The 68,668-nt window shown below is 43.0% G+C and overlaps 2 protein-coding genes across 2 annotated transcripts in view; both read right to left on the reverse strand.

Annotated features, from left to right (window-relative positions):
• LOC311126019 (mothers against decapentaplegic homolog 4-like) overlaps nucleotides 1-17,579 on the reverse strand; it is a gene marked incomplete at its 5' end in the record, with an annotated part of 17,899 nt that extends 320 nt beyond the window's left edge. The window contains 11 exons of the mRNA XM_084158468.1: nucleotides 3,146-3,284; nucleotides 3,421-3,589; nucleotides 3,915-4,098; nucleotides 5,785-5,838; nucleotides 5,974-6,078; nucleotides 6,378-6,605; nucleotides 6,964-7,197; nucleotides 7,882-7,905; nucleotides 8,784-8,958; nucleotides 14,345-14,369; nucleotides 17,344-17,579. Coding sequence (XP_084014594.1) covers nucleotides 3,146-3,284; nucleotides 3,421-3,589; nucleotides 3,915-4,098; nucleotides 5,785-5,838; nucleotides 5,974-6,078; nucleotides 6,378-6,605; nucleotides 6,964-7,197; nucleotides 7,882-7,905; nucleotides 8,784-8,958; nucleotides 14,345-14,369; nucleotides 17,344-17,579 — 1,573 coding nt within the window. The remainder of the gene's footprint in view (nucleotides 1-3,145; nucleotides 3,285-3,420; nucleotides 3,590-3,914; nucleotides 4,099-5,784; nucleotides 5,839-5,973; nucleotides 6,079-6,377; nucleotides 6,606-6,963; nucleotides 7,198-7,881; nucleotides 7,906-8,783; nucleotides 8,959-14,344; nucleotides 14,370-17,343) is intronic.
• Nucleotides 17,580-31,519: 13,940 nt separating this feature from the next.
• Nucleotides 31,520-60,199, reverse strand: LOC311126309 (alpha-2,8-sialyltransferase 8F-like; the record flags this gene model as incomplete). Its single annotated transcript, XM_084158504.1, has 9 exons — nucleotides 31,520-31,702; nucleotides 32,627-32,791; nucleotides 33,045-33,162; nucleotides 46,306-46,392; nucleotides 47,328-47,440; nucleotides 47,787-47,931; nucleotides 48,192-48,278; nucleotides 49,448-49,531; nucleotides 60,117-60,199. The coding sequence occupies 9 exons, from the start codon at nucleotides 60,197-60,199 to the stop codon at nucleotides 31,520-31,522; spliced, it is 1,065 nt and encodes a 354-aa protein (XP_084014630.1).
• Between the last annotated feature and the right edge of the window lie 8,469 nt (nucleotides 60,200-68,668).

A 68,668-nucleotide genomic window follows, 5' to 3' on the forward strand; every position in this document is an offset into this window, starting at 1 on the left:
GATATTTTTTCGGATATCCAGATAGTCAAAATACATGTTTAACTTGTTGGGGAATTGCTCGTGCGACTCGGGAGAGAGCCGGTGCGCTGCGCACTGCTTGTTTGGGGAAGGATGGGGAAGCGGCGGAAGAGGAGCAGGGGCCGGTGTGTGTGACAGTCTATGTGTGTGGCATGGAGGGAGAGAAAAAAGTAGCCAAACCGACTCGCGCTAGTTAAGACAAACTTGTCGCTTTATAGGTGAGCTATCATACCATCTGGTAGTGCCTATCTTGACTGCATCAAATCAATGTAAAAATGCTAACTAGCTACAGTAGCAAGGCTAATTTAGTTTTTTTTTGCTGCTCTCCCTGTCATTGTCTACAACAACTCCATTCATATTAAACAACAGCCTACCTGTTGGTTGATCATTGTAGCCTTCTACTTCTCATTTAGACAACTTAATTCCGTAATTGTAATTCCATTTTGCATTGATTACAAATCTCCCACTTCACTTGCTACACATGAAGTCCCTGACAACAAGAACAAGCTACACGTGTATAACCTGTGTAGGCTATGAGGTATTACTTCTTATGGGGTGCACGTCATAAAAACTACATTCAAAAGTTTGTTGTTTTATTAAATTTAGAATATAAAATGTAATGGTATATCTTTGTGTTTAGCTGTCATGCCCTGGCCTATAGAACTCTAGCTAGTTTGGTCAGGGTGTGAATATATTCTAGGTTTGTATTTCTATGTTTGGCCGGGTGTGGTTCCCAATCAGAGGCAGCTGTCGCTCGTTGTCTCTGATTGGGGATCATACTTAGGCAGCCAGTGTTCCTGCCTGCGTTGTGGGATTTTGTTATGTTCATGTTTAGGCTTGTGTGTTAGCCTTTGGACCGTCACGGTTAAGTTTGTTGTTTTGGTTTTCACACACTGTTGCTGGTATTTTGGCCCATTCCTCCATGCAGATCTCCTCTAGAGCAGTGATGTTTTGGGGCTGTCGCTGGGCAACACAGACTTTCAACTCCCTCCAAAGATTTTCTTTGGGGTTGAGATCTGGAGACTGGCTAGGCCACTCCAGGACCTTGAAATGCTTCTTACGAAGCCACTCCTTCGTTGCCCGGGCGGTGTGTTTGGGATCATTGTCATGCTGAAAGACCCAGCCACGTTTCATCTTCAATGCCCTTGCTGATGGAAGGAGGTTTTCACTCAAAATCTCACGATACATGGCCCCATTCATTCTTTCCTTTACACGGATCAGTCGTCCTGGTCCCCTTTGCAGAAAAACAGCCCCAAAGCATGATGTTTCCACCCCCATGCTTCACAGTAGGTATGGTGTTCTTTGGATGCAACTCAGCATTCTTTGTCCTCCAAACACGACGAGTTGAGTTTTTACCAAAAAGTTATATTTTGGTTTCATCTGACCATATGACATTCTCCCAATCCTCTTCTGGATCATCCAAATGCACTCTAGCAAACTTCAGACGGGCCTGGACATGTACTGGCTTAAGCAGGGGGACACGTCTGGCACTGCAGGATTTGAGTCCCTGGCGGCGTAGTTTGTTACTGATGGTAGGCTTTGTTACTTTGGTCCCAGCTCTCTGCAAGTCATTCACTAGGTCCCCCCGTGTGGTTCTGGGATTTTTGCTCACCGTTCTTGTGATCATTTTGACCCCATGGGGGGAGATCTTGCGTGGAGCCCCAGATCGAGGGAGATTATCAGTGGTCTTGTATGTCTTCCATTTCCTAATAATTGCTCCCACAGTTGATTTCTTCAAACCAAGCTGCTTACCTATTGCAGATTCAGTCTTCTCAGCCTGGTGCAGGTCTACAATTTTGTTTCTGGTGTCCTTTGACAGCTCTTTGGTCTTGGCCATAGTGGAGTTTGGAGTGTGACTGTTTGAGGTTGTGGACAGGTGTCTTTTATACTGATAACAAGTTCAAACAGGTGCCATTAATACAGGAAACGAGTGGAGGACAGAGGAGCCTCTTAAAGAAGAAGTTACATGTCTGTGAGAGCCAGAAATCTTGCTTGTTTGTAGGTGACCAAATACTTATTTTCCACCATAATTTCCAAATAAATTCATTAAAAATCCTACAATGTGATTTTCTGGATGTGCCTCTCTCATCTTTTTAAGTTGGAGAACTTGCACAATTGGTGGCTGACTAAATACTTTTTTTCCCCACTGTATGGACAGCTTTTCCATATAATTTTATTTGACATTCTGGGACAAAGTAGTGCCCCTATTTAGTCAAATGACAACACATGTCACTCAATTCTGTGCCTCCGAGTTCCATGTATCAAACAGTTATTTCAGTTATCTTAAAACCAGGAAAATCTGGAGAGCCTTCTGCAGATTACAGACCCATACATTTAATAAATTGTGACAATAAAATAATAACAAAACTCGTAAGCAACAGAATGGCAAAAGTCTTATCAGACTTGATACACATCTTTTTAAGTGGGAGAACTTGCACAATTGGTGGCTGACTAAATACTTTTTTCCCCCACTTTATATCCCTTTATTACTTTCCAACCCCACCATCCCCTCCGTAATTGGATTAAACTAGTGAACAACAATGCTTAGGCATCTACTTCATGCTTATACATACTATATACATTTTATGGACACAGTCACTAATTATATTTTGTTTGTTTTTACTCCTGAACTTCCTCCGATCATTTTCATGATGTCCATCTGGTATGCTTCTATATGCCATTTCTTTCTAACTGTGCTCTTTCACAAAAGCTCACAATATATAACCTATATACTTCTATGGACACAGCATGTCTTACACTAGTTATCTTGTTGTTATTAGTTGTTGTTATTAGATCATTTTATTTAATTGAGAAAAAGCCTTCATTGTTAAAATAGGGCTATATATTTTTATTTTATTTTAAATGAATCCTCTTTCAAGTAATCGAATACTAAGGTCCATTCAGATATTCAAATATTTGAATAACCGTGCCCATTCCTATGAGGTATAGATTAAAAGAGAAATATGGTGTCCCACAGGGGTCAATACTTGGACCCATTCTCATTCAAAAGAATACCACTTCAACAGAGGCTATAAATTCACAAATTCACAATAGCCAAATTGAACAAAATATGAAAATAAAACACACTAAGGCTGTGCATATCTCATATACTGTACATTGTACTTACTGACTGCAGGGGCAATGCCTCCAACGCTGCCTGGCCCAGGGATGTTGCCTGCCACGGCGGCAGCCTGAGCTGCTGCTGCTGCCTGCGCTGTAGCTGCCTGCTGCTGCATTTGCCTGTGACACTGTCTCAGGTCAAACACCTACAGGGGAGAGAACAGTCTGATGTCAGAACACCTACAGAGAGACATCAGTGTCCAGTCAAACTCCTATAAGGAGAGGTCATCAAGAGGACAAACAACTGCAAAGAGAACAGACAGCGGTAATTGTGTTTCTCACCTTGATGTAGGCGCCGGGGTAGATCTTGTGTACTGCGTCGCCTGGCGCTCTGCCTGCCTCTCTGTCCAGGTAGTAGCTCTGCACGAACACGGCGTGGTCGCTCATACAGCGCATCCACACGTCTCCCTCGCCACGACACTCCAGCTGCACTCCTTTACCTATGTGCAACCTGTGAGAGAGAGGGAGAGATGAAGATGCTGAGTACAAGTGAACATAAGTTGTATTAAAGTGTTATATTTCAGTCAACAAAATAAGTTGCATTTTGCTACAGTGCGTCTTCTGCCACAGGTACAAACAGATAGAGACCAGGCATGGCATGATTATGAATGAGAGATATACACATAAACATAGTTTGCACAAAGGCATAGATATACCAATCAACATTTCTGAGCCAAAACAACAGACACATATAAAGGCATACAAAATAGACATTTGCGGCAAGGTAAGAACTAGCATGCTTATTGATATAGAGATAGCACTAGAGGAGCACAGACCTGGCTCTCTCGCTGGTGTCAGTGCGGTGGACGTTGCTGAGCTGGCCCAAACAGAAGCGGTCACCCCCTGAGGGGTCCACGTAGCCGTCCACCGTCACCACCGGGCAGCTAGCTGGCACCTTGAACATCTCCCCCACCTGGACATCCATCTCAAAGTAGGAGATGGAGCACCAGAACTCTGGCCCTGCACACAGACAATAATGTGGTCAGCAGAGTGTGTGTGTGTGTGCATGCATGCGTTTGCATCTATACATCTATATACAGTGGGGGAAAAAAGTATTTAGTCAGCCACCAATTGTGCAAGTTCTCCAACTTAAAAAGATGAGAGAGGCCTGTAATTTTCATCATAGGTACACGTCAACTATGACAGACAAATTGAGAAAAATAAATCCAGAAAATCACATTGTAGGATTTGTAATGAATTTATTTGCAAATTATGGTGGAAAATAAGTATTTGGTCACCTACAAACAAGCAAGATTTCTGGCTCTCACAGACCTGTAACTTCTTCTTTAAGAGGCTCCTCTGTCCTCCACTCGTTACCTGTATTAATGGCACCTGTTTGAACTTGTTATCAGTATAAAAGACACCTGTCCACAACCTCAAACAGTCACACTCCAAACTCCACTATGGCCAAGACCAAAGAGCTGTCAAAGGACACCAGAAACAAAATTGTAGACCTGCACCAGGCTGGGAAGACTGAATCTGCAATAGGTAAGCAGCTTGGTTTGAAGAAATCAACTGTGGGAGCAATTATTAGGAAATGGAAGACATACAAGACCACTGATAATCTCCCTCGATCTGGGGTTCCACGCAAGATCTCACCCCGTGGGGTCAAAATGATCACAAGAACGGTGAGCAAAAATCCCAGAACCACACGGGGGACCTAGTGAATGACCTGCAGAGAGCTGGGACCAAAGTAACAAAGCCTACCATCAGTAACACACCACACCGCCAGGGACTCAAATCCTGCAGTGCCAGACGTGTCCCCCTGCTTAAGCCAGTACATGTCCAGGCCCGTCTGAAGTTTGCTAGAGTGCATTTGGATGATCCAGAAGAGGATTGGGAGAATGTCATATGGTCAGATGAAACCAAAATAGAACTTTTTGGTAAAAACTCAACTCGTCGTGTTTGGAGGACAAAGAATGCTGAGTTGCATCCAAAGAACACCATACCTACTGTGAAGCATGGGGGTGGAAACATCATGCTTTGGGGCTGTTTTTCTGCAAAGGGAACAGGACGACTGATCCGTGTAAAGGAAAGAATGAATGGGGCCATGTATCGTGAGATTTTGAGTGAAAACCTCATTCCGTCAGCAAGGGCATTGAAGATTAAACGTGGCTGGGTCTTTCAGCATGACAATGATCCCAAACACACCGCCCGGGCAACGAAGGAGTGGCTTCGTAAGAAGGCCTAGCCAGTCTCCAGATCTCAACCCCATAGAAAATCTTTGGAGGGAGTTGAAAGTCCGTGTTGCCCAGCGACAGCCCCAAAACATCACTGCTCTAGAGGAGATCTGCATAGAGGGATGGGTCAAAATACCAGCAACAGTGTGTGAAAACCTTGTGAAGACTTACAGAAAACGTTTGACCTGTATGATTGCCAACAAAGGGTATATAACAAAGAATTGAGAAACTTTTGTTATTGACCAAATCCTTATTTTCCACCATAATTTGCAAATAAATTCATTAAAAATCCTACAATGTGATTTTCTGGAGAAAAAAAATCTCATTTTGTCTGTCATAGTTGACGTGTACCTATGATGAAAATTACAGGCCTCTCTCATCTTTTTAAGTGAGAGAACTTGCACAATTGGTGGCTGACTAAATAATTTTTTTCCCCACTGTATACTGTGTATATGTGTTGTCTTACCTGGATGATTGGACACAGGGGGAGGAAAGGAGGCCGAGCCATGATGCTGAGACCCTAAAAGGTGAACAAGGAAACGACACAGGTTACCAAACATACACTATTCCTAACAATATCGGGGAAAAAAGCACCTCAGAAGACATACAGACACACTTTGGGCATACTGTGACTTACTGTAACTGCCTAACTTACAGAAGTGTGTTGGATGGTGGAGAGGAGGCTGTTGGTGGCCACACCCATTCTGTTGTTGGGGTCCTACAGGAGTGTAGGATGCTGTGCTACTGCCTGTCCAAGTTGCTGAATTCCAAAACAATAAATACAAATTAACAACAGGCACAAGCTTAAGCCATCAATCTGGCAAACTACCATTTTGCATTTGTACAAATATTTAGATTTTCTTTTCCACTTTTCAAATACAGTATGAGGATTCATCATGCCGTTGAAATGAATTGTGTATGGCTCCCTGAGTGTGTGTGTGTGTGTGTGTGTGTGTGTGTGTGTGTGTGTGTGTGTATGTGTGTGTGTGTGTGTGTGTGTGTGTGTGTGTGTGTGCGTGTATGCGTGTGTGCGTGTGTGAACCGTATGGCAGTACTAACTGTGGAACGCAGCCTGTGTCTGTGTGTGTTTGGAGCTGTTGTATCCATTCTGACCAGGCGGGGGCTGGGGCGGCTGGGGGTTCTGTGGTGGCCCGTGTGGCAGCCCGTGTGTTGGGGTGGAGGGGGGCGGCGTGGGGGTCATAGGGGTCATGACCTGACCCTGAGGAGAGGCGATCTGTAGGAGCCCCTCACTGTGACCTCCCTGGAGAGGCAGCATAGAGCCGGACACTAGAGAGGAGAGAGAGAGACACACACACACACACACACACACACACACACTACACACACACACACACACACATGAAGAGCTACCAGGTTGTTGTCAATATCAATAGGTAGGCAGCAATCGATAAACAAACGTCACATAACAGGATGACGCAGTGACCCCATAGAAACTGAAATAGAACACTTGTGGACATCTTTGGTAACACCTATCTGCCAAACAATCACCTAAGCTTTATTAAAAGATCACCTTAGGGAGCAGCAAAACAGGAGCGGACATTCCATTTTTCTCTATGTATTGGAACTTATTTTTGTCCAGCTCCCATTACTAAGTTGGATGTGCGTAAAACTCCCTCGGTCTTACCTGTGGGCGAGAGGGGCATGTTGGGGTAGAGGGTGATGGGCGGAGGGGCGCGCTGCGGTTCCGGCGGGAGCTGCAGAGGCGGGAGGGGCTGGCCGTAGTGGTCTGGAGGCTGTAGCTTGAGCGCCCCTGGGTGGGGGTGAGGGTGGGGGTGGTCCGACGGGGACATGCATGGTGGCATATCCATCTGGATACAGTCATGAATGTACTCCTCCTTGATCAGCCTCCCAGGGGGGCCTAGAGGAGAGAGGGCTACCAACAACATGGTATAACATTGTCATTAGTTTCAAGTTTTATTAGTCGTACGGGATACACATGGTATACACCGTCCAACGAAACGCTTACTTGCAGGTTCCTTCTCGACAATGCAACAACAATAAGAAATAATACAATATTAGAATACAAACATAAAATAAATGGCTCAGTAGAAAATAATAAAGATTTTAGCATAAGTATAATATTAACCACCTGTGTGTAATGCATTGTAAATGCATTTATGCAATTATAAACATTAAATGCTTTGTAATGAATACAAGTACATTTTTGCAAGGCAACTATAAAGAATTGATTAATGCAGAAACAGTCTGGCATCCAGGCCAGTGAGACATGGGCATACCACAATAGTACTTTTTTCACACTATTGTGCCAAGCCGAACCGTAAGTTGCTGGCTTGGATATTTTCTTTTCACATTGTCCTTTCCAGCACAGTTCCAGCAACTATGGTGGATGCTTAACCAGACCAGCACAGTGCAGCTTGGCTTGATGTGGCTAGGCTCTGTAGTATGATAAGGGTATAGGACTGAAGGGAAAGAGGAATGTTTGGAAATCTGACACCATCAACAAAGTAGATGAAGACAAAATAATACTGTTATAATTAACAAGCCTGCAGTAAGTTGGTTAGTACTGTGATAGTGCACTCACCTGTATTTTGGAGACTGAGACCAACTTTGAAAGAGAACAAAAGAAAGGAGGGGCAAAGAAAGAAAGAAAGAAAGAAAGAAAGAAAGAAAGAAAGAAAGAAAGAAAGAAAGAAAGAAAGAAAGAAAGAAAGAAAGAAAGAAAGAAAGAAAGAAAGAAAGAAAGAAAGAAAAAGAGAATACGAGAGAGAGAAAATGGGGGGGGGGGGGGGTAAATGTCTGCAATTTCACTGCAATGATTGTAATTAATTCAAATTGTGGTGAAGTCAAAATATCATTCACATAAACCAACCTTTTTATGCGAGTAAAGTACAAAAATTCACGACAGGCCTGATGAAAACAGCAAATGTCGGTAAACTTTCCATATGTCGACATAAAAAAAATACGCTATACAAGGTGGGATCTTTTTGTGTCGGTAAAATGAATTATGTGAGAAATGGAGGTGGAAACGCTTTTATGCAAAATATTGATACACTATATGGCCAAAAGTATGTGGACACTCCTTCAAATTAGTGGATTCGGCAATTTCAGCCACACCTGTTGCTCTTAACCATAATAACCTCATCATGTATCTGCAAGTTGTTGGCTTGACCAGAGTGGGCACATCTGTTATTTTTTTACTAAACCATCAGTAGAATTGAAAATGCGATGGAAACCCATTTAACTTCATCATGCACAGCTTTTTATCCGCAAAAAGTCAATTTGATGGAAACACATCTCTGGTGGGGAACATGCGCATATTGTTTAAGCAGATTTTCGAATATTTGCATGAAAATCTGTTACTGTAATATTTGTAATGTTATGGCAGAAAACACAGCATTTCCAGTACATATCAGAAACACCTGCACCATTAGGCATTAAGCAATATAGGGTGAACTATCCCTTTAAGCTGTTGAACAGACCTACCAATGCCGGGCGAAACCACTCTCTCGTAGTGGTAGGGGTTGACACACACATTGTCATATTTGAGGTCGAAGGCGTATTGGCAGAACTTGACGTGCTTTAGCTCATTCTTGTGTAGGTCTGGCCAGCGCCATAGTCGAGCGTAGATCACATGGGGGAAGCCTTTCCTCCCTGCAACCTGGAGTGAGGGGGAGGGCGGAGAGAGAGAGAGAGAGTTAGAGATACATGGCCCTATTCAATCAAAACTAGTATATGGGTATAAGTTATGCAATTATAAACATTAAATGCTTTGTAATGAATACAAGTACATTTTTGCAAGGCAACTATAAAGAATTGATTAATGCAGAAACAGTCTGATGTGAGTAAGACTTTTAAGCAGGTCAACATTCACAAGGCCGCAGGGCCAGACGGATTACCAGGACGTGTACTCCGAGCATGTGCTGACCAACTGGCAAGTGTCTTCACTGACATTTTCAACATGTCCCTGACTGAGTCTGTAATACCAACATGTTTCAAGCAGACCACCATAGTCCCCGTGCCCAAGAACTCTAAGATAACCTGCCTAAATGACTACCGACCCGTAGCACTGACGTCTGTAGCCATGAAGTGCTTTGAAAGACTGGTCATGGCTCACATCAACAGCATAATCCCAGAAACCCTAGACCCACTCCAATTTGCATACCGCCCCAACAGATCCACAGATGATGCAATCTCTATCGCACTCCACACTGCCCTTTCCCACCTGGACAAGAGGAACACCTACGTGAGAATGCTATTCATTGACTACAGCTCAGCATTCAACACCATAGTGCCCTCTAAGCTCATCACTAAGCTAAGGATCCTGGGACTAAACACCTCCCTCTGCAACTGGATCCTGGACTTCCTGACGGGCCGCCCCCAGGTGGTAAGGGTAGGTAACAACACATCTGCCACACTGATCCTCAACACGGGGGCCCCTCAGGGGTGCGTGCTCAGTCCCCTCCTGTACTCTCTGTTCACCCATGACTGCATGGCCAGGCACAACTCCAACACCATCATTAAGTTTGCCGACGACACAACAGTGGTAGGCCTGATCACCGACAACGATGAGACAGCCTATAGGGAGGAGGTCAGAGATCTGGCCGTGTGGTGCCAGGACAACAACCTCTCCCTCAACGTGACCAAGACAAAGGAGATGATTGTGGACTACAGGAAAAAAAAGAGGACTGAGCACGCCCCCATTCTCATCGACGGGGCTGTAGTGGAACAGGTTGAGAGCTTCAAGTTCCTTGGTGTCCACATCACCAACGAACTATCATGGTCCAAACACACCAAGACAGTCGTGAAGAGGGCACGACAAAGCCTATTCCCCCTCAGGAGACTAAAAAGATTTGGCATGGGTCCTCAGATCCTCAAAAAATTCTACAGCTGCACCATCGAGAGCATCCTGACTGGTTGCATCACCGCCTGGTATGGCAACTGCTTGGCCTCTGACCGCAAGGCACTACAGAGGGTAGTGCGTACGGCCCAGTACATCACTGGGGCAAAGCTCCCTGCCATCCAGGACCTCTATACCAGGCGGTGTCAGAGGAAGGCCCTCAAAATTGTCAAAGACTCCAGCCACCCTAGTCATAGACTGTTCTCTCTGCTACCGCACGGCAAGCGGTACCGGAGTGCCAAGTCTAGGTCCAAAAGACTTCTCAACAGCTTCTACCCCCAAGCCATAAGACTCCTGAACAGCTAATCATGGCTACCCGGACTATTTGCACTGCCCCCCCACCCCATCCTTTTTACGCTGCTGCTACTCTGTTAAGTATTTATGCATAGTCACTTTAACTCTACCCACATGTACATATTACCTCAACTACCTCAACTAGCCGGTGCCCCCGCACATTGACTATGCAACGGTACCCCCCTGTATATATAGCCTCCCTACTGTCACTTTATTTTACTGTATATATAGCCTCCCTACTGTCACTTTATTTTACTTCTGCTCTTTTTTTCTCAACACTTTTTTGTTGTTGTTTTATTCTTACTTTTTTGTTTAAAATAAATGCACTGTTGGTTAAGGGCTGTAAGTAAGCATTTCACTGTAATGTCTGCACCTGTTGTATTCGGCGCATGTGACCAATAAAATTTGATTTGATTTGATTTGATTTGATTTGAAGTTAAATCTCTTAACTGGGCTAGAAATGTTTTAAAGAGGCTGTGCAGTCAAAAACGTGATTTTCCTCTTTTTTTTAATGATATTTCCACACCATGAGTTTGAAATAACACTCCAAATGTTATTTAGGCCTGGAATTTCAGCCTGTTCAGGTGGAATGGAGTTTTTGGCCCACATCATGAAACAGCAATCTGATCTGATTATTCTGACCAATGACCAATCATCTTTTATTTGCATATGTATCCTCCTACTTTGAAGGGGTAAATGGGGTAGACTTTAGAGTCTAGAGAATCCTATCCGCCAATCATGGTTGTGTACATAAATATATAAAAATGTGCATCAACATGCCCACACGATCAGACTGAGCATTTCAATTGCAAAAGGAGGCTCAGGGAAATAAATGTTTAATATATTTTGAGTTATTTTCATAAACACACACAGTGATTTATTAGACATACAGTGATGATTTAAAAATGAAAATAAATAGACTGTATGGGGGCTTTAAAAAATTCAATTTCTTTGTGAAGCTTGCGTTCAATTGCCCCTCCCTGTTAAACATAACAAGCTGATCTGACTGACTTAAGATGAAAACTTCAACCCTGTTACGGTCAACCCTGTTACTTTATTTGGCACTTAATAAGCACTTACTATAGTCATTTATTTATTTAACCTTTTGAAAAGTGTAGGAATCCTGATAAATAAGAACACACCCTTTTCCATTATACCTCAGCACACGGATCAAGAAGGCCGCTTTCTAATTTTGAATTGTATATCCCCTCCGGGGCAAATCTGGTGTTGTAGATAGAATTCAAGCTATATTAGATCAAATCCAGACAGGAACTATAATTTTAGCAGGTGATCTAAATCACACATTCGGCAAGTTAGACAGACATAGCAATAAAAAAGAAAATACACTTAGTGACAGAATATAGAGACTGAACAGAGCACATCTTCAAGACCCGAAATGTATTAAATACGTAAACGAAAAAATAAAGACCTTTATCAACATAAATGGAGACATAGAGGCCAGAGAAAAGCTGACCCGACATAATTTTGAATGCTTTTAAGGCGTACATTAGGGGAATGATAATCTCATACTCGGCAACAGTTAAATCTTTGTTAGTAATGTATTTTTATTAAATGTTGATTTCTATCTTAAAAAAATACCATAAAAAATCTTTACACGGTAAAGAAAAAAATACAATTTCTGAACTTAAGCAGGAATATGATCTTTTACTTTTGAAGAGAGCCAACAACTACAGGTTAAACTCAAATAAAAGATACTATTTAATGGCAAATAAACCTGGTAAACACCTCGCAGCCCCCACAAAACGAATACACGCCAAATCAGTTATCATTTTAAAAGATAAGGATAAAAATGCTTTCATTAGAAACAATAACGGTATTAATATATATATATTTTAAAGCTTCTATTAAACTCTATATGAATCAGAATTAAACAACAGTTGGACTAAATCTACAGCCATCTTTGACTCAATAACCCTGAAGCAACTATCAGCAGACAAAAAATAATCACCCAAAAATAAATATTAGACACTGTTAAAACATTTGCGCAGAGAAAAGCAGCAGGTACAGTGGGGGAAAAAAGTATTTAGTCAGCCACCAATTGAGCAAGTTCTCCCACTTAAAAAGATGAGAGAGGCCTGTAATTTTCATCATATGTACACGTCAACTATGACAGACAAAATGAGGAAAAAAAATCCAGAAAATCACATTGTAGGATTTTTAATGAATTTATTTGCAAATTATGGTGGAGAATAAGTATTTGGTCAATAACAAAAGTTTCTCAATACTTTGTTATATACCCTTTGTTGGCAATGACACAGGTCAAACGTTTTCTGTAAGTCTTCACAAGGTTTTCACACACTGTTGCTGGTATTTTGGCCCATTCCTCCATGCAGATCTCCTCTAGAGCAGTGATGTTTTGGGGCTGTCGCTGGGCAACACGGACTTGAGATCTGGAGACTGGCTAGACCACTCCAGGACCTTGAAATGCTTCTTACGAAGCCACTCCTTCGTTGCCCGGGCGGTGTGTTTGGGATCATTGTCATGCTGAAAGACCCAGCCACGTTTCATCTTCAATGCCCTTGCTGATGGAAGGAGGTTTTCACTCAAAATCTCACGATACATGGCCCCATTCATTCTTTCCTTTACACAGATCAGTCGTCCTGGTCCCTTTGCAGAAAAACAGCCCCAAAGCATGATGTTTCCACCCCCATGCTTCACAGTAGGTATGGTGTTCTTTGGATGCAACTCAGCATTCTTTGTCCTCCAAACACGACGAGTTGAGTTTTTACCAAAAAGTTCTATTTTGGTTTCATCTGACCATATGACAATCTCCCAATCCTCTTCTGGATTATCCAAATGCACTCTAGCAAACTTCAGATGGGCCTGGACATGTACTGGCTTAAGCAGGGGGACACGTCTGGCACTGCAGGATTTGAGTCCCTGGCGGCGTAGTGTGTTACTGATGTTAGACTTTGTTACTTTGGTCCCAGCTCTCTGCAGGTCATTCACTACGTCCCCCCGTGTGGTTCTGGGATTTTTGCTCACCGTTCTTGTGATCATTTTGACCCCACGGGGTGAGATCTTGCGTGGAGCCCCAGATCGAGGGAGATTATCAGTGGTCTTGTATGTCTTCCATTTCCTAATAATTGCTCCCACAGTTGATTTCTTCAAACCAAGCTGCTTACCTATTGCAGATTCAGTCTTCCCAGCCTGGTGCAGGTCTACAATTTTGTTTCTGGTGTCCTTTGACAGCTCTTTGGTCTTGGCCATAGTGGAGTTTGGAGTGTGACTGTTTGAGGTTGTGGACAGGTGTCTTTTATACTGATAACAAGTTCAAACAGGTGCCATTAATACAGGTAACGAGTGGAGGACAGAGGAGCCTCTTAAAGAAGAAGTTACAGGTCTGTGAGAGCCAGAAATCTTGCTTGTTTGTAGGTGACCAAATACTTATTTTCCACCATAATTTGCAAATAAATTCATAAAAAATCCTACAATGTGATTTTCTGGATTTTCTTTTTTCAATTTGTCTGTCATAGTTGACGTGTACATATGATGAAAATTACAGGCCTCTCTCATCTTTTTAAGTGGGAGAACTTACACAATTGGTGGCTGACTAAATACTTTTTTTTCCCCCACTGTATATATATATATATATATATATATATATATATTTTTTTTTTTTTCAAAAGTACACTACCTAAAAGGCACTCTATTGGTGGAATGACCCAACTGTTAAAAATAAATATATTCCTGTACAATATGACAGCATGTTTTAATCAATAGGCAATGTGGTTATATTTCATATTGTTTAACACTGAAAATAAATATGATTAAATATTAAACGGATGTGAAAATATACTGTCTGTCATGCAGATTGAAGCAAAGATGGAACCTCATGATAATCTTTCATGAGGTTTCTATGGAAGAGGAACAGAGACATTAGAGACACAAGAGACTTTAGCCTCAGTTTATACAGGCTTGGGCTAAAGTCAGGGATCAAATGATAGGGGTTACCGGGGATGCTGGTGTAGCGGACATGAGGCCGACTTATGGTCTTGTGATGAGGTAACCCTGCCTGGGACTTCAAAATAAGTGTCACCCTCACCCTTGGTCTAACGGTCAAGTCATTGGTTTCTCCTGTAGGATACCTTTTTTCCTTTAGTTTATTTAGCAAATATTTTATTTTGGGTTCAATGGCACCCAATTGTGGGATAGTCTCTTGTGGAGGAGGTGGTCTAAGGGAGGTGAATGTAGTGGACATGAGTCGGACACATGGTCTCATAATGAGGCAGCCCTGCCGTGACTTCAAAATCAGTGTCACACTTGGTCTAACGGTCAAGACATTGGTTTCTCCCTTGGGATACCTGGGTTCAGATCCCGCCCGTGACACTGGCTTCTCCCATTACAAATCAGGGCACCCTCATAAACCTTGAAAATATGAACATATAAATTGTTTATGTAGAGAACTTTTCAGGGCACCTCCAAGAGTCAATGTATAATTTGCACCCTGTACCAAGTCTCATGTAGTGTGTGATGATGTCACTTTTGCTCTGCTACTACAGCTGCTGGGGTCAATACTGTTCTGACTGTACCTGGAGCATTCTGGAAACAGCAGGGGAAAGGGTGTGTGTGTGGCAGGGAGGTTAATTATGTGTAAATGGAGGGGGTTGAGTTTGTACAGTATTTAATGTGTGTGTGTGTGTGTGTTTGTGTGTGCCTGCGTGCGTGTGTTCATGCATGTGTGTGTGTGTGTGTGTGTGACAGAGAAAGAGAGAGACAAAGAGAGAGACAGAGAACGGGAGAGAGGGTGACAGAAAGACAGGATATGGATCTACATGTGACTTTGAGAAAAGTCCTTAGACATTTGAAGCCTGATCTAGTCTACAGCTATGTCTCTACAGCTCCCCCTCTCTCTCCCTATTTCGCTCTCTCTCGCTCTCTCCCTCCCCCTCTTGTTGGGGAGAAGGTCACAGAAGGTGAGACATGATGTCTTCACTCAGCAGTTAGGATTTATTCTGCCAGGGCGTATTGAATTAACTACCTCTCTCTAGTTCTACCGTGGGCGCGCACACACACACACACATACACACAGTATCAACAAACACACACTCTCAAAACAGACGGCCTCAGATTAGCCCCGGCCCCTTTCCTCTGTCTCAGACAAAACAACTTGCACAGCCCCTCCAGCCCTCCTCTCCCTCCCTATCTTTCTCCCTCTCTTCAGGGTGAGGGTGGGGGTTCTATGGGGAACTCCCTACAGCGTTCTCTCTCTTGACATGCAAATCTTGACTGTGTGCTTCTCTGTTGACAGTACATGTGGTACTGGCCACCATAACTCAGGCTTCAATGTACCCACAAGTTTCAGATTTTTTTTTTAGCTAAGGCTGTTAGCAACTTTGTAGCATTAGCATCACCAATAACCAAACAGCCTCAACCACCATTGGTGATAGGATTCTCTTTAGCAATACTGAGGTGTTAGCTGCTATTAGCAAGTATCCCTTTGTCTCACTACTATAGCACCAGCCACATTAGCTAAACCTGGCTGTTAGCTAGCACTTTTAGTGTTTACTGTAAGTAGTGAGACTTCCAGCTGTCAGTAACTCTATAGCGTTAGCCTCATTGAGTACAGTCAGCTGCCTAGTAACTTTGCAGCATTAGCCACCATTAGCAAGGCTTAAGTAACTGAAATCTCATAGCATCCGCATAAATTAGCAACTCCTCATTTGACTATTGCTATGTAACATTAGCCAACACTGTTTACAGGCATAGTCTATGAAAGAGTTTAGCATTTATCTGTATCTAGGAAAATATATATAAGTTTCCATGTAGCCTATCGTCATAAAAATCATTCAGAAATGTCAATGTCTTTCAACACAATATCTCCGACATGTTTGACAGCAAGTGCTTGACAGAAACCTGGGCCTAACTCGGCAGTAGGTAGAAGAAACCTTGAGAGATTTCACAGTAGGCTACATATGACCATGTGGCATGACATACATAAATTGTCTATTTATGTATTGCTCAGTTTACTAAACTCAAGTTAAATAATCGCCTCGTCATATCGCACATTGTTGACGACAAGTTTCAAATAAAATCAGAATGCAAGATTATAATGAGGTTTATGGTATTTTTTGCATTTTGCACAATGCTTTTGCACTATGAAAAATTGCACTTTCTCTGTGATATTACATTTACATTTTAGTCATTTAGCAGATGTTCTTATCCAGAGCGACTTACAGCATCAATAGGCCTGTACTGTGTACTACTTACATGTCTCTATGTGTTCTATAGGTGACCCATCTGCAGGTGTCAATATAGTGCCTTTAGAAAGTATTCATACCCCTTGACTTATTCCATGATTTGTTGTGTTACAGCCTGATTTCAAAACAGATTATATTGATTTTGTTTCTCACCCATCTACATACAATACCCCATAATGACAAAGTGAAAACATGTTTTTAGAAATGTTTGCACATTAATAATTAAATTAGGTCTGGGCGATATGGACAAAATATCATATCACAATATTTTTCACATTTTTGACGGTAAAAGTTCTAAATATGCTTTCTGAGTAGTTCATGACCCCTAGGGTAGCAACACATAAATTATAAGTGATTTCCTGCCACAAACTCCTGTCACGAACCTTTGGGGAAAACGCAAATTGGAACTTTCTCGTTCTCAACACCTGTGGCTGGATGCCACTCGGACTTGATGGATGTATCCCCGCCTTGTCATCTGTCCCTATCCGAATGGCCTGTGCTACCTGGAATCTGCCTGCCAAGGAAGTCGTCTCCATCTGCTTTTCCTCCTCCATCTTGTAGTAGAGTAGACGGAGAACAGCAAGAGGATTGTTCCAATCAGCGCTGGTCCCATGTCACAAGTCGTGGAGACCGAAGGCAGCGGCATTCTGCTAAGTGGACTGGAGTGTCTGCGAGAGGTCCGGAGCAGATTGTTATGAGGAATAGCTTTGCAGCCCTGGTGCCTGATCTACATGCACCTTCATCGCTGGGACTGCCTGTGTCTGCGACGGCTGAGCTGACTCCAACTACGCGGACTCCAGCAGCGGCTTCGTCATCGAGTTCTGCTCCTTTCCGTCTCTCTGGATCTGACAGGGCATTGCCTGCCATGGGAGGTCTGGACCTATCGCCGGGAGCTGCGGGCGTATGCTATCCTGCTTCTCGTGGGCCCGTGAAAGGTTCCATGAATTGTGTGAGGTGTAGGAATGGGCGGATTTCTCCATCCCCTTCTCCAGCCGTTGTATTGGGCAGTTCAATGGTGAGAAATGTCTCAGTACCTGGAGCAAAAACTGAGTGCAGGACATCAATAAGCTGCTCCCAAACATTTTAAACCTGCAGCAAGAAATTGAGTCTATCATAGTTCATGTGGGATTCAATGACATTATGAATGGGTCTCTGCTTGACACCAACAAACTCCCCATAATATCTGGCCCTGTGCCCTCCTAAATCGTGGCATTGAACGTTTCAGAATACTTTTAGCCCTCCATAACTGGCTACATGACTACTGCAACTCTGTGGGTGTAACATTTATTCACAATTTCGATACCTTCTGGAAACAAAGCTAGTTTTATAAGGAGGAAGGGATCCACCCAAATAATTTGAGTTCCTGGATCATTTCACAGCATTATAAGGCTGAGTTGAGACAATGACTTATCAATGACCCAAGCCCAGCTCAGTTAATCCCTACCATTGTGTTGCTGAGTTGTCATAATGCTTCAGCAAATGTACATTATACCAGGGGCGTTGGAAGACATAATGTAAGTAACCTAATTTATGTCCCTCTAACTGCCCTGAATGCCTCTGCTGATCCTACAGCTATTGTATGCATTAATCATGTGCCTATGAACCAGAGTTATACTGTTAGCACTGAGGCGGTGTGCCCTAGTAGGAAGTCCACTGGGTGCAGCGCACCCTGCACTAACATAAATAACATGAGCATGTCTACTTCTGCTAAGCTTCCCAGTAAACAATGAAAACAACCAAGCATCCCAGAAACAGGCTCAGAACAGGGAAGCACGGCTGGCCCTTAAATGTACACGGAGAGCTAACATTAATAATATGCATGTAAATCTCTCATGGCTCAAAGTCGAGGAGAGATTGACTTCATCACTACTTGTTTTTGTAAGTGTTTTTGTAAGTGTTGACATGCTGAATGCACTGAGGTGTCTGTTTAAACTACTAGCACACAGCTCGGACACCCATGCATACCCCACAAGACATGCCACCAAAGGTCTCTTCACAATCCCCTAGTCAAGAACAGACTATGGGAGGCGCACAGTACTACATAGAGCCATGGCTACATGGAACTCTATTCCACATCAGGTAACTGATGCAAGCAGTAGAATCAGATTTTTTTATAAACAGATAAAAACCTTATGGAGCAGCGGGGAACGTGAAGAGACACAGGCACAGACACACATACACATGATAAGACACGCACTCTACAGACACGTACACATGGATTTTGTATTATAGATATGTGATAGTAGAGTAGTGGCCTGAGGGAACACACTTAATGCGTTGTGAAAAGTGTTATGAAATGTAATGCCATGTAATATTTTTAATTGTATATAACTGCCTTAATATTACTGGACCCCAGGAAGAGTAGCTGCTGCCTTAATAAATACAAATACAAAATGGGGCTTTCTCCATTTATACTGTTGAATTTTCAGCATTTTCATCAATTTCTGCATTTCCTGCAATTTTATTATATTTTCCATACTGTGCCACACAGCATGATGTGGGCAAGAAAATCTAGGCCTAGTTAATTGGTGAACTGTTGGAATCATAGAAATATAATGATTAATCTAATTCTATAGTTGGAATATAGTGGGCAGAACCTTGAATACATTGTTGTTAGACATGTTAATGAATTAATAAGTCAGTGAGGAATTATTGACAGGGTAGGGACCAAAGTGTTGGTCAGTGTTTCCAGTTGACCCTAATTAGATGTTTTCCTACTTCATGTAGCTAGCTAGCAAGCCAACATATTCATGCTTCGCCTATTCCTCTCTGATAAGATACCGTTGTACAAACATGCTTATCTAGGCCTACACCAGCACTCGTACCAGGCAGTGTTAGCTAACTAGCTACGTTTGCTCTGACTCTTAGTACATTTAGCAAGCTAGCTGGCGATTAGCATTAGTGGCTAACACAAATTATTTTAGCAACACCTTGCTAAGAAAAGACAAACTAGCAAACAGTAGTTTGCAGACGGTAAGATACACAAACTAATAGTGTACAGTAATTATAGAACACTTGTGGAAAGCAGCATGTCACCAACATTGTTGCATCCATCTGACCATGAAGAGTAAACGGCAAGAAAGTGCTCGTGACTAGGTGGTCAAGCAACTGATCTCTCCTTGAGTGACAGGGAGCAGGGCTTGGTGTGGTTAGCGGCACGCAGCAGCGGGAGGTGAAGGAGAGCGATGACTCAGGTAGAAAATTGAGTAAACTATCAAATTGGACATTACACATGTCGGAGTTGCGCATCACATTTAACAAACCAAACACTGAAATACCGTTATAAAACAAAGTGAAAACTCAAACCGGTCCGTGCATCAATACCGGTATATAGTAAAATACGGTATACCACCCAGCCCTAAATGAAATACAGAAATATCTCATTTACATACAGTGGGGGAAAAAAGTATTTAGTCAGCCACCAATTGTGCAAGTTCTCCCATTTAAAAAGATGAGAGAGGCCTGTAATTTTCATCATAGGTACACGTCAACTATGACAGACAAATTGAGAAAGCAAAATCCAGAAAATCACATTGTAGGATTTTTTATGAATTTATTTGCAAATTATGGTGGAAAATAAGTATTTGGTCACCTACAAACAAGCAAGATTTCTGGCTCTCACAGACCTGTAACTTCTTCTTTAAGAGGCTCCTCTGTCCTCCACTCGTTACCTGTATTAATGGCACCTGTTTGAACTTGTTATCAGTATAAAAGACACCTGTCCACAACCTCAAACAGTCACACTCAAAACTCCACTATGGCCAAGACCAAAGAGCTGTCAAAGGACACCAGAAACAAAATTGTAGACCTGCACCAGGCTGGGAAGACTGAATCTGCAATAGGTAAGCAGCTTGGTTTGAAGAAATCAACTGTGGGAGCAATTATTAGGAAATGGAAGACATACAAGACCACTGATAATCTCCCTCGATCTGGGGCTCCACGCAAGATCTCACCCTGTGGGGTCAAAATGATCACAAGAACGGTGAGCAAAAATCCCAGAACAACACGGGGGGACCTAGTGAATGACCTGCAGAGAGCTGGGACCAAAGTAACAAAGCCTACCATCAGTAACACACTACGCCGCCAGGGACTCAAATCCTGCAGTGCCAGACGTGTCCCCCTGCTTAAGCCAGTACATGTCCAGGCCCATCTGAAGTTTGCTAGAGTGCATTTGGATGATCCAGAAGAGGATTGGGAGAATGTCATATGGTCAGATGAAACCAAAATAGAACTTTTTGGTAAAAACTCAACTCGTCGTGTTTGGAGAACAAAGAATGCTGAGTTGCATCCAAAGAACACCATACCTACTGTGAAGCATGGGGGTGGAAACATCATGCTTTGGGGCTGTTTTTCTGCAAAGGGACCAGGACGACTGATCCGTGTAAAGGAAAGAATGAATGGGGCCATGTATCGTGAGATTTTGAGTGAAAACCTCCTTCCATCAGCAAGGGCATTGAAGATGAAACGTGGCTGGGTCTTTCAGCATGACAATGATCCCAAACACACCGCCCGGGCAACGAAGGAGTGGCTTCGTAAGAAGCATTTCAAGGTGCTGGAGTGGCCTAGCCAGTCTCCAGATCTCAACCCCATAGAAAATCTTTGGAGGGAGTTGAAAGTCTGTGTTGCCCAGCGACAGCCCCAAAACATCACTGCTCTAGAGGAGATCTGCATGGAGGAATGGGCCAAAATACCAGCAACAGTGTGTGAAAACCTTGTGAAGACTTATAGAAAACGTTTGACCTGTGTCATTGCCAACAAAGGGTATATAACAAAGTATTGAGAAACTTTTGTTATTGACCAAATACATATTTTCCACCATAATTTGCAAATAAATTCATTAAAAATCCTATAATGTGATTTTCTGGATTTTTTTTTCTCATTTTGTCTGTCATAGTTGACGTGTACCTACGATGAAAATTACAGGCCTCTCTCATCTTTTTAAGTGGGAGAACTTGCACAATTGGTGGCTGACTAAATACTTATTTTCCTCACTGTATATATATATTTTTGAGTATTCTGAAAATATTTTTAGCAAAGGGGGCATTGAGTTTTCAATATTGGTCATGTATATTAGGAGATCATCCATAAATAATTTAGTTTATATTCATATTGTCCTATCGGTCCTAGACTATGGCTACATCACCTGTTACATTTGGGTCCTGTCGAATTTTTTCTACCATCTTGAATGGCCTTTTCTATGCAACATTTTAGAAGCTTTTAACTTTCCAGCTGAAAAAATGAATGTAATCAAAAGATTGTATAAATGTCCTAAAGCAAAATTATACAAAAATAATACATTCTCTGATTAAATGGATTTAGAAAGGGTCACAAAAGAGGGATGTTCCCTTTCCCCCCTCCTGTTTGCGAGGATGCCTTCTTTCAATCCATGTCCTTCAACCAGACAATGCTGAGTAGTTGAGCACGACAAACAACTCTCACAAACAACAAGCAGTATAGGCCCCGTGTAGCTCAGTTGGTAGAGCATGGTGTTTGCAACGCCAGGGTTGTGGGTTCGATTCCCACGGGGGGGCAGTATGAAAATGTAAAAAAAAAAAAAAAAGTATGCACTAACTGTAAGTCGCTCTGGATAAGAGCGTCTGCTAAATGACTAAAATGTCAAATGTAATTGAAGTGTCAGTACAAGCCTTTTATCTTATAAGATAAGAAGAGGATCCTCACCATTTGCTTTTTTTGTATAGTTCATATTTTGTTAAGATAACATCCCTGTCCCGGTTTGGTTCCTGTGGTACATCCTGAATCCTTATTTACCTTCAAACCTGTTAAACTTGAATCAGATGACAGTCAGGGGTCAGTTCTCTGATAAAGCTGTGTGTGTGTGTGTGTGTGTTTGTGTGTGTCCGTGTGTCCTCAGATGTCCTTTACTGTTCCACTTGTCACCTGTTATACCTGCATCATCACAAGGTGCCTTCAGAAAGTATTAACACCCCTTGACTTTTTTCACATTTTGTTGTGTTACAGCCTGTATTTAAAATGTGTTAAATGTAGATTCCCCCCCCCCCACTGGCCTACACACAATACCCCATAATGTCAAAGTGGAATGACGTATTATTTTTAATTTTTTTGTAACAACTTAATAAATATTGAAGAGCTGAAATGTCGTGAGTCAACAACTTTGTTACGGCAAATCTAAATAAGGTCAATAGTAAAATATTGCTTAACAAGTCACATAATAAGTTGCATGGACTCACTCTGTATGCAATAATTAAAGTATTTAACATTATTTTTGAATGACTACCTCATCTCTGTACCCCACACATACAATTATCTGTACGACCCTGCCTTACACAGGAAGCGGCACAGGTCCTAATCCAGGCACTTGTCATCTCCCGTCTGGATTACTGCAACTCGCTGTTGGCTGGGCTCCCTGCCTGTGCCATTAAACCCCTACAACTCATCCAGAATGCCGCAGCCCGTCTGGTGTTCAACCTTCCCAAGTTCTCTCACGTCACCCCGCTCCTCCGCACACTCCACTGGCTTCCAGTTGAAGCTCGCATCTGTTACAAGACCATGGTGCTTGCCTATAGAGCTGTGAGGGGAACGGCACCTCCGTACCTTCAGGCTCTGATCAGTCCCTACACCCAAACGAGGGCATTGCGTTCATCCACCTCTGGCCTGCTGGCTCCCCTTCCTCTGCGGAAGCATAGTTCCCGCTCAGCCCAGTCAAAACTGTTCGCTGCTCTGGCACCCCAATGGTGGAACAAGCTCCTTCACGACGCCAGGACAGCGGAGTCACTCACCACCTTCCGGAGACATTTGAAACCCCACCTCTTTAAGGAATACCTGGGATAGGATAAAGTAATCCTTCTACCCCCCCCCCCCCCCCCCGTCTGCTAAATGACGTAAATGTAAATGTAATCTGTAAGGTCCCTCAGTCGAGCAGTGAATTTCAAGCACAGATTCAACCACAAAGATCAGGGAGGTTTTCCAATGCCTCTCAAAGAAGGACACATCCAGAAAAAAAAGCAGACATTGAATATCCCTTTGGGCATGGTGAAGTTATTAATTACACTTTGGATGGTGTATCAATACACCCAGTCACTACAAAGATACAGGAATCCTTCCTAACTAAGCTGCCGGAGAGGAAGGAATCTGCTCAGGGATTTCACCATGAGGCCAATGGTGACTTTAAAACAGTTACAGGGTTTAATGGCTGTCATAGGAGAAAACTGAGGATGGATCAACAGCATTGTAGTTACTCCACAATACTAACCTAATTGACAGAGTGAAAAGAAGGAAGCCTGTACAGAAAAAAATATTCCAAAACATGCATCCAGTTTGCAACAAGGCACTAAAGTAATACTGTAAAAAATTTGGCAAAACAATTAACTTTTTGTCCTGAATACAAAGTGTTATATTTTGGGCATATCCAATCCAACACATTACTGAGTACCACTCTTCATATTTTCAAGAATTGTGGTGGCTGCATCATGTTTTGGGTATGCTTGTAATTTTAAAAAACAGTATGGAGCTAAGCACAGGAAAAATCCTAGAGGAAAACCTGGTTCAGTCTGTTTTCCAGTTTTGACTTAAATCTCCATGAAAAGATTTAGCAAGACTTGCAAATTGTTGTCTAGCAATGATCAACAACCAATTTGATAGAGCTTGGAAGAATTTTGAAAAGAATAATGGGCAAATATTGTACAATCCGGGTGTGCAAAGCTCTTGGAGACTTACACAGAAAGACTCACAGCTGTAATCGGTGCCAAAGGTGATTCTAACATATATTGACTCGGGGTGCGAATACTTATGTAAATTAGATATTTCTGTATTTTATTTTCAATACATTAGCAAACATTTCTAAAAACATATTTTCAGTTTGTCATTATGGGGTATTGCAGTGCATTCGGAAAGTATTCAGTCCCCTTCCCTTTTTCCACACTTTGATTTACGTTACAGTCCTTATTCTAAAATGTATTGAAGAAATACAAATCCTCAACAATCTACACACAACAGTGCCGATTTTAGCATGTAAATCTTGATGGGACAAACTCCCCCAAATTTTTGTTGATGCATGCCAGCAAAGCCACTACACAACACAACACTAAACAATACATGAATTGCACTATAACAGTGACAAATGGTGCCCACAAACTGTTAGGGCCTACATAAAGATGTCCCAACAGCAGAGCGTTCTTTTCAGCACCATGGAGTGAATCCTTACCACTGCTAGACATTGCTATCAGCGGAACCTTGTCTGGCTGCGAAACAGTTCATTCAGCCTCATTTACTGCCCTTAAAAAAAACATAGCTGATATGGCTGACTTGCTTAAACAAATGAGGTTTCTACTGACAATTGAGATGTACAAACTATGGCATAAGGGGACAACGAGCGGATAAGAGGCAATCCGCAATTTCGATTAAGACATTAATGAGCGAGTGAGCTAGGACGGACGTAGTCAACATAACTATTTGTTCAGCACTTCAATGATATTCTTACTATTATAAAATCATATAATATAAAATAACGGCATTTATTTTCTGCTAAATTAACAAGTCTACAGCCTATGGCATGGCGCATAGCCAGATAACATACAGTAGGCCAACTCATATTCTGTTCTTCTGAAATACATTTTCTTCACATCATAATGTTTCTTTAGACCTGCCTAAAATAAATAATGGATTTATTGTGATGGTGTATATTCAGTTGATTTATTAGACTTTTTTTAATGTAGATGTTCCAAAGTGTGGAGCCTGGAGATCTAAATGTGTTTATGGTAATTAGCGGTCAATTACCCGTGAGACCAGAGGCTTTTGCATGACAATAAGCTGCTGACAAAATAGGGCTGACCGCCACAGCCCTATGTCCGTGCTTACAAATAACTGGGCATCTAGATAGATGAAAAGCTGTCTTTAAAAAGCATATTGATGAGTTAGTTAAGAAGCTGAGAATAAAATGGGCTTCTTCTATAGAAATAGGTCCTGCCTCTAGCTAAATAGTAGAAAGCAGATTATTCAGTCGATGTTCCTATCGGTCCTAGACTATGGCTACATCATCTGTATGAAAGTAGCTGCCCCTTCATTAAAGCCGTTAGATGCAGTTTATCATAGCGTACTGCGCTTTATTACTAGTGACAATTTTAGTACTCATCACATTCTCTACCAGAAAGTTGGTTGGCCCTCTTTGATGTCATGTAGGTTGGTACAATACTATGTTTTCATTTATAAAGCCCTTTTACAAAAAGTCCCAATGTACCTAACATCATTACTAAACTTTAGACATATGTTACCACTCCATGTTTCAGGGATGGCTAACTCTGGAAATTCCTTTACCCGAGTTAGGTAAATCAGCTTTTAGTATTCTTGCACCTTATTTGGGGAACAATCTTCAAAATGTCCTTACATTTGATGTTCTGGTGCCTCTAGGGCAATTCAGAAAGCTGATTGAGGACCTTATTACTGATGGATGTGTTTGTTTTTTATGACCGTGTTTTTCTTTCTACTTGCATTTTGTATTTATATTTTGATGTATTTTCTGTAATTTGTGTAATTCAGGGCTCATCTGTAAAAGAGACCCTGGTCTCAGTATGACTCCCAGTAAAATAAAGGTTAGAAATAAAAAAGAAATATGCAGACCTAAGCTTGTCGCCTGCCTTCCTGCCTTTGGGACAATGACTCCCATTGCTGGGCGGAGACGTGAGAAACTTCTCATTATATACTGTACATACTCTGGTTTCAGGCAGCCACTTGCAAATTGGAAAGGAAAGTTGCCGTGTACACAGTGTACTGTTCAGATGCTGGCTTCCCCTATAGTAAATTTATGTTTTGCCAAAATTATATAATTACTCCTGTCTAAGTAAAATCATTCAAAATACTTCACCAGAGACCATGACTTAGCCACAGAGTATCATTAGCTTATTTGGGTTTGTCAGTGAAAAGCATCTAAAATATGTGTGAAGATAATGTGCCTTGAGTATAATTTAAAATGTTGAGACAAGAAGAATGGTACGGTTGTGTGGCTAAGATATGGTGCATCTCTCTCCAGAATGCATGCACTCAGCTCTCCAGAATACACTCAGCTCTCTCCCGACAATTCTTGCGCATTCCTTGTACTATTGTGTGAATGTTTTTCCCTGTGATTGTTCATTTTCATCAATTCCCACTACATATGTCTAAATACACTGTTAATCCCCGTCATTTGGTTACATTCATTTTTGTTAATGCAAGCAATTACAGTCATTTAACATTCTCAGAGTGAAAGGGTTTACAGACGTCACAACCAGCAACACTTGTGAGAAACAAGTTTTGGTTTATTTCATAAGCATCATATACGAATTTTGTTAATTTGTTCATTGTCTTTTATATATGCCATATAGCAGACGCTTTTATCCAAAGCGACTTACAGTCATGCGTGCATACATTTTACATACGGGTGGTCCCGGGAATCAAACCCACAATCCTGTTGTTGCAAGCGCCATGCTCTACCAATTGAGCTAATTGTTTTTGAGTGCTCCATGTGAGCATGTGTCTAGTTTCTCTGTCTTGATAATGTTGATGGAGGGCGCGCCTGAGCATGCATTGAAGTACCTGGCCTGCTGCATGCAAATGTAGAAAAGTACCAATTTGGAGATGCCTGAGTACTGATTGTTTTAACTCACCAGGTCCACCACTAATAAGCTGACACAATAAGTCAACAACATCCATTGCGAATGATAATAGTTCCTCAAAGTATTTGAAAAATCTTTCCAACATTCCCAGCCTCGATAATCACCAAGCCTCGGTGTGAAAGAGCAAAATATAATGATCTGATGATCCACACCCGTCGCTATGGGCGGGCCATAGGGGGCCGGGCCCGCCCCCAAATATGCTTGTGCCCCCCCACTTGAGGGAATTTATTATTAAATATATGTACTGTAGGCTAATAACAATTGTGCCCTGCCCTCCCATGCATTTCATATGCCCCCCTTAAGACTGAGGTCTGGCGACGGGTCTGTGATGATCCCATATATCCAGTGGAACATCATAAAATACCTTAACTTTTTCCCTTCCGCAAAAACAGCTGTCTTTCCCGAGCTCACTGGCACCGAGGGCATGGCAATATTGCAAGTTCACTAGTGACAGCTTCGGTCTGGGACCCAGTTGATTGATTTGATACAATGTTGCACTTCACTAGCTATAGCTCAAGTAATGACAGATAGAAAGGGAGGCAGATAGGTGGAGTAGAATGCGATTGAAAATGATATTTTCTACTGTTTTTATTTGTCGGCTTTAGACCTAGCTATGTATTTTACTTAGTTGACGATGGAAGTTATAGGCCTACTGTTGCATTGGGCTATAGACTTTCTCTGAGTTCCATGAGCTCATTTCTTTAGCCGACAATGGATCACGGTCCATCAATGTGTCCATATGGTAGATTTTGATTAACCAAGTGACAATGATTTTGAGAAATGAAAAAACGTTATTATTGAAATGAAAATGGGCATATGAAAATCATAACTGGCACCAGATCGGTATAAATGGTAGGATAAATTGTAAGCGTTCCCAAACTTGAAACTCATGCTGGGTTTTTTTGAAACTCATGCTGGGTTTTACTATAACACCCACTTAAAAAATGTAACATAGGAAGTCCCGTGGAAAAAATATGCTCCCATATGGAAATCAAATGCCCTTCCAACTGATTCATTCTAGCGCAGGCCCTGGTGTGTGTGTGTGTGTCTGTGTGTTAGTCAGATGTTTTTATTCAGCCATCAAGGATCAATATAAAGATTCAGTCTAGTTTGTCCTGTTTGTCAAAACCCGATCAAAAATAACAAGATACTGCGAGATTTTGCAGACTCACGGATACAGAGCCTCAGAAATAAAAGTTCTGACCACGGATCAGGAGCCACTGCCAATATTTTATGTGATATCATGTTATCTACTGTATATTACAGTAGAGGCTGCTGGGAGGACGACTCACAATAATGGCTGGAACGGAGAGAATGGAATTGCATGAAACACATACCATTCAGCTCCAGCCATTACCACGAGCCCATCCTCCCCAATTAAGGTGCCACCAACTTCCTGTGGTATATTATAATACCAAAAGCTTCTCAGCTGCGGGAGGATCTCTTCCTACAATTTTGCGCTGACTTTGATAATGAATAATGTTCTGGAGGCAGCTCTGCAGAGTGGTCACTAGCTGGCACAGCTACAAAGTTATAAAATCTTATTTAAACCTAAACCAAACCTTAATGTCTAACCCTAACCTTAAATTAAGACCAAGAAGCAACATAGCCAATTTTGACTTTGCAGCTGGTTTAAGGGGAAATTGCTCAGTTCTGCCTCCAGGACAAGACTCATGACAATAAACGCCAACCTGCTTTTGAATGACATTTTAGTCATTTAGCAGACGCTCTTATCCAGAGCGTCTTACAGTTAGTGAGTGAATACATTATTTTATTTTTTTGGAAATCGAACCCACAACCCTGGCGTTGCAAACGCCTTGCTCTACCAACTGAGCTACATCCCTGCCGGCCACACGAGGTGCCACCAATGGATTCAAATGGAGTAGCCTAACAATCAGCCTATTTACATGGCCCTAGTTGCATTTGCAACTAAATAACTTTTCTGTGCGACATCAATAATAGTTGCACACATTAGGATGACAGTGAGCAACTGACAGTGATCAGTGAGCAAAATAACCATAGACAGGAAGTTGACAATAGCTTATAAATAGTATAAATAAAATGTATTTATATGGTGGCAGTCCTCAAAAATGGAATCGCATCGAATGGAATTAATCAGATGCAATGATTTACCGCCGTATGGCGGGGTGCTGCAAGTTTGTGTATATTAGAACATTCATCAAATATGAACCTGAGTGGTGTGCTACGAATCTAGCTAGATGTACTCAGGCTTTTCTGAAGTTATCTAAGTTAGCTTCACATTCCAGCTCAGGCTTCATCCATGTTACGAAGTTGGATATTGATTATATACCCATCGGTTTTTTTTTTTAGCTTGCTCGAGCCAGGCTTGTAGCTGCACATTCATGTCGCATGTGGCTAGGGTTTTCAACCTAGCTTCATTTTCTTCTGAAAACCGGACGTGGGAACTCCGCTCAGGCGTTTCTCTTATGCCTGGTATGTTAGGTTAGTCGAAGGCAACCTCTTCATGTACAGTAGACAACGCTGAAACATTAATCCATAGGCGAGTCAGTGGCACATTTTTATTTTTGCCGAAATCAAAATGAAAGAAAAGTTATCTTGCAAATTCAGCAGGCTATGGTGTGAAATAGGCTATTAGAAGTGCCATCATTCTTATATTATGTATCATTAATGCTGTCTTTGGTGTGCATTGGTGTGGTGTATCAATGCAAGAGCACATTTTTTCTACACCTCTATAGATACTATTATTTTATTAAAGGGATACTTCGGGATTTTGGCAAAGAGCATGCTAGCATACTAACAGATACCCATAGACTTCCATTCATTGTGCTAAAGCTTCATACTGGACACAGAGACATAAAAATGGTATCCACGAGTTCATCTGCCTCTGGGGAAGTAGATAAAGGGCCTCATTGCCAAAATCCCGAAGTATCCCTTTAACATACAAAAGTTTTACTGTGCATCAAGTTGCAAATGCATCCTGTTATTACTAAATGTGTAAAGTAATAGGCATTTTAATGTTACTATTTTTAACACAAAAAAACATGGAGGGGATGATGATGCACTCTTTGCAAGAGGGAGGGAATCTAATATGATTGTTCCTCAACTCACATCTCAAACACTTCATTCAGGATAAGTGTAGTTAGCCCTGAGATAGCCTGCCCCAGAGCGGGTTAGTTCTGAAGGATTCATTGCCATAGAAATGTACCTGGCTAAAAGGTGAGCTACTTTTGTGTCACCAGTTATCCCGAGTTGAACTCAGGGTTGACCAAAGTTACCTCACTAACTCCTCAAACCATATTCGTAGTATAGGGCTCTGTTCACCTTAATCTTCATATATGAAACATCTGATCCTGTATTACACACACACACATACACACAAACACACGCATGAAGAAATTGGATCAATCATTTATAGAAAAATAAATTAAAACCATACAGTAAGGAAATCCAAATAGAAGTATAACATTTTAATGTTTCCAATAAAATATAAAACCACAGCATACAAATAATGTATAAATAACTTTTTAGGATGTAGGTTAGACAGAGTCCAACATGTAGCTGTATCGCCCCCTGGCTGTGGAGTTGTATTAACACGGGTTAGGGTGTAGGAGTTATGGTGAAGGGTTAGGGTGTAGGGGTTAGTGTGTACAGGCATTTTATTGGAAACATTAAAATGTTATACTTCTATTTGGATTTCTTCATGCGTGTGTTTGTGTGTATGTGTGTGTGTGTCTCTAGCATTTTGGGGGCCCTACGCAAGATTTGGTTGGGGGGCCCCCCAGTAAGTCTTCTGCAGTTCTACACATTTTGCAATGGAGCGGAGAGAACATTTAGCAATTTTATAACACATTTCATGCAATTCTACTCATTTTGCCATGGGGCAGAGATACATTATTGCCGTTTTAAAGCTAATTTCCTGCAATGCTACAGATTTTGCAATGATTTACGCCCTTAACCCTAATTGCTGATGTAAGTCGCTCTGGACAAGAGCGTCTGCTAAATGACTAAAATGTAAATGTTAATGATATCTGAGTGAGAGTGACAAACAAAGTCAATGGGGGCCCATACTGTGTCTCAGTGTAATCAAGGTATGAAATTACTGTTATTTTCAAATACAACCTCTTTTTGGGCTTAGTTGTGGTCAATTTGCAGTGTACAAATTGTTATAATTATGTTCCTGCCCCCCCGACCATCCGCTTGTTAGGGTGTACAGGGTCCAACATGTAGCTGTAGTGCCCCCTGGCTGTGGAGTTGTAGTAATAGCAGGAACTCTTTAGGCATGGTGTGCATGAAGTGACTTGGACCAACGTTGTCATAGTAATGATGGGGCAAAGTATTTTGGGATAGATCCAGACGGAAGGGCCAGAAGCCGTACAGATGAACCTGACAGAGAGAGATAAAGACTTAGAAACATACCTGCACGCGCGCACACACACACACTTAATCTCTTAAGGTAGTCGATCGCATCCAATAATGACTTCTAATGACCTCTAATGCTTGTGGATTCGCTGATGACTGTATAATCCGATGCGGGATGCACACTGTCGTTGAGGCCAGTGCAGCCATGGACATATGTCTTCTTCTCTGTCACTTTGCCAGGCATCGTTCAGTACTTTTCTCCTCAGCCAACTGCACTCCTTCATGACAGAGGCCGGTCTGCAGCAACAGTTCATGGAGGCAGGGTTTATCCCACACTTCTTTAGTGAAGTCTTCAATTGGTCCTTTAGACGCTTTTTCTGACCACCTGCTGAACGACGGCCCAGTTGTAGCTGTCTGTACAGCTGCTGTGAGGGTGGCTTGTAGAGCTTCTTGGGTATGTGCCACAAGAGCACAATCATCCACGTACTGAAGCTCAAGTACTCGTTCAGATTCAAGCTTTGTGGCAGATGCTACCAGAGTCCCAGTGCGGCTTCAGAAAGAACAGAAGCACGTGGACATGATCTTCAGTGCACGCCAACTGCAGGACAAGTGCAGTGAAACAATACCTATTCATGGGCTTTGTGGACCTCTCCAAAGCCTTCAACACAGTACAACGTGAACTCCTTTGGAAGGTCCTCCTGCAGCATGGCTGCCCCGGGAAATGTGTGAACATCCTGTGTTAGTTCCATGAGGGGATGATGGCCAGGATAACAGTTGGCGGTCAGGAGTCTGAACCCTTTGGAGTAGACACTAGTGTGAGGCAAGGGTGTGTGCTTGCGCCGGTCCTGTTCAATGGTTTCCTCCTTTGTGTCCCAACACTCCTGCACAAGGACATGGAAACTTCAGATTGGACGGGAACCTCTTCTGAGGCAACACACACACACACACCTGTTCACAAATCTCCAGAGCAGTGCTGGCCAGCATCATACCAGTAGAGAGCCGTGGGGCTCGTTGCCCGCGGCGACGCCAGAACCTGTCCAGCTCAAGCAGGTAGACTGGGTGAAAGAACACCACTTCCTGTTGGGGGCGGGCCTTACGGAGGGCGTGGTACACCTTGGACAGAACAAAGACTGATTAATGACATTATTACTATCTACCCTCCTCGCCCAACCCTCCTCTCCTCCCCAGGATCAAAATGTTAGTTATCAATTTTGTCGTTCTTAAAAATGCTACCAAGCCCGGCCCATGCCCTAGTTATTGATGAAAAAATAGGCCCGGCCCTTACCAGGTGCATAGCAATGGGTCCTGTTGGGCCGGTGCCGGGTAGCAGGGCTCTAACTAGTCTCATCTCAAAATAGCAGCTCACCTTGAAGCAGGAGGTGGTCCCAAAGCCAAAAGAGAAGGCGTGGAGAAGCAGATGGGCGTGGCCATAGACTGACACGCGTTCCACCAGGGGTCCAGGGTTCCGCTGGAGGTCAGGGTATCTGAGGACAAGCGAGGGGAGGTGTTAGGAGACAGATGAGAGGCAGAGTTAGGAGACAGATGGGGAGGAGTTAGGAGGCAGGTGAGAGGCGGAGTTAGGAGACAGATGGGGAGGAGTTAGGAGGCAGGTGAGTGGACGAGATAGTAGAGAGATGATTATTAACGATATACAGTGCATTCGGAAAGTATTCAGACCCCTTTACGTTACAGCTTTATTATAAAATTGATTAAATAGTTTTTTTCCCCACATCAATCTACACACAATACTCCATAACTACAAAGCAAAAACAGTTTTTTTGAAAATGTATTAAAAATTAAAAATGGAAATATCACATTTACATACAGTACCAGTCATCAGTTTGGAAACACCTACTCATTCAAGTTTTTTTTTTTTTTTTTACTATTTTCTACATTGTAGAATAACAGTGAAGAAATCAAAACTATGAAATAACACATATGGAATCATGTAGTGACCAAAAAAGTTTTAAACAAATCAAAATATATTTTAGATTCTTCAAAGTAGCCACCCTTTGCCTTCATGACAGCTTTGCACACGCTTGGCATTCTCTCAACCAGCTTCACCTGGAATGCTTTTCCAACAGTCTTGAAGGAGTTCCCACATATGCTTAGCACTTGTTGGCTGCTTATCCTTCACTCTGCGGTCCAACTCATCCCAAACCATCTCAATTGGGTTGAGGTTGGGTGATTGTGGAGGCCAGGTCATCTGATGCAGCACTCCATCACTCTCCTTCTTGGTCAAATAGCCCTTACACAGCCTGGAGGTGTGTTGGGTCATTGTCCTGTTGAAAAACAAATGATAGTCCCACTAAGCCCAAACCAGATGGGATGGTGTATCGCTGCAGAATGCTGTGGTAGCCAGGCTGGTTAAGTGTGCCTTGAACTCTAAATAAATCACAGACAGTGTCACCAGCAAAGCACCCCCACACTATAACACCACCTCCTCCACGCTTTACGGTGGGAAATAAACATGTGGAGATCATCCGTTCACACACATCGCGTCTCACAAAGACACAGCGGTTTGAACCAAAAATCTCCAATTTGGATTCCATACCAATGGACACATTTCCACCAGTCTAATGTCCATTGCTCGTGTTTCTTGGCCCAAGCAAGTCTCTTCTTCTTATTGGTGTCCTTTAGTAGTGGTTTCTTTGCAGCAATTCGACAATGAAGGCCTGATTCACACAGTCCCCTCTGAACAGTTGATGTTGAGATGTGTCTGTTACTTGTACTCTGTGAAGCATTTATTTGGGTTGCAATTTCTGAGGCTGGTAACTCTAATGAACTTATCCTCTGCAGCAGAGTTAACTCTGGGTCTTCCATTCCTGTGGCGGTCCTCATGAGAGCCAGTTTCATCATACTGCTGGATTGTTTTTGCAACTGCACTTGAAGAAACTTTCAAAGTTTTTGAAACTTTCCGTATTGATTGACCGTCATGTCTTAAAGTAATGATGGACTGTCGTTTCTCTGTGCTTATTTGAGCTGTTCTTGCTATGATAACAGGGCTATCTTCTGTATACCCCCCCCCCCCCCCCCCCACCTTGTCACAACACAACTGATTGGCTCAAATGCATTAAGAAGGAAATCAATTCCACAAATTCACTTTTAAGAAGGCACACCTGTTAATTTAAATGCATTCCAGGTGACTACCTCATGAAGCTGGTTGAGAGAATGCCAAGAGTGTGCAAAGCTGTCATGAAGGCAAAGGGTGGCTATTTGAAGAATCTCAAATGTAAAATATATTTTGATTTGTTTAACACTTTTTTGGTTACTGCATGATTCCATAGGTGTTATTTCATAGTTTTGATGTCTTCACTACTATTCTACAATGTAGAAAATAGTCAAAATAAAGAAAAACCCTTGAATGAGTAGGTGTTTTAAAACTTTTGACCAGTAGTTTATATTGTATGCAACAACAAAAAACTACCGGGAACTTACAGTATATTATTTTTATAGTAATACAATTGCTCATAGAAAAATATTTTGTTTAAGTAATAAAGAAATCTCAAGGGGTCCAATTATTGTCACCCCTGTGAGGATCATCCCTTGTGAGGATTATCCCTTGTGAGGATAACAACACTGAGCCTTGGGGAGGGTGCTAATTAATTGACCACAAATGTTGATTTTGTGGTGAATTACAGCTGCACTGCGTAACTATGTGTGTACAGATGTTTTGTAGTGACCCCTCTGACAAGAATGCAGATTTTTTTCTAGATTTGATTTCTACAATTTCCCAGAACACCCCCCCTTCATGGGTAGTCGGCTGGGAGTGACGTAGTAACAACATCCTCTCTGAACAGTCTAGGCTGCTGCAAATTTTTAACTGATAGTGGATGCGATAACAGTTTACAGACAAGATTGAAAATAAGATTAATCTATTCCATTTTCCAATGTCTTCAGAACAGGTAAAAAAAGATATACACTGTATATAAATCTTTGTTTTTACACTGAAATAAAACGTATTCATGGTGTTTGCCAGAAAGGTAGCAATGTTAGGTACATTGTCTTGTAATAACGTAGTAGCTACTGCTAATTTCTCTGCCTGGTAAAATATTTGATCGATATCCAAGCTAGCTAACGTGGTAGCTACATTAACTATCACACTGGAAAAAAGCAGTGTAAAACAAGTTTGGCAGTATTGAGCCCTGGGACAAGAAAATGGTGGTGATCCCTAGGCTGTAGAGCTCAGATGTCTTCACTCCAGAAGGCAGCACAGTAAATAAACTTTCAGCACCATCAAAAGAAAGCCTATAACAACATGGTAAACTGTTCTATCATTTACAGTCCAGCAGTACTACCAGAGACATCTCCAAGTTCACAGACTGCTAAATACCTCCATCCAAAGACTCATGCACCTTACACCATACCACTGCTGCCATTTCACAACTGCACAATTATATTTATTTATTACCAAGTCTGTTTACATACTGGCTTTATTGGAGGGGGAGTGGTTTCTCCTCTCTTAGGGAATCAGCAATTAGTACCGGCAGGTGTGCTCTTCACCTCTGCTAGGCAATTAGCAATTAGTGATGGTATTTCAACCTCCCCTGTTTTCTCAGCGGCAGTCATGTCAGCAGCGGTCTCAAAGCCAAATCTAAGATCGTCGCCGAAACAAAGACGGTTCTGCTGAGTTCATCTAAGGAGTTATGCAAGAAAGGCTCCACACCACTCTCACGTTTTTTTTTGTAGGGGGTAGATCAGCTTTAATATTGCAGATAGATTGTAGCTTCCATCAATGTAATTGTCTGCATAATTTCCAATCCCCCATAAAATATTTTTGTTCATATATTTATATACACTACCGGTCAAAAGTTTTAGAACACCGACTCATTCAAGGGTTTTTCTTTATTTTTACTAACCCGTCGTCCAGGTTAGGGTAGGGTTTGGTTAGGGTAGGGTAGGGTTTGGTTAGGGTAGGGTAGGGTTTGGCCGGGGGGCTTTACTTGGCTCATCGCTCTCTAGTGACTCCTTGTAGCGGGCCGGGCGCCTGCAGGCTGACCTCGATCGTCAGGTGAATGGTGTTTCCTCCGATACATTGATGCAGCTGGCTTCCGGATTAAGCAGGCGGGTGTTAAGAAGTGCGGTTTGGCGGGTCATGTTTTGGAGGACGCATGACTCTAACTTCACCTCCCGAGCCCGTTGGGGAGTTGCAGCGATGAGACAAGATCGAAATTGGGGAGAAAAAGGGGGTAAAATATTTTTTTTATATAGATATATGAGGACGAGCAATGTCGGAGACCGGAGTATAAATACACTACATGACCAAAAGTATGTGGACAACTTCTCGTCGAACATCTCATTACAAAATCATGGGCATTAATATGGAGTTGGTCCCCCCTTTGCTGCTATAACAGCCTCCACTCTTCTGGGAAGGCTTTCCACTAGATGTTGGAACATTGCTGCGGTTGACTTGCTTCCATTCAGCCACAAGAGCATTGGTGAGGTCGGGCACTGATGTTGGGCGATTAGGCCTGGCTCGAAGTCGGAGTTCCAATTCATCCCAAAGGTGTTCGATGGAGTTGAGGTCAGGGCTCTGTGTCCAGTCAAGTTCTTCCACATTGATCTCGACAAACCATTTCTGTATGGACCTCACTTTGTGCATGGAGGCATTGTCATGCTGAAACAGGAAAGGGCCTTCCCCAAACTGTTGCCACAAAGTTGGAAGCACAGAATCATCTAGAATGTCATTATATGCTGTAGCGTTAAGATTTCCCTTCACTGGAACTAAGGGGCCTAGCACAAAGCATAAAAAACTGCCCCAGACCATTATTCCTCCTCCACCAAACTTTACAGTTGGCACTATGCATTGGGGCAGGTAGCATTCTCCTGGCATCCGCCACACCCAGATTCGTCTGTCGTACTGCCAGATGGTGAAGCGTGTTTCATCACTCCAGAGAACACGTTTCCACTGCTCCAGAGTCCAGTGGCGGCAAGCTTTACATCACTCCAGCCGACGCTTGGCATTGCACATGGTGATCTTAGGCTTGTGTGCGGCTGCATGACGGTGCCATGTTGAAAGACACTGAGCTCTTCAGTAAGGCCATTCTACTGCCACTGTTTGTCTATGGAGATTGCATGGCGGTGTGCTCAATTTTATACACCTGTCAGCAACGGGTGTGGCTGAAATAGCAGAGTCCACTAATTTGAAGGGGTGTCCACATACTTTTGTATATATAGTGTGGTTGAGATTCTTCATTATCTTCTTAGCTTTCCTGTGACACCGGGTGCTGTAGATGTCCTGGAGGGCAGGCAGTGTGCCCCCGGTGATGCGTTGGGCAGACCTCACCACCCTCTGGAGAGCCCTACAGTTGTGGACGGTGCAGTTGCCGTACTAGGTGGTGATACAGCCTGACTGGATGCTCTCAATGGTGCATCTGTAAAAGTTTGTGAGGGTCTTAGGGGCCAAGCCGAATTTCTTCAGCCTCCTGAGGTTGAAGAGGCGCTGGTGCGCCTTCTTCACCACACTGTCTGTGTGGTGGACCATTTCAGAATGTCAGTGATGTGTACGCTGAGGAACTTAAAGCTTTTCAACTTCTACTATTATTGCAAACAGGATGCATGTTTTGGAATATTTTTTTTATTCTGTACAGGATTCTTTCTTTTCACTCTGTAATATAGGTTAGTATTGTGAAGTACCTACAATGTTGTTGCTCCATCCTCACTCTTCTCCTATCACAGCCATTAAACTCTGTAACTGTTTTAAAGTCACCATTGAACTCATGAGCGGTTTCCTTCCTCTCTGGCAAGTTAGGAAGGGGGCCTCCCGAGTGGCCCATCGGCACCTAGTGTGTAGGTGCCACTACAGCCTCGGGATCGATCCCAGGTTGTGTCACAGCTGGCCGTGACCGGCGCACAATTGGCCCAGCGTTGTCCGGGTTAGGGGAGGGTTTGGCTGGGGGGGATTTCCTTGTCCTATCGTGCTCTAGTAAGTCCTTGTGGTGGTATGGGCACCTGCAAGCTGACTTCCGGCTCGCTTCCGTGTTAAGTGAGCAGTGTGTTTCGGAGAACGCATGACTCTCGACCTTCGCCTCTCCCGAGTCCGTTGGGGAGTTGCAGCAATGAGACAAGATTATAACTACCAATTGGGGAACAAAAGGGGGTAAAACAAACACAGAGTTAGGAAGGACGCCTGTATCTTTGTAGTGACTGGGTATATTGATACACCATCCAAAGTGTAATTAATGACTTCACCATGCTCAAAGGGAGCAATAGGTGCCAGTCTTTGCGAGGCATTGGAAAACATCCCTGGTCTTTGTGGTTGAATCTGTGTTTGAAATTCACTGCTCGACTGAGGGACCTTACAGATAATTTTATGTGTGGGGTTTAGAGATGAGGTTGTCATAAAAAAAAATCACGTTAAACACTGTTATTGCACACAGAGTCCATGGAACTTATGTAACTTATTAAGCACATTTTTACTCCTGAACTTATTTAGGCTTGCCATAACAAAGGGGTTGAATACTTATTGACTCAAGACATTTTAGCTTTCTTTTTTTAAATTAATTTGTAAACATTTCGAAAAACATAATTCCACTTTCACATTATGGGGTATAGTGTGTAGGCCAGTGACATAAAATCTCAATTTAATTTAAATTCATGCTGTAACAACAAAATGTGGAAAAAGACTCCTTTAGCTGGAAGATAGAATAATACTTGGTGAGTATTTCCATGATCCACACTTCTTTGACAATATATATAATAAATTATCAACTATGCAAGCAATTCAAGACTCTATTATTATGGTGGGAGATTATAATACCATTTTAAATAGCTCAATGGACCGTAAAGGAAATCACACTACAAACAATCACCCTCATGCTCTTAAGGAAATTGTGAATGTCATGGATACATTAGAACTAGTAGATATATGGAGGCTTAAATATCCTGATCTAGTGAGATATACATGGCGGAGACTCAATCAAGCTAGTCGTCTTGACTTCTTTCCTATGTCATTCTCGTTGGCACCAAAAGTTTAAAAAGTGTTGATAGGGTACAGAATGCGGTCGGACCATCATATAATCGGCATATACATTACTCTTACTGAATATCCACGTGGGCGAGGATATTGGAAAATTAATCAAAGCCTATTGGATGATAACTTGTTTTTAACTAGGACAGAGGAATTTATAACTGATTTCTTCCGACATAACATAGGTACAGCAAATCCCCTTATTGCATGGGACACCTTTAAATGTGCCTTTAGAGGCCATGCAATTCAGTACTCATCTAGAAGACAAAAGCAATTTAGGTCAAAAGAGTCCACACTAACAAAGGAAATAGAAGGTCTAACAGAACAGATAGATAGCAATAAAAACTAACATAGAGGCTCCGAATACATTAGAGGAAAAACTAAAAGAAATGGATAAACTTATTCAAGAAAGATCAAGTGTAATATATTATAAAAATAAAGCAAACTGGATGGAATATGGGGAAAAATGCACCAAATAATTTTTTCATCTTCAACATAGGAATGCTGCCAAAAAGAATTTACTGAAACTGGTTACAAATGACGGAGTCACCCATGATTCACCAAATGATATTTTGAAGGAGGAAACAAAGTACTTTAAGCATATGTTTTCGTTTCAGTCGCCTCCATCTCCTCTAACTGAAGCAAATTGAAGAGATTATTTTTCTATTGATAATGTAAAACTAACAGCCATACAGAAAGACTCATGTGAAAGTGAAATTACAGAGAAGGAACTTATGGATGCAATTAAAGACTTTAAGTCCGGGAAAACTCCAGGGTTGGATGGCATACCAGTCGAGGTATACCAAACCTTTTTTGATATACTCAGAGGACCGTTATTAGCATGTGTTAACCACTCATATGTAAATAGTAGATTATCAGACACTCAAGAAGAGCAAAATAAATAACAATATAGGGATGAGGTAGTTGGGTGGGCTAATTTCAGATGGGCTGTGTACAGGTGCAGTGATCGGTAAGGTGCTCTGACAACTGATGCTTAAAGTTAGTGAGGGAGATAAGAGTCTCCAGCTTCAGAGATTTTTGCAATTCGTTCCAGTCATTGGCAGCAGAGAACTGGAAGGAATGGCGGCCAAAGGAGGTGTTGGCTTTGGGAATGACCAGTGAGATATACCTGCTGGAGCGCAGACTACGGGTGGGTGCTGCTATGGTGACCAATGAGCTAAGATAAGGCGGGGATTTGCCTAGCAGTGATTTATAGATGGCCTGGAGCCAGTGGGTTTGACGACGAACATGTAGTGAGGACCAGCCAACAAGAGCGTACAGGTCACAGTGGTGGGTAGTGTATGGGGCTTTGGAGACAAAACGGATGGCACTGTGGTAGACTACATCCAATTTGCTGAGTAGAGTGTTGGAGGCTATTTTGTAAATGACATCGCCGAAGTCAAGGATCGGTAGGATAGTCAGTTTTACGAGGGCATGTTTGGCAGCATGAGTGAAGGAGGCTTTGTTGCGAAATAGGAAGCCGATTCTAGATTTAACTTTGGATTGGAGATTCTTTATGTGAGTCTGGAAGGAGAGTTTACAGTCTAACCAGACACCTAGGTATTTGTAGTTGTCCACATACTCTAGGTCAGACCCGTCGAGAGTGGTGATTCTAGTCGGGTGCGCGGGTGCCAGCAGCGTTCGATTGAAAAGCATGCATTTCGTTTTACTAGTGTTTAAGAGCAGTTGGAGGCTACTGAAGGAGTGTTGTATGGCATTGAAGCTCATTTGGAGGTTTGTTAACACAGTGTCCAATGAAGGGCCAGATGTATACAAAATGGTGTCGTCTGCGTAGAGGTGGATCTGAGAGTCACCAGCAGCAAGAGCGACATCATTGATATAAACTCTTTAGTATTATCCCAGTTTGTCTATTTGCTTATGGTCTTGCCTACAGTTTTTTTTTTATTATATGAGAAAAAAATATTCAATTTTATTTGGAACAGCAAGCCAGACAAAATTAAACAGGCCTATTTATATAATGAATATGAATTCGGAGGACAGAAATTATTAAATATTAAAGCATTAGACCTATCACTAAAAGCTTCAGTCATACAAAAGTTATACTTAAATCCGAACTGGTTCTCTAGCAAATTAGTAAGATTGTCTCACCCAATGTTCAAGAATGGCCTTTTTCCCTTTATTCAGATTACAACCTCTCACTTTCCGTTATTTGAAAAATAAATAATCTCCCAAATATCACTATTTCTAAAACAAGCCATAGAAAGTTGGTTGTAATTTCAATTTAATCCTCCAGAAACGACAGAACAAATATTGCAACAAATTTTGTGGTTAAACTCAAATATACTAATTGATGAAAAACAATTTTTTGGGACAAAATGTTTAAAAAAGGTATAATCTTTGTAAATGATATTATCGGTAGGACTGGTGGAGTTATGTACCACATGCAGCTAACAAAAACATATGGAAATGTCTGCTCTACCCAAAATTACAACCAAATAATTGCAGCATTACTGCAAAAAATGGAAGAGGAAAGTGGAAGGGGGAAAAAGTAAGGAACTTGTCTGTTGGCCTTGCATTAAAGAACATAATTGGTTAAAGAAAATTGTGATAAATAAAAAAGTATACCAGTTTCAATTAAGGACCAAAGGATTGACAGCCGTCCCATATAGATTGCAAAATTGTTGGGAAGAGATTTTTGACGTACCGATTCCATGGCATAGTGTTTATGAACTGATACGCAAAACGACGCCGGATTCAAAACTTAGAATTGTTCTATTTAAATTATTATATAAAATTCTTGCTACCAATAGAATGTTATTTATATGGGGGATACAATCTTCCCAGCTCTGCAGATTTTGCTGCGAAGAGACAGAATCATTAGATCATTTGTTTTGGTACTGTCCATTTGTAGCTTGTTTTTGGACAAAGGTCCAGGAATGACTAAAGGATTGCAATATTTTCCTGGAGCTAACCCTGCAGTTAGCACTACTGGGTGATCTGAAAAGTCATAGTCAATCGATCAATAATATAATAATACTTAAGCAAAAATGTTTATTTTCAATTTACAATCTGTAGAAACAATGAGAATTGAAAGGTTCAGAACTTTTGTAAAACATCACAGTACAGTTGAAAAATATATGGCAAATAGAAATCCAATATGGATGGTGTTAAGAGATAGATGGGTGGTGTTGAATGGAGCTGAAGGATGGGACTAATAACAACAACTAATAACAGCAAGATAACTCATGTAGGGTATACTGTGTTCATAATAAGTATACAAGTTATAGGTTGAGAGCTTTTGTGAAAGAGCACAGTTAGAAAAATATGGCATATAGAAGCAAACCAGATGGACATTATGAAAATGAACGGAGGAAGTTCAGGAGTAAAAACAAACAAAATATAATTATTGTAAAATTTGACCGTGTCCATAAAATGTATATAGTATGTATAAGCTGGAAGTAGAGGCCTAAGCATTGTTGTTCACAAGTTTACTCCAATTAGGGAAGGGGTGGTGGGGTTGGAAAGTAATGAAGGGAAATATCATTTAAAAAAGGATATGTATGTGTGTGTGTGTATATATATATATATATATATATATATATATATATATATATATATATATATATATATATATATATGTGTGTGTGTGTGTGTATGTACAGTTGAAGTCATACAGTTGAAGTCGGAAGTTTAGTGGGGAGAACAAGTATTTGATACACTGCCGATTTTGCAGGTTTTCCTACTTACAAAGCATGTAGAGGTCTGTAATTGTTATCATAGGTACACTTCAACTGTTAGAGGCGGAATCTAAAACAAAAATCCAGAAAATCACATTGAATGATTTTTAAGTAATTAATTTGCATTTTATTGCATGAAATAAGTATTTGATACATCAGAAAAGCAGAACTTAATATTTGGTACAGAAACCTTTGTTTGCAATTACAGAGATCATACGTTTCCTGTAGGTCTTGACCAGGTTTGCAAACACTGCAGCAGAGATTTTGGCCCACTCCTCCATACAGACCTTCTCCAGATTCTTCAGGTTTCGGGGCTGTCGCTGGGCAATACGGACTTTTGTATTGGGTTCAGGTCTGGAGACTGGCTAGGCCACTCCAGGACCTTGATATGCTTCTAACGGAGCCACTCCTTAGTTGATCTGGCTGTGTGTTTCGGGTCGTTGTCATGCTGGAAGACCCAGCCACGACCCATCTTCAATGCTCTTACTGAGGGAAGAAGGTTGTTGGCCAAGATCTCGCGATACATGGCACCATCCATCCTCCCCTCAATACGGTGCAGTCGTCCTGTCCCCTTTGCAGAAAAGCATCCCCAAAGAATGATGTTTCCACCTCCATGCTTCACGGTTGGGATGGTGTTCTTGGGGTTGTACTCATCCTTCTTCTTCCTCCAAACACGGCGAGTGGAGTTTAGACCAAAAAGCTCTATTTTTGTCTCATCAGACCACATGACCTTCTCCCATTTCTCCTCTGGATCATCCAGAAGTCATTGGCAAACTTCAGACGGGCCTGGACATGCGCTGGCTTGAGCAGAGGGACCTTGCGTGCGCAGCAGGATTTTAATCCATGACGGCGTAGTGTGTTACTAATGGTTTTCTTTGAGACTGTGGTCCCAGCTCTCTTCAGGTCATTGACCAGGTCCTGCCGTGTAGTTCTGGGCTGATCCCTCACCTTCCTCATGATCATTGATGCCCCACGAGGTGAGATCTTGCATGGAGCCCCAGACCGAGGGTGATTGACCGTCATCTTGAACTTCTTCAATTTTCTAATAATTGTGCCAACAGTTGTTGCCTTCTCACCAAGCTGCTTGCCTATTGTCCTGTAGCCCATCCCAGCCTTGTGCAGGTCTACAATTTTATCCCTGATGTCCTTACACAGCTCTCTGGTCTTGGCCATTGTGGAGAGGTTGGATTCTGTTTGATTGAGTGTGTGGACTGGTGTCTTTTATACAGGTAACGAGTTCAAACAGGTGCAGTTAATACAGGTAATGAGTGGAGAACAGGAGGGCTTCTTAAAGAAAAACTAACAGGTCTGTGAGAGCCGGAGTTCTTACTGGTTGGTAGGTGATCAAATACTTATGTCATGCAATAAAATGCAAATTAATTACTTAAAAATCATAGTGTACCTATGATAAAAATTACAGACCTCTACATGCTTTGTAAGTAGGAAAACCTGCAAAATCGGCAGTGTATCAAATACTTGTTCTCCCCACTGTGTACCCTTTGTTGGCAATGACACAGGTCAAACGTTTTCTGTAAGTCTTCACAAGGTTTTCACACACTGTTGCTGGTATTTTGGCCCATTCCTCCATGCAGATCTCCTCTAGAGCAGTGATGTTTTGGGGCTGTCGCTGGGCAACACGGACTTTCAACTCCCTCTAAAGATTTTCTATGGGGTTGAGATCTGGAGACTGGCTAGGCCACTCCAGGACCTTGAAATGCTTCTTACGAAGCCACTCCTTCGTTGCCCGGGCGGTGTGTTTGGGATCATTGTCATGCTGAAAGACCCAGCCACGTTTCATCTTCAATGCCCTTGCTGATGGAAGGAGGTTTTCACTCAAATTCTCACGATACATGGCCCCATTCATTCTTTCCTTTACACGGATCAGTCGTCCTGGTCCCTTTGCAGAAAAACAGCCCCAAAGCATGATGTTTCCACCCCCATGCTTCACAGTAGGTATGGTGTTCTTTGGATGCAACTCAGCATTCTTTGTCCTCCAAACACGACGAGTTGAGTTTTTACCAAAAAGTTCTATTTTGGTTTCATCTGACCATATGAAATTCTCCCAATCCTCTTCTGGATCATCCAAATGCACTCTAGCAAACTTCAGACGGGCCTGGACATGTACTGGCTTAAGCAGGGGGACACGTCTGGCACTGTAGGATTTGAGTCCCTGGCGGTGTGGTGTGTTACTGATGGTAGGCTTTGTTACTTTGGTCCCAGCTCTCTGCAGGTCATTCACTAGGTCCCCCCGTGTGGTTCTGGGATTTTTGCTCACCGTTCTTGTGATCATTTTGACCCCACGGGGTGAGATCTTGCGTGGAGCCCCAGATCGAGGGAGATTATCAGTGGTCTTGTATGTCTTCCATTTCCTAATAATTGCTCCCACAGTTGATTTCTTCAAACCAAGCTGCTTACCTATTGCATATTCAGTCTTCCCAGCCTGGTGCAGGTCTACAATTTTGTTTCTGGTGTCCTTTGACAGCTCTTTGGTCTTGGCCATAGTGGAGTTTGCACAATTGGTGGCTGACTAAATACTTTTTTCCCCCACTGTGTATATATATATATATATATATATATATATATATATATATATTTGCGAGAAGAAAAAAAACATATGGGGGATTGGAAGTGATGCAGACAATTACATTGATGGAAGTTACAATCTATCTGCAATATTAAAGCTGATCTATACCCTGGCCTCAGGACCAGTGGAAGCAAAATAGCCCCATAACATCAAAGATCCACCATCATATTTTACTGTAGGTATGAACTACTTTTCTGCATATGCTTCTATTTTTCAACACCAAGCTCTATTTTTATGTCATCTGACCATAGCACCGCCTGGAGTTTGATAAACGGCATTGGCTCTAGGATTGGAACAGGTGCTTCGGTCAGATGACATGAAAATAGAGCTCTTTAACTGTATCTGATCATGTGTATTGATAGAGTATATACTGTACCCTTTAATGATCTGGGAAGGGTTGGCTGTTATGAGGTCTGTCTTCACTCCCACGTCACGACTCTTGTTGATAGGAGCCAGGTTAAACCTAACAACAACAACAACAATAACAATCACACAACATTACAAACAACTAAGATCACACAACATTCACACAAGATTAGAAACAACAATCTAGACAACAACATTCACAGAATATTAAATCGACATTCACACAACATTACATCAACATTCACACAACTTTACATCAATATTCACGCAACATTCACATGACAACTGAATACCCCTACCTACATGTACATATTCCCTCAACTAACCTGTACCCTCGCACATTGACTCGGTACCGGTACCCCCTGTATATAGCCTCATTATTGTTATTTTACTGTGTTACTTTTTTTTCAATTTTTTATTATATATTTTTAGCAAATATTTTGTTACTTACTTAAATAAAATAAAACTCTGCATTGTTGGTTAAGGGCTTGTAAGTAAGCATTTCACGGTAAGGTCCTACACCTGTTGTATTCGGCGCATGTGACAAATTACATTTGATTTCATTTGATTTGAATAAGAGCGCCATATACAAACTAGTGATGGACTCAGAAAGAGGTGCCGGTTTCGATAGGATAAAACAACATTCTAACAACATATTTTTTACCTTTATTTAACTAGGCAAGTCAGTTAAGAACAAATTCTTATTTTCAATGACGGCCTACACCGGCCAAACCCGGACGAAGCTGGGCCAATTGTGCGCCGCCCTATGGAACTCCCAATCACGGGCGGTTGTGATACAGCCTGGAATCTAACCAGGGGGTCTGTAGTGACGCCTCAAGCACTGAGATGCGCCACTCGGGAGCACATACACAGAATGTCTACACAATGTTCAAACAACATTATAAACAACAACATTCATACATCACGTCAACGTTAAACACTACACAACAGCACTACATTGCTATAGATTACTACCTATAACAAATTGATTGATTGATTGCTTGCTTGATTGATAGATGTTGTTGCTGATACCTGATGACATAATCAGCATTGTCAATTTCCGCTCCACAGCTGCTGTTCTGCAGGATTCCTCCACTTCCCACCACGGCACAACGACTCAATGAACCTTTACTCCAGGGCACGGTCTAAAGACACACACACACGTTTTGTTCTTCTATCCTCATGGGGACATAAAATTGATTTCTGTTAGAAATCCTATTTTCCCTGACCACTAACCCTAACCCTTACTATAACCATAACCCTATTCTTAACCCCTAACCCAAACCCTAAACCTAACTCATAACCACCAACCCCTTACCCTAACCCTAAGTCTAACCCTAAACCTAACCCCTAAGCTTAAAATAGCCTTTGTCCTGATGGGGACGTGGGAAATGTCCCCACGGGCAACAATTTTCCTGGTTTGACTATTCTTGTAGGGACTTTTGGGGATTTTAGCTCCCCACAAGGATAGAATAACTAACCCACACAAACCTGAGGCAGCATCTCCCATAGTGCTTGGTCCACCTTTCTCTTCCTCCACCTCTCTCCATCATAAGTCAGAATCTGGTTCTGATTGGTGTTCTGTCTGGTCATGATCAGCCTGTCAGAAGCATTACAGCATGACCACAACTCTGTCCTGGGGGGGAAGGACAGGAAGTTTGTTGGAGACGATCGCAAGACTGAGCAAGGTGTGTGTGTGTGTGTATATCAGTGGAGGCTGGTGGGAGGAGCTATAGGAGGACGGGCTCATTGTAATGGCTGAAATGGAATATTTGGAATGGGTTCAAATGTGGTTTCCATGTATTTGATACAGTTCCATTAATTACACTACAGCCATTACAATGAGCCCGTCCTCCTATAGCTCCTCCCACCAGCCTCCACTGGTGTGTATCTCACCTGTGTAGTTCTCTGTGTGTGAGGTTGAGTGTCCAAGGACAGTCCATCAGCTCTCTCACCTCCTGAGAGAACAGGGCAATGTCTACTCTGACACACACATACAGACACACACACACACACACCAGCCAGGTCACTCCAGATCCAATGCAATATTCAACGTTCGTCCAGGTCCCCACGACGTCGGGAGATGCCTTCAATACTGGCCACTAGGGGCAACGGTGAGCATTATTACTATCAAGTAGTCTTGCGTCGTTGGCTCCAAGAATCGTGGGTTCATTCCCAGTGCTAGGCATTCGTTTGTATTTAATTTGTTATTTTTTTTTACCCTATCCCAAACCTTAACCCTTACCTTAACTATTCAGAATTAATACCTAAACATAACCTTCAAGTTGTTTCTGTTTGAACCCTCTCCCAAACCTTAACCCTTACCTTAACTATTCGGAATTAATACCTAAACATAACCTTCGAATTGTTTCTGTTTTAACCCTCTCCCAAACCTTAACCCTTACCATAACTATTTGGAATTAATACCTAAACATAACCTTCGAGTTGTTTCTGTTTTAACCCTCTCCCAAACCTTAACCCTTAAAACCCTTTCCTGCAGTTAAATGACCAAATCGCCCTCTACTGGCCTCGTCGGTGAAATGTTATTAATATTTTTCATAATTTCATAATTAATCAACATTATTTATTTTAAACAGCCGAAAATCCGGTGCTTCTATGTGAAATGGTTTTGTTATATTTCAGTCTTCTGTGATGTATATAAAGTGTAATATTGGGATGTAAACTCAAAATTGAATACATTTCAACTCTATATTTGGGCCCATACCATGTGTGTGAGGTGTATACTTTTGTTTCAAAGTAGATTTGTTTAAGACGACCAAGAAACACTCTGTGACCCTGATTTAGCCCACCCTAGTAAAAGGTTACTTAACCAATCGGAATTCATTCCTAAACTTAACCGTCAAATTATGACGTTTAGACAAATGTGGACAAACGTAGAATACTGAATTCAGACCATGTCAAACCGTGAAATCTTGTTGCACACACACACTCATAATGTAAATAAACATATAGATGGAGAACTTGTTGGATCAGGATGGATTGTCTGGTTGATCTGATCAGACTTTCAGACTTTCCAGTAAAGAATATCTTACATAGAATCTTTCTCTCTCGGACCCCAGGAAGATTAGCTTGCATCATGGTGTCAGCTAATGGGGATCCCAAAAAAAAATCTAATTCAAAACTCCACCTACTTTTTCATAGTAGTCATGGTCACCAGTTTCTCTCGCAGTCTCCTGCACTGCAACATCTTCTGGACAGAGTCCAGGAACCCATCTCTGCAACACACAAACACACGCATGCACACAAAAACACACACATTTATCATTTAGCCTAATCAGAGAAGTGACCTATCATAGAAAGGCTTTATGACTAGATAAGGTTGTAAACTAGTCTATAAGGTTTAGTATGAAAAGACAATTATGCAGTACTCGGAAATCCGGCTCCGGTTAGAGATTGAGGTGGACAAGACTCCAATGAACATTCAACCATTTATTTTAACTGCAAAAACCAGAACAGCACAGATGGCAAAACACAGATGAGAACATAGAATGTATGGTTATGTTTTTTCATCAAGAACACATACTGGAAGAGTCCTCTGACGGTGGCCAAACCAAATAATGGTAGACAGCCCTCAGCCCTAAGCCCTCAGCCTTTGAATTACGTTTTACATCGTCACATCCGAGTGTACCTTAAATGTCCCTTGCCCAAGAGAGGGAGAGTGATGATCAGAGAGGCAACGTCCTTGGTGGAAATCTTGAAGTTGAGCTTAAAAACAACCAACCTAAAGCTATTAATGTACCTAGAAAGCTAACATAGCTAGCTAGCACTCCTGTCAGGTAGTTAGCTACCCATAGCTGGCAAACTAGTTTTATAGTTTGGTCATTTATTCCAATACATTTCAGAATTCCCAAAAATATGTTTATGAAGCTAGCTAGCTCCTCACTACAAGACTAAGCCAATTTGCCAACGCTAAAATCAATGTCATCTACAGTAGCAGTCAAATGTTCGGACACACCTACTCATTCAAGGGTTTTTCTTTATTTTGAAAATGTTTTACATTGTAGAATGATAGTGAAGACATCAACACTATGAAATAACACATATGGAACCATGTAGTAACCCAAAAAGTGTTAAACAAATCAAAATATATTTGAGATTTGAGATTCTTCAAATAGCCACTGTTTGCCTAGATGACAGCTTTGCACACACTTGGCATTCTCTCAACCAGCTTCACCTGGAATGCTTTTCCAACAGTCTTGAAGGAGTTCCCACATATGCTGAGCACTTGTTGGCTGCATTTCCTTCACTCTGCCGTCAGACTCATCCCAAACCATCTCAATTGGGTTGAGGTCAGGGGATTGTGGAGGCCAGGTCATCTGATGCAGCACTCCATCACTCTCCTTCTTGGTAAAATAGCCCTTACACAGCCTGGAGATGTGTTGGGTCATTGTCCTGTTGAAAAACAAATGATAGTCCCACTAAGCCCAAACCAGATGGGATGGTGTATCGCTGCAGAATGCTGTGGTAGCCATGCTGGTTAAGTGTGCCTTGAATTCTAAATAAATCACAGACAGTGTCACCAGCAAAGCACCCCCACACCATAACACATCCTCCTCCATGCTTTACAGTGGGAACTACACATGCGAAGATCATCCGTTCACCCACACCGCGTCTCACAAACACACCGCGGATTGAACCAAAAATCTATAATTTGGACAAATTTCCACCGGTCTAATGTCCATTGCTCGTGTTTCTTGGCCCAAGCAGGTCTCTTCTTATTATTGGTGTCCTTTAGTAGTGGTTTCTTTGCAGCAATTCGACCATGAAGGCCTGATTGTTGAGATGTGTCTGTGACATGAACTCTATGAAGCATTTATTTGAGCTGTAATTTCTGAGGCTGGTAACTCTAATGAACTTATCCTCTGCAGCAGAGGTAACTCTGGGTCTTCCATTCCTGTGGCGGTCCTCATGAGAGCCAGTTTCATCATAGCGCTTGATGTTTTTCAAAGTTCTTTACATTTTCCGTATTGACTGACCTTCATGTCTTAAAGTAATGTGTCACGATTCTCTAAAGCAGAACCCAGAAGCAGACCAGGACAAGGTGAGTAGAACGAAGGTGAGTATTTATTTACAGATTCAAATGTGGAAGCAGAATAATCCAGGAGACGGAGCGGGCAGCGGAGGTGAGTTGGTGGGAGTGAATAGGCAGATCCGATGATGTCACAGAAGCCACCGACGACCAGGCAGGGGTGGGGTGAATGTTTGATGTGAATGTTTGATGTGATACCGATCCATTAATTCCATTCCAGCCATTACAATGAGCTCGTCCTCCTATAGATCCTCCCACCAGGCCTCCACTGGTGAGTATGTTTTTTCGTCAAGAACGCATATTGGAAGAGAGTCCTCTGATGGCTGCTAAACCAAATAATGTTTTATAGAGTCAGAAAACAGGTCACCTGAGAGATCAACTGACTTGGAAGCCATCTTAGTTCAGGAAGTTGTATCAATCTGGCCAAAAAGTTCTGAATCTTGTCATTCTTGATACTTTATCATTGTTAATGGTTACATTGAAAAATTCGAAATAATTTGTTTGTTCATTTTGTTAACAGTTTTTTGATCAACAGAGACCACATACACACACACACACACACACACACACACTTTCAATAATTGATTTGAATCCACAAATCACATTACACTCCAGAAGGTTATAAACATTTCAAAGGTTGTTGTATGCATGGACACTTAAGGATATAGAAAGCAACTTCTACTCTGAACAGCTAGGCTGCCCATAACAGCTGAAACAGAGTAGTATCCAGCCAATTGTTTTGCTTTATCTGGAGGCCATGTACTGTAAGCCTATGTACATGGCCGAGACTGCCAAATGTGACTTGTTTCAGGAACCTAGGCGTATGTCACGCGTCACTATTTCACAATTTTTTTGGCAGAAATGCCTTCTGGAACATGTCAACTTTCATGTGCCTTAATAACAAACTTGTATGCCATCTGTAAATACGAATACAATTGTTAAATTACGAGCCTAGTTGGTTTAGCCACAGAAAAAGACTGCAACCTTCCCGCTAGCCATGATTGGCTGAGATAATGAGTGGGCTGGACATGCCGAGAGATGAGTTCGGATTGGTCTGCCGTGTAACACGCTTCTGTCTATTTGAGCTGGACAGTATGTGGAGGTAATTCTGTCTAACAAGGTAGAACTGCATAAGTGTTGCTCTCCACTTTCTGGAGGACCGAGTTTTGAAATCACTGTAATTAGTGTATGATAGCTTAGGAGATGGAGAAAACACCTGTCTCCGGATTACATCTTTAAACTAAGAAGAAGAAGTAAGAAGAACAGCGCCGGAGAGAAGATGGCTGCCGTTTTACAGCCCTCTAACCAACCCTCTAACCAATTGTACTATTATGTGTGTTTTTCCGCGTTATTTGTAATTTATTTTGTACATAATGTTTCTGCCATCGTCTCTTATAACCAAAAAGAGCTTCTGGATATCAGGACAGCGATTACTCACCTCGCATTGGACGAAGATTTTTTCTTCAACGAGGCGGCCGCGAAGGATATCATACAGACACCCGACAAGGCCCAAATCCCCGTCATTCGCGTGAGGAAGAGACGGAGATATCGCGGACGCAGATCCGGGTGCCTTGTAAGGATCCGACGGCGAGCGAGTAAACTGCCTCTTCCATCAATCCTATTAGCCAACGTTCAAGCTTTTGAGAATAAAATGGACGATTTAAGATTACGGTTATCCTACCAACGGGACATTAAAAACTGTAATATCTTATGTTTCACAGAGTCGTGGCTGAACGACAACAATGATAACATTCAGCTAGCAGGCTATACGCTACATCGGCAGGACAGAACGGCTGACGCTGGTAAGACAAGGGGTGGCGGTGTGTGTATATTTGTAAACAACAGCTGGTGCACAAAATCAAATACTAAGGAAGTCTCAAGGTTTTGCTCGCCTGAGGTAGAGTATCTTATGATAAGCTGTAGACCACACTATTTACCAAGAGAGTTTTCATCTATATTTTTCATAGCTGTCTATTTACCACCACAAACCAATGCTGGCATTAAGATTGCACTGAATGAGTTGTACAAGGCCATTAATCAACAGGAAAACGCTCATCCAGATGCAGCGCTCCTAGTGGCCGGGGACTTTAATGCAGGGAAACTTAAATCCGTTCTACCTAATTTCTACCAGCATGTTAAATGTGCAACCAGAGGGAAAAAAACTCTAGACCACCTTTACTCCACACACAGAGACGCATACAAAGCTCTCCCTCGCCCTCCATTTGGCAAATCTGACCATAACTCTATCCTCCTGATTCCTGCTTATAAGCAAAAACTGAAGCAGGAAGCACCAGTGATTCGGTTAATAAAAAAGTGGTCAGATGACGCAGATGCTAAGCTACAGGACTGTTTTGCTAGCACAGACTGGAACATGTTCCGGGATTCTTCAGACAGCATTGAGGAGTACACCACATCAGTCACTAGCTTCATCAATAAGTGCATCGATGATGTCGTCCCCACAGTGACCGTACGTACATACCCCAACCAGAAGCCATGGATTACAGGAAACATCCGCACTGAGCTAAAGGGTAGAGCTGCCGCTTTTAAGGAACGGGACTCTAACCCGGACGCTTATAAGAAATCCCGCTATGACCTCCGACGAACCATCAAACAGGCAAAGAGTCAATACAGGTCTAAGATTGAATCATACTACACTGGCTCTGACGCTCGTCGGATGTGGCAGGGCTTGAAAACTATTACAGACTACAAAGGGAAGCACAGCCGCGAGCTGCCCAGTGACACAAGCCTACCAGACGAGCTAAACCACTTCTATGCTCGCTTCGAGGCAAGCAACACTGAAGCATGCATGAGAGCACCAGCTGTTCCGGATGACTATGTGATCACGCTCTCCGTAGCCGATGTGAGTAAGACTTTTAAGCAGGTCAACATTCACAAGGCCGCAGGGCCAGACGGATTACCAGGACGTGTACTCCGAGCATGTGCTGACCAACTGGCAAGTGTCTTCACTGACATTTTCAACATGTCCCTGACTGAGTCTGTAATACCAACATGTTTCAAGCAGACCACCATAGTCCCCGTGCCCAAGAACTCTAAGATAACCTGCCTAAATGACTACCGACCCGTAGCACTGACGTCTGTAGCCATGAAGTGCTTTGAAAGACTGGTCATGGCTCACATCAACAGCATAATCCCAGAAACCCTAGACCCACTCCAATTTGCATACCGCCCCAACAGATCCACAGATGATGCAATCTCTATCGTACTCCACACTGCCCTTTCCCACCTGGACAAGAGGAACACCTACGTGAGAATGCTATTCATTGACTACAGCTCAGCATTCAACACCATAGTGCCCTCTAAGCTCATCACTAAGCTAAGGATCCTGGGACTAAACACCTCCCTCTGCAACTGGATCCTGGACTTCCTGACGGGCCGCCCCCAGGGGGTAAGGGTAGGTAACAACACATCTGCCACACTGATCCTCAACACGGGGGCCCCTCAGGGGTGCGTGCTCAGTCCCCTCCTGTACTCTCTGTTCACCCATGACTGCATGGCCAGGCACGACTCCAACACCATCATTAAGTTTGCCGACGACACAACAGTGGTAGGCCTGATCACCGACAACGATGAGACAGCCTATAGGGAGGAGGTCAGAGATCTGGCCGTGTGGTGCCAGGATAACAACCTCTCCCTCAACGTGACCAAGACAAAGGAGATGATTGTGGACTACAGGAAAAAAAAGAGGACTGAGCACGCCCCCATTCTCATCGACGGGGCTGTAGTGGAACAGGTTGAGAGCTTCAAGTTCCTTGGTGTCCACATCACCAACGAACTATCATGGTCCAAACACAACAAGACAGTCGTGAAGAGGGCACGACAAAGCCTATTCCCCCTCAGGAGACTGAAAAGATTTGGCATGGGTCCTCAGATCCTCAAAAAATTCTACAGCTGCACCATCGAGAGCATCCTGACTGGTTGCATCACCGCCTGGTATGGCAACTGCTTGGCCTCCGACCGCAAGGCACTACAGAGGGTAGTGCGTACGGCCCAGTACATCACTGGGGCAAAGCTTCCTGCCATCCAGGACCTCTATACCAAAATTGTCAAAGACTCCAGCCACCCTAGTCATAGACTGTTCTCTCTGCTACCGCACGGCAAGCGGTACCGGAGTGCCAAGTCTAGGTCCAAAAGACTTCTCAACAGCTTCTACCCCCAAGCCATAAGACTCCTGAACAGCTAATCATGGCTACCCGGACTATTTGCACTGCCCCCCCACCCCATCCTTTTTACGCTGCTGCTACTCTTAAGTATTTATGCATAGTCACTTTAACTCTACCCACATGTACATATTACCTCAACTACCTCAACTAGCCGGTGCCCCCGCACATTGACTCTGCAACGGTACCCCCCTGTATATATAGCACTTTTTTTGTTGTTGTTTTATTCTTACTTTTTTTGTTTAAAATAAATGCACTGTTGGTTAAGGGCTGTAAGTAAGCATTTCACTGTAATGTCTGCACCTGTTGTATTCGGCGCATGTGACCAATAAAATTTGATTTGATTTGATTTGATTTGATTCAAACTAAGGGCAACCATGGCATCCGTAACAGAGAGGGAGAAGCGTCCATCCATGTATATGGCTAAGATAGTCTAGGTAGCTACATTTTCAGATATTACACATATATAATTTAGTCCGAAAGTAATTTTCATTTAAAGTTAAAGTGTACTGTTAGCTAGCTAGCTAACGATAGCTGGCTGGCTCGCTAGCTAACATTACGTGTATGATCTGTGTAGTAATATTATTCGTATCTCAGAGCCATTTGCTTTGCTAGTTATAGCCTAATGTTAGCTAGCTAACATTGAACCTGGTTGGTTAGCTACCTGCAGATTCATGCAGGGTAGTAACGTCATGAGTTGGGATTAGGGTTCATTGTTTAGCTAGTTAGCTAGCTACATGTCTTAACAGAAGACTCCACTATGCAAGTATCCATTTCGATAGAATGTTCATGATGTCACTGCGACAGCTGTTGATAGATGTAGATGGTAAATTCGCTCTGGCTATCTACTCTGATTTCAGAGCACTCTCGTCTGAGTGTGTCAGAATAACTGACACATTTACGAAATGCTCAACACCCGTTGATTATGACCGGTGTCAGTAAACGTTGGCAAAAAAGCGTCAATTGGTGCCAGCAGCACAGTTGCAGTCACCAACGCTCTGGATAACATAAAAACAGCCTAACCAGCTCTGCTAGGGCGAGTAAAATGGTCAGAGTGAACTGTTCTCTCATTTGTGTCTGGAAGTAGCTTGCAAGCTAGCCAACATTAGCCAGTTAGCTTGGGTGCTTGACTGCTGTTGTTAGGACAGAACTCTCGGATCAACCCTTAAAGAGATGAGTGGGGCTAAAGTGTGTGAATGATGCTGAATGGGTGTAGACAAAGAAGAGCTCTCCAGTAGGTGTACCAAAACATTGAAAGGCCATTTTCTGAAAAGTGAGGTTACAAGTTTATCAATTTTCAAAGCAGAATTACTTTCCCATTGTTCCTCAACTGTAGTGTATGATATACCATTTTCTAGCTTTGAGTCTTTACTTTTATCCAATGTAAAAAACACAATTTCAAATTTAGCTACATAAGACCTAATCGAACCGGTCAGTCACAAATATCAGTATTCCTAGCTTGCACCTATATCTGAGCAGTGGTGGCCTGTCCATTAGTGTGTTAGGGGCGGTGCCCCACTTGTGATTTGTCAAAAAAAAAAATATATATATATATATATATAACATTTAAAAAATGTATTTGTATTTTATTTTTTTGTACACTGAGTGTACAAAACATTAGGAACATCTTCCTAATATTTAGTTGGATTTAACAGGTGACATCAATAAGGGATCATAGACTGACCAGGTGAATCCAGGTGAACGCTATGTCATGGAAAGAGCAGGTGTTGCAAATGTTTTGTACACTCAGTGTATATTATATAATTCGAGGATTATGATTAAAATGTCCATAAAACTGTGGTTAATTTGTGTACATTTTGCGGTTTCAAAACTATATTTTTCAAAACTGTCACACCCTGGCTCTGGGACTCATTATGTTGAGCCAGGGTGTGTTCATTTCTATGTGTGTATTTCTATGTTGGTGTTCATTCTAGTTTGTTGTATTCTATGTTTGCCTGAGTGACTCCCAATCAGAGGCAACGAGTGTCAGCTGTTGGCTGGTTGTCTCTGATTGGGAGCCATATTTAAACTGTATGTTTTCCCTTTGTGGTTGTGGGTTTTTGTTCCGTGTTCGGTCATTGATACCGTGGACGTCACGAGTCGTGTTTTGTATTTTGACGCTTTAACTAATTAAAGTCATGTTTGTTCATCACGCTGCGCCTTGGTCTACTCCTTACCTCGATCGTGACAGAAAAACCCACCATGCAACGACCAAGCAGCGTGTCCAGGGTCAGCCCTTGGGGTGGACATGGGAGGAAGCGCCGGGAAAGGCCCTGGCGAAAGAGGAGCACCGTGTCCAGGTGCAGGCAGCCTGGACATGGGAGGAGATATTGGACGGCAAAGGGTCCTGGACTTGGGGGGAAATCCTGGCCGGGATGGATCGCCGGCCATGGAGTGAGACGGTGGAGAGGCGACGGAGAGAGGAGCAATGGCGTGATCAGGGTCGTCGTCGGACGGTCGTGAGGCAACCCCAGAAATTTTTTAGGGGGGGGCACACGGCATGGACGACGGGGCTGACGGAGGAGAAAAGGGGGCAGATCCAGAAGGCCACCAGGCCAGGGGTTCACCGCCCTGTACGTCCTGTGCGGATGCCTCACACAGAGTGTGTGAGGGTAGGCATTCAGCCAGGACGGGTGGTGGCCGCTCTTCACTCCAGGCCTCCTATCCGTCTCCACAGCCCGGTTCGGCCTGTCCCTGCTCCACGCACCAAGCCTACGGTGTGCGTCGCCAGCCCAGCCCGGCCTGTCCCTGCTCCACGCACCAAGCCTACGGTGTGCGTCGCCAGCCCAGTCCGGCCTGTCCCTGCTCCACGCACCAAGCCTACGGTGTGCGTCGCCAGCCCAGTCCGGCCTGTCCCTGCTCCACGCACCAAGCCTACGGTGTGCGTCGATAGCCCAGCCCGGCCTGTCCCTGCTCCACGCACCAAGCCTACGGTGTGCGTCGACAGCCCAGCCCGGCCTGTCCCTGCTCCACGCACTAAACCTACGGTGCGCGTCGCCAGCCCGGTCCGGCCTGTTCCTGCCACCCGCACCAAGTCTACGGTGCGCGTCGCCAGCCCGACCCGGCCTGTTCCTGCCACTCGCACCAAACCTACGGTGCGCGTCGCCAGCCCGGTCCGGCCTGTTCCTGCCACCCGCACCAAGTCTACGGTGCGCGTCGCCAGCCCGACCCGGCCTGTTCCTGCCGCTCGCACTAAGCCAGGGGTGCGAGAAGTCAGCCTGGTAAGGCCCGTCCCTCTTCCACGCACCAAGCCAGGGGTGCGAGTCGTCAGCCTGGTAAGGCCCGTTCCTCCTCCACGCACAAAGCCAGGGGTGCGCGTCGTCAGCCTGGTAAGGCCCGTCCCTCCTCCACGCACCAAGCCAGGGGTGCGAGTCGTCAGCCTGGTAAGGCCCGTTCCTCCTCCACGCACCAAGCCAGGGGTGCGAGTCGACAGCCTGGTAAGGACCGCTCCTGTTAAGTCCAGTCCTGCTCCAGCCGGCGGGGCCAGACTGGACCAGGGGCGCTATGGGGGGTGTATTGGAGGGTGGTGGTCAAGGCCGGAGCCAGAACCGCCGCCGAGGAGGTATGCCCGCCCAGCCCTCCCCTGGTTTGTTTAGTTGAGGCGCGGTCGCAGTCCGCGCCTTTAGGGGGGGGTACTGTCACACCCTGGCTCTGGGACTCATTATGTTGAGCCAGGGTGTGTTCATTTCTATGTGTGTATTTCTATGTTGGTGTTCATTCTAGTTTGTTGTATTCTATGTTTGCCTGAGTGACTCCCAATCAGAGGCAACGAGTGTCAGCTGTTGGCTGGTTGTCTCTGATTGGGAGCCATATTTAAACTGTATGTTTTCCCTTTGTGGTTGTGGGTTTTTGTTCCGTGTTCGGTCATTGATACCGTGGACATCACGAGTCGTGTTTTGTATTTTGACGCTTTAACTAATTAAAGTCATGTTTGTTCATCACGCTGCGCCTTGGTCTACTCCTTACCTCGATCGTGACAAAAACAAGCTGTTCATTTACCTACTGCTCTGCCATCAGCAGACCCACCACCCAGCGCTTGGATTGATGGCACTAAAGAGCAAATTGCAATGAACTTGGAAATAAATAATCATGACAGTCCATTGGTAGCTTGGGCCCTGAACCAGACATCCATATCTATATGTCAAAGGACAGAGCGATACAGTAGATAGAACCTTCTCGCCCTCCATGGCTCTGTATCGAATTCGCAACAATGTTCTGTAAACACCAGCCCGAGAGTCTTGTATAAAACCCAAATAAAAAGGTAGTGACTTTGTCAGCTGCTACAGAATCACAAAGTGTTCACAGAATGCCATCAATACAATACAACAGTGAATAATCAGTGTGTCCTCAGTCATTGTACCTCCAGTCTGGCGTCAATCATTATCAACAGATAAGAGAATAATCCATAACATTCAGCTTCAAGTCTAGTGACCATGAACCCGCCCGCACCTTGAGTGTCACAAACAGAACACTAGAAATGATATGTATTACAGAAACTCCAAATATGCTAAACATTGTGTTGATCACTCTAAACTAAATAACTCTTAAATGTCCCCATTACACACACGCACATACACAGCATTACAAACGTACCTTTGGTGTTGGTAGTAGTCTATGAGTGTTATTGACAGGAGAGTTCCGGAGCAGACCAGAATAAATAGAATCAGGTAACGCATTGTTACAAAAGGTCACAGACTGAATGACAACTACACTATTGGTCAATCAGCGAGGGATAGAGGGAGGGAGGAGAGAAGGAGGCTGAGGGGAACAGAGGAGAGGTGTGTGTTTGTGTGTGTGTGTGTGCGTGAGTGTGTGTGACTCAGATGTTTTTATTCAACCCAATCAAGGATTTGCTACACTGCAGAAACATGGGGCCAATTGTAACTACGGATTGCCAACTGATATCTTGTTAAATTTGCACTATGCTGAAATCGCTCCGCCATTTCCTGGTTGCTAAAACTCTAATAGTTAGTCTAATTTCAGTTTATGTGACAAAATAAGCTATTATAGTGTAGATAATCATTGTACCATCTAAACCGCTGTGAAATATATTTTCCGTAACCAAAAATATTGTTGTTTCAGCTGTTTGAAGCTGGTGTACAAATCCGAAAGTAAAAGACAGAAAAACAAAACTTAAGAACGGGAAGCATGGAAATAGCGCACCTAGAACAGATCTACCGCTTCTTAGACTTGTTTAAAGTAGAATGATAGATCTATAACTCACATTTCTATGAAATAGGATTTTATTGAGCTGATCATCACCTTGAAAGGCTCTGAAAAGCAACCGATTATCTCTGGCCCTGTGTCGTCGCTGGGTCGCATCTGCGAAAGGTTCAGCAGGCTCTTAGCTTTTCATATCTGCCTTAAAGACTACTGCCACTCTGTTGGCATAACTTTTATTGACAATTTCGACACTTTTGGGAAACAAAAGATGCTCCACCTAGGAGCCTGGACACTCTCTTCATATTTCAAGGCCGCGTTAAGATATTGACTCAGAGACAGACCAAGCCCCGCTCAGGTAATACTATATCAATATCAACCATCAGGCAGGGCCTGCAACTGCCTATTGAACGTAGCTTGTTTGAGTTAGACTCCATGTGACTTTAAAAATTGTAAAAGACTTGGGTTGATGCATCTGAACATTAGGAGCTTACTTCCTAAACTGGATTACATCAAGATCTGGGCTATACAGACGAATCCGGACATTCTGGTATTGACTGAAACTTGGATCTCAGGGGACATTCTGAACTCTGATATTAATTTTGAGGGTTATAATGTGTTCAGAGCTGACAGACAGGGTAGAGGTGGAGGAGTGGCCATTCTTATTAAAAATAATTTCTCAGTGTCTTTACTGAAGAAATAAAAAATTCAGAAACTATCTTTAAGCCTTTGTCTGGGGAAACATTTATGCATAACTGTTATAGGGGTCTACCGTCCTCCCTCGGCTAACCTTTGTGCACTCAAGGAGTTAAATGGTTTGTCTTCTTTTACTTAATCAGAAGTTATTTTCCTTGGTGACCTAAATTATGATTGTGAAATGCAGGCTTCAGACAATCTAAAAGACATGTAATGATCTAAACCTAACCCAGCTGGTGACTAAGCCTACACAGCCCAACCCTAAAGATCCTTCAAAGTAAACTCTGATTGATCTTATTCTAACGAATACACCAGAGAAATATGTTTCTACTGGTGTCTTTGCCCAACCTATTAGTGACCATTGCCCAGTTGTTTGTGTTAGAGATGGAAGAATACAAAAATCTAATCCTTGTGTCATCACAAAGAAGAACTTTAAAAGCTTCAGGGAACAGGCTTCTTTACATGATCTTGATTTTAGTGACATTGATTGTATTTCAGCTATACCTGAACCTGATTTAGCTTTGAGCCTTTTTTGAGATGTCTTCAATACTATTGTGGATAATCGTGCTTCAAAAAACTAAGGGTTAAAGGTAGGTTGAATGCCTGGTACACTCTGGAATTATCAGAAGTCATTCATAAAAGAGATGATGCTTGGGTCAAGGCCAGGAATCAGAAAGGCTAAATCTGATTATTATGTAACTGCTCTTTCGGATTGTAATGGGAACCCAGCTAAATTCTGGAAAACTGAAATCTCTGAAGGGTTCTACTTCCTCCTCTCTGCCACAACAAAATTAATTCAGACACTGGCCTCATTATGGAAAACAATGCCATTATTGATGCATTTAATCACCATTTTATTTCAGCGGGCTATCTCTTTGAAATAACTTCAAAACCTATTCACAATGAGACTGGGCTGGATGCTGATAGGGAGAAATAATAGTCAAAGCCTTTCTTTTAGTGTCACGCTGTTACGAACCCCGTGGCTCTAAACATCTAGGGTGGATGGACATGAGACCCGTAACATAAATTCATGTAAATTATAAGTGTGGCAGGGAACAGTGAGAACCAAAAATGACACAACAACCATGAACTACCGTCAAACACAGTGTTTATTGCTGAACACACGGTAAGGGTTTGGGAAAAAGGGCTGAGCAGGACCCAAGAAATGAAACAATAGTGTAAAACCCCCTAAACTGATCTTGCCTGCCTCAAGAACCGCTAGGCTACTGCTACCATACAAAAATACAGTGGGTGGTCCGCTCAGGTCTCACTAGTGTTTATAGACAGAGTTCTTCCTACGGGTAATGTACGCCCAAGGGCAACTAGCTTAAACTCCCCTTTTCCCAGAAACAAACAAAGCTACCAAACAGGGTAATCAGAAATTATATAAGTACACACCACACAGGATACAACAGTATCCACACTCAGGTAAAGAAATATATTCTAATAAAGTTACCAATAGGGTAACCAACAACTTAGTGAGTACACAACACACAGGACACCACCGTGTCCATACTCACATATGGAAAAAGTCTCTCTCTCTCTCAACAAACACAAGACTGGTTTTTATACAATGGGCTGTGTGATTCAACAAACAAGTAACAGGTGGTGCTATTCACAGGAATGTTCCCTGATTGGTCCAATCAGCAGACACCTCAACGACCACCAATCAGGAACATACAGGACACCTGTGATTAGGGCAGAAGGAGAGAAACACACAAAAACACAGGATACCTGTATCCGTAACACTCCCACCCTTAAAAGAGCAAACCAAAATGGTTTGCGACACACGTACTATCACAACACCCAAAATTCAATAATCATCCTGTCGGGATAACAAAAAAAAACCTAGATCATCAAACACGAGACAAAGCATCTGCCATCACATTATCTAACCCCTTTTTGTGGCGGATCTCCAAATTATAATTTTGCACGACAAGTGTCCAACGCATAAGGCGTTGGTTCTGGTTGTACATCCGGTGGAGAAAAACTAAGGGGTTATGGTCAGTATACACTACCACTGGTAATGCACTGGAACCAACATAAACTTCAAAGTACTGCAGAGCTAACAACAAAGCTAGAGCTTCTTGTTCAATGGTGGAATAGTTTGTCTGACATTTGTTAAATTTCCGTGAAAAATAACAGACAGGATGGTCCACTCCACTCTGGTCTTGCTGCAGTAGAACAGCACCAGCACCTCTGGCACTTGCATCTACCTCCAGTTTAAACGGCCGCTCAAAATCTGGCGCAGCAAGAACAGGAGTACTACACAAGAGTGCTTTAGCAGTGTTGAAAGCAGTACAACAATCTTCAGACCATACAAATTTTCTCGCCGGACTGAGCAAATCCGTTAATGGAGCAACTACCGCAGAGAAATTTTTACAGAAACTACGGTAGTAGCCAACCATCCCTAAAAAACGGCGTAGCTCTCTTCTGGTGGTAGGTGCGGGAAATGCGTTTATAGCTGAGACCTTGGCATCTACAGGGCGCACCTGACCATGGCCGACCTGTTTACCAAGATAAGTAACAGTGGCCTTCCCAAACTCGCACTTTGCTAAGTTCAGGGTTAGAGAAGCGGTTGCTAGACGTTCACACACTACCCTTAGAGTGTTAACATGATCAGACCACTCAGTTGAATAAATTACCAGATCATCAAGGTAAGCACTACAATTAGGAACTCCAGCCAATACTGTGTTAACCAGGCGTTGGAAAGTGGCTGGTGCGTTCCGCATCCCAAATGCCATAACAGCATATTGTAGGAAGTGATCTGGGGTCACAAATGCAGAGATGTCGGAGGCACGTGGGGTTAACGGCACCTGCCAGTAACCTTTTAGAAGATCTAATTTGGTTACATAGGTAGCAGCACCAACAGTATCAATACAGTCATCCAGTCTGGGTAACGGGAACGAGTCGGGCACTGTGACCGCATTGACTTTCCGATAGTCCGTACATAATCTGGATGTCCCATCAGGTTTAGGAACCAGAATGCACGGAGAACTCCAAGGACTTGAACTTGGCATAGCCAGGTTATTCTCCAGCAAATAACCGACCTCACCCCTCATTATCTTTCTCTTAGCGACGTTGACACGATAAGGATGTTGCTTGATAGGTGCAGCGTTTCCAACATTAATGTCATGTTCTAACACATTTGTACATGTAGGAACATCATTAAAAAGACATGGAAAGCTGTGTAATAGTCTCACAATATCATCTGACTGTCTGTCCGTTAAATGAATCAGGCTTGATGGGAGAGACAGCAGCATCTCTGAATTGGGCAATCTAGCACACTGCTGCTGAGTATTGCGCAACTCCAAACCATCTCCGTCCACATCATTAACATGACCTCCCACTACAGCCGTAGCAGCAACAGAGACAGCCGACTCGGCCAGTTTCTCTGGACTGTCTACCTGAGTGACGGGTCTGGTGTGGTATGTCTTCAACATGTTAACGTGGCACACACGAGATTGGCGTTTTCTATCAGGAGTCTGTATCACGTGGTCAGTTTCAGTTAGTTTCTTTTCAATGACATAAGGACCAGAGAAACGTGCTGACAATGACGCTCCTGGCACAGGCAACAACACAAGAACTCGGTCACCTGGCTGCAGTGAACGAGAAACAGCCTGTGTGTCATAGTGTCGTTTCATCCGTTTCTGTGAGGAAGACAGCGCTTCCTTTGCTAGAGCACAGGCAGCATGTAGGCGCTCACGAAAGCGACTAACGTAGTCCAACACATTTTCTTTCACACACAACTCTTGTGACAAAAACTGATCCTTAAGGACTTTCATAGGTCCTCTCATGGTGTGTCCAAACACCAGTTCAGCTGGGCTGAACCCTAGGGATTCCTGTACTGTCTCACGGACAGCAAACAACACTAGAGGAACTCCCTCATCCCAATCTTTCTCAGATTCCAAGCAATATTTACGGAGCATAGACTTCAGGGTCTGATGCCAACGTTCAAGCGCACCCTGAGACTCTGGGTGATATGCGCTTGACACACGGTGTATAACTGACAAGGATTTTAACACTTGTTTGAAAAGTTTAGAAAGGAAATTCGTAGCCTGATCAGTTTGTATCACCTTAGGTAATCCAAAAGTTGAGAAGAATTTGATCAACGCTTTACTCACCACCGGAGCAGTAATCCTTCGCAGAGGAATGGCCTCTGGGTACCTGGTGGCCACACACATAATTGTCAACATAAACTGGTTACCAGATTTTGTTTTTGGTAATGGTCCAACACAATCAACCATCACATGTTCGAATGGTTCACCTATGGCCGGTATGGGACAAAGAGGCGCGGGGGAAATCACCTGGTTCGGTTTCCCAACTACTTGACAGGTGTGGCAAGTCCGACAGAACTGAGCCACATCTTGTTTTAAGCCAGGCCAAAAGAAATGTCGCAAAACACGATCATAAGTCTTGGTGACTCCCAGATGTCCGGACCACTGGTGATCATGAGCGAGGGATAAAACATTTTGTCGAAAGGCTGTAGGAATCACTATTTGGTAAACAGCATTCCAATCTTCGCCAGCGTCAACATGGGATGTCCATTTACGCATGAGGAGATTACCATCAATGAAATATGCCATGTTTTTCTTCTTTAGCTCGTCCTCTGAGACAACACTAGAAAAACATTTAGCCAGGCTAATATCAACCTGTTGGTTAGCGATCAGCTGCTCACGAGTAACTGGTAACTGGATTGCCTCAGCAACAAGTTCCACATCCTTCTTCCTTTCTCTGGGCTGTTGGTCAGACGGCACCAGCTTACCAGAGGTAGCACCCGAACTATCCTCTGGGTCACACTCTCTGAATAGAATCGTGTCTGACAAATCTACCACTTCACCCACTTGTCGTGCTTGAGCACGTGTGACTGCACAAGCGGGGAACACATCTGGATAACCCTGTGCCAGCTCCTCGGAGAGAGACTGGTCACTTTTATCCAATACCTCCAATATGGGTATTACCTTTCCTCCGGCAATATCGTTGCCCATTATAAATGTCACACCTTTTACTGGCAACATAGGACGTACGCCAACTCTGAACAATCCACTGACTAACTCAGAGTGTACGTTCACAAAGTGCAATGGCACTGGGACAAATCCCATTTCAATTCCTTGTACGAACACACTGGAACCACAATATGTATTATTAGACAAGGGCAACACATCAGATAGTATGAACGACTGCGCCGCACCAGTATCTCTGAGGATTCTAACTGGACGCTGAGACGCTTCGTCATCTGATATAGAAACAAACCCCTCAAAAATGAACGGTTCATAACTGTGATCTGGGACAGGGACTTTCAAACCACATTCACTATGAGGCTTCTGTCTTGATTCCGGCCTTACAACCGTACGAATCAGCCCAACACCCGTTGGCGGCCTGGCGTGCTGAGGCATCCCCGGTTTGCGTTTTAGCAGAAAGCAATCATTAACCATATGTCCCACCTTATGACAATAGAAACAGTGACGCACATCTTTTGGGCGCGCTGGATGTACTGCTGGTCGACTAGGACTAAAAGTTAGCAACTCCGCAACCCTGCCCTCCGTCCGAGCCGAAAACACGCTCTTATGCGTCAATACAAACTCGTCTGCCAATACAGACGCTTCCGACAGTGAGGATACTTTCTGTTCGTTCAGATAAACTACAATGCGTTCCGGTAAGCAATTTTTAAACTCTTCTAACAAGATTAACTCCCGTAGAGAGTTAAAATCAGTTACCTTACTAGCACTGTGCCATTTGTCAAACAGATTTCCTTTGTCTCTAGCAAACTCCACATAAGTCTGAGTAGGAGACTTTTTATGAGACCTAAATCTTTGTCGATATGCCTCAGGAACAAGCTCATAGGCACGAAGAACAGTAGCTTTGACCACTTCATAATTCAAACTGTCTTCAAGAGGTAGCGCTGCCAGAACCTCTTGGGCTTTACCTGTTAGTTTACACTGAAGTAATAGGCACCATACCTCGTCGGGCCATTTCAATGCTACCGCTATACGTTCAAACACACTGAAATAGGAATCAACCTCTGACTCCCTGAACACAGGTACCAAGGTGATCTGCCTACTAATATCAAACGTAGCAGATGACACAGCTGGTGAGGATGGCTCACTAGCAGGCATAGTATTAGCAGAGACTAACCTCGCTGTTTCTGCCTCTAGTTCCATTTTACGCACCTCCAGTTCCATCTTACGCATCTCCATTTCCATTTTACGCGTCTCCAGTTCTGCCTCTAGCTTACGCATCTCCAGCTTGTCTTGCCTGATTTGTGCCCGCTCTTCCGCCTCCATTTGGAGCCGTGTCGAGCGGACATCGATCCTGGCATCACTGTCAGTCAGTGGGGAGAGTGGGTCATAACGGGGCAATGTGGCTGGAGCCTTAGCCTCGTCCTCAGACACTGATGGGCTTACAGGAACAGCAACCACATCCCCTACAGGAGCAGCAGACTCAGGCGGCGGTAACTCAAGCACTCGCTCGTTTAACAATATCGCTAGCACTACTTCCCTAACTTCTGCTTTCACTAAACCCCTCGGTATGGGTACAGAAAAGTGGTCAGCCAAAACCTGTAGATCCACTCTACGGCAATTATCAAAAACCTCCCACGTAGGGTTTTCCAAAAATGCCTCCAACTCAAAAGTAGCCATCCTACTAGCAACACGAGCCGTCGACTACTGAACACACAAAAAAAACAGGTAGTTACAGCTGCCAAGCTCAACCAGACACTGACTAATTTACATGAGTATCATGGGATAGATAGTATCCCAGACGAGCCCCCACTTTATGTTACGAACCCCGTGGCTCTAAACATCTAGGGTGGATGGACATGAGACCCGTAACATAAATTCATGTAAATTATAAGTGTGGCAGGGAACAGTGAGAACCAAAAATGACACAACAACCATGAACTACCGTCAAACACAAAGTGTTTATTGCTGAACACACGGTAAGGGTTTGGGAAAAAGGGCTGAGCAGGACCCAAGAAATGAAACAATAGTGTAAAACCCCCTAAACTGATCTTGCCTGCCTCAAGAACCGCTAGGCTACTGCTACCATACAAAAATACAGTGGGTGGTCCGCTCAGGTCTCACTAGTGTTTATAGACAGAGTTCTTCCTACGGGTAATGTACGCCCAAGGGCAACTAGCTTAAACTCCCCTTTTCCCAGAAACACACAAAGCTACCAAACAGGGTAATCAGCAATTATATAAGTACACACCACACAGGATACAACAGTATCCACACTCAGGTAAAGAAATATATTCTAATAAAGTTACCAATAGGGTAACCAACAACTTA

The sequence above is a fragment of the Coregonus lavaretus genome (assembly GCF_964263955.1).
Source record: "Coregonus lavaretus genome assembly, chromosome: 3".
Classification (NCBI taxonomy): Eukaryota; Metazoa; Chordata; class Actinopteri; order Salmoniformes; family Salmonidae; genus Coregonus; species Coregonus lavaretus.